The following is a 72,089-nucleotide window of genomic DNA, read 5'->3' on the forward strand; positions in this document are numbered from 1 at the left end:
TTGCAACAAAACTGTCCACGAAATTAATCCAGAACAGAACTGCTAATCATGTGTGCTACTGGAGATAATGTAGATTCAGTAATGTTTGCCTTTTATGTTTTAATAAGAAGTCATGAACAATATTGTGCATACTGTATAAAGAAAAGAGGGTATGTGCATAGAAGAAAACATTCTGTTATTTTTGCGTGTATTGAATGTATTCCTAAAACAATACACTGATACCTCTAGCTCAGTCATGCTTAGTGTGGGCGCTGCCAAGCAACCCACATGATAACATATTGAGATATAGTAGTTGACAGAATTTCTTTCCATTTTTTTCTGAGACTGAAAATTCAATTTGCAGAAGCACTAAAAGTAGTTAAAAGGGGTGATCCCTGGTCTAGATTAGGATAAATACTTTTCTGGATGTCAGCAGCAGCCTGTATCTGGCCCAGCGGAGACATGCAGCGAGCAGCTGGAGCTACACAAGCTGAGCCCAGTACCCATTGATTTCCTCTCTGCTCTTTCAAATTATTAAAGGCTGCCGGCAGCAGACTGCTCTTTACCAACACACAAACAACCAGCAGGAGTCCTCAGGGTGACAACTCTCACTTCAGCACGGGATATTTGATCAATTAATATGACCTTCATCCAGTTCCTGAATCCTATTCGGAACGATGTCTTCATCCCCAGGCAGGATGAGAGGCCACTCTCCAGCTGAGGGAACACTGCACTGAAACAATTTGAGCTTACTGCTGGGGTGACTTTGTGAAACAGACATGGTTTATCTGTTTCAAGAGCCATTGGGTAAGTCAGAGACTAATGAAAATCTTCTCCAAATTGTCTCCTACAGAGGAAGTACTTCAGACAGTTAGGCAATACACATATCAGCATGCAAACTGACTTTGCCATTTCCATTCCTCTGTAAAAGAAGCAGTAATTGGATTAGGCCTTTGATAGAAAGTCAAGCTTCAGGGGCTGGGAGTGTTTCCCTCAGCGGAAACTGAAAAAGGCACTGACCCCTGAAGTGTCACCCTCATGAGGCCAGTCACGTTAAGAAGCATTTTAAGAAGCATTCCTTCTTATTCACTTTTGACAGAATGGCTCCATATTTAAGACAGCTGTCTAACCGAGTGGCACACCTATGCTCTTAAAGCCTGGTGCTTATGTGCACTTCTACAGACTGGAAAAAATATTCTATGTTCTTGCAGACTTCATAAACAAATTTGAACAAATACATAAATGTATTAGCTAGCTCGTTTATTTCAGATTCCCCTTATTAATATGAGCATCAAAAACTTTCTAAAATTAAACTGAACATTAACTTTGTCCACCATTTGTCCCAAAAACACAGCTAAACTAAGGAAGTGACAAGCTTGCGAGAGTTAAAAACACCAAATTTAAGAAATGAAAGCAAAAAATCAAAATTAACTTTAGATTACGTTTCAATTAAAATAATTACAAATTTCACTACAGGCTTTTTTCTGTGTAAAACACTTGCTCCCACGTTCCATTCACTCCTAATAAAGCCATGCGTTTGTGTGGGACTTAAAATGATGCACTAAAAGCTTGTTCTCCAATGAACATCTTTCAGTCCATTAAAACAGTGGGAACACAAATACAAAACAGACATTGATTAATACACAGACTTCATTGGATAACTGTTAGCTAAAAAGAGTTTGAGTTTCATGAACTCAGTGTGATATAGCAGTGAGATATTTGATCAGTTGAAATCTCTAAAACTTTGAATTCCACCAAATCTGATATATAATAATGTAATGTAAACTTTTTTAATGAAAAATTGCCACATTTTAATGACATTTTAGGGGACCTCAGTTTCCCATGTACTGTAGTTTTAAAGCAATCGCTTGTGATGCACCTTCATTTATCTGCCTCGTTCTACCTTGTGTTCAGGTTCAGTGTGTGTGTTGTGCTGGAGGCTTCAGAACAAGTCACGTGCTGTAGCATCAAGATGTGCTGCAAAGTACATTGAATTATACTGTTGAGCAAATTACATTTAAACACAGCAAATGAAAACTTCCATAAGTTTTTTTTTCTTTTTTTCTGGTTGTTAAAACTACCTGTTTTTAGGTTGTGTTTCTTCACATTTGCATTACAGGCCCTAGAGTTTACTTAAACTTATCGTGGATACTGAAACAAAACACAGCAGTCTTCCAAAATCAGAATCAAATATTTTATTCTCCAAGCACATGTTAAGCACAATAGTGATTACAAATATTAAAGCTCTGTATTTGGTTATTCACTGGCTACAAAAAGCATTACATTAACCATGACATATGGCAACTATAAAACTAGCAATTACAGACAGCACATATAACCGCTTATGGTGTGATTGATGTTAAACATATAATAAGGTGCTGTTTCTTAGGATGCCAGCAGAAATTAGAGGTATTGTAGCAGATTCTGAGTGAGGCCGAGCGAGAAAAACAGTCTTGGGGAGTCACAAAGCACAAACAATTCTATGGTCACTGCTGCTTTTAGCCACTAATGGCCTCCAAATGTCTGTGCACTGATGTCATGGGAGGCTCAAGGGAAATTGAAATTAATGAGTGTAATCAGTGGCAAACAGCAAAAGAGGCAAGGGCAATTAATATAAACAGGCTACCAGTGTGCTGCAGATGAGTATTAAGATGCAGAGTGACCAGAGCGCAGCAGATGTCCTGCAGGAGTGAGAGGACACCAGCCGAGACCAAAAGCAACCTGACAGTCTGCTGGCATGCTCTGAGAAAATGATCATTTTCCTATCAGCAGCCATGTTAAAACCTCATTAGTATCCTCTGCTTGCTTCTCGTCCACACACTAACAAACATAAGAGAGATCACACCTGTTCATTTTATTCATAAGCTACAAAAAAAAATCTGTTAATATGAATCCATTAATTAATATTATTGGTTTGTCATGTTCTAGAGTATTGGTTTCTCATTTTAGGCCTACTTTCTGCACTTTAAAATAACTTCAGATCCTGGATAGACATTATAAATGCAAGAATAAAGGAAAATACTACCTTACATTTAGACTTATTTCAATTCCAAATCTTTTAACTTATTCAAAATCAGTCATCTTTTCTCTTGAATGTGAATGTTGCAGTCTTTGGGAATAAACTAGCTAAAGCTGATATTTGAACATTTAGCTTAGAAGTCAAAATTGTAAACATCTTTGTAATTCAGAAATGGACTTTAACTTACTCAGATGTCATGTCTTCACCTTCCAGGCAATATAATATTTGATAAAATATTCCTAGTTTGTATGCATGACTTCTGCACACATAAACTCAGCCAATATCTTAATTCAAACCTACAACAGTGTCCCAGTGAACATTACATATTTTATTACAGGAAATATGATAAATGTTGGCATATTTCAAGTCCTCTCACACATATACAGTTACAGAGCCTGCTATAATAAATTTTAAAAAAAATCATTTCAACAGCACAACACTTTTCACAGTAATAAACTACATTTAATTCTATTAAAAAATCAAAGTTAAACAAAAGAAATAGCTATGGACGACAGGCCCGGTGACTTGCACATCTTAAATCTATGCTTGTGCTTTGCTCAAGACATTGTCAAAGTGAAACTAACTGACACTTTAAATTTTTCTTGTCATCATAAATTCAGTACGAAATAATTTAATAGCCGGTTGCTTGAGTGCACAGAGTCTGATGACTTCCAAACAATTGCTTTAAAAGCTTTTGCTTTGGACTGTGATTAATGTGGAAATTCCAGCTATTAATAAAGCTGCTGCGCCGCCTTGTGGTGATTATTTAAATTGCGTCTTGAGTCTTAAGTGTCTTAAGTGTAACTACTGGTAGAATATTTTCATCATCCAGAAATGATGGAAAGCATTTGGTATTGCTCTCTTGAACACCGGCCCTATATATTTTCACTGCCAATATCAAGTATGGGCTGATTTGTTCCATTTCTTTAGAAAGTTTTTTTCAGTTAACAGGTCCTACATTTTCAGAACACTAGGTTCTGATGATCTCTACAATCTTTTCACAATAATGTTAATCATTTGGTTTTCATCCTTTAGTTGGTGGTGTAAACCTTAACTGCAGATCAACACCCTGAAACATATTTCAGTTTCTGCTGTGAGAGGGATAACATGATCTTTATGAGAAACACACATCCCTGTTAAAGAAACCCCAAAGTCGCAGTGATCCAGAGACGCCAATGAACTGTATTTTTGAAACTGTACGTCATAACTGGCCAAACCACTTATTAAAATAGGGTAGGCCATGTGCCATAAAGACTAAAGGCAGGCAGCTTGTTATTTTTCTTTCTGTGAGGTGAACAGGAAAAGATCAGTGGCTGTGGTGGACTCTTATGCCACAACTATGGCACTTGCAGGCATTAAAAACTGCTCAAGAGAAGAGCTTGCAGAACCCTCTGCTTTTGAAGCCAGTGCCAAGAATAATTTCCCAAATGTCACATTTCCCAACAAAACCACTCAGCGCTGAGTTTCCCGACACTCCGCCTCTCATCAGCACCAGTACACACATTTCAGCACGGTCGGAGAGAGCTACTTTATCTATTCCTTAAGAGGTCATCCAGTTCATGAAGTTTTCAGACTATAAAAAACATGGTAGTTTGTTTCTTATATTATGAAGTGAGCAAATATTTGCAGGAACAAAGTTACTGTACTGCATAATACAATTGTTTAAATTTGGCCTGCAAAATAATGTCTTTCATCTGTGACTCAAATAATTGGCATTAAATCAAGTAATATTGTATTCGTCTCATATTATTACAAGACGAAACAGTATTGAAAAAAGATGTGTAGATTTCTACGAGTATGTAAAACTCTATACAGGCAGTTTAAAAGTCAGCATTGTACTTTATTCCCAGATAATGAGCGCTACAATAGTGCACCTGCTGCTAGTTTTTGGACTTTTTCCTACTTCTTATTACTTATTTATTATAGATGGCTCAGTGTGAAAGTCCTTGGCCACTGCTGACAAAATCACTATTTTCTAACCATGTGCAACAGAATAGCATATTTGAGGGTTTTAATACTGTATATTGAGCATGTTTTTGGTTTTCCCTGGGTTACTTATTTGAAATCTTAGACAAAACTCAGTTATTTATGATACTCTTAGAGCAAAAATTCTTAGTTCCCAGGTCCTAAATCATGAGACATGTTGTTGGGGTAAAGTTTTTCAGACCATGATAAGAAGTTGCAAGCCAATTAGGAATCCTCACTGTAGTTCAGCACCATAGAAGTCGCATAGCTTCTTTAATTATAGAGGTATGTTCACTAATAGGTGTGTGTGTGTGTGTGTGTGTGTGTGTGTGTGTGTGTAATTTATTAAATAAACAATCTCCATACAAACTCCAGATAATTATGTGACATCTGATAGAAATGGCTTGCACCAGAGTTCCACAGCATCAGGGTAAATACTTTTACAACCTACACTTTTTTTCACCTTCTTGAATATTATGACTGTATAGAATAGATTTAAGACATATTCTTAATAGGTCCATTTTAGTTCTAAGGTGTAAGACTACAAAATGTTCAACAGACCACCATTTTCTATATGAGAAGCCTGAAAAATAAACCAACAGACAAATCTATTCCTGTGTTATCATCACTGGGTGTGTGTTCACCTTGTTTTGCTGAAGCACATGCAAGACTAGTTAAGCTCTATCTAGTGGTTTGCATGGTTGGGATCCACCTTACAGAGCTCAGTGCTCTAATCTAGTGGGTGGGGTTGGAGGCGGAATCTTTTTTTTTTTTTTGCAATAACAATTCATAAAGTTCTCCACGATCATTTTAGACACTTAATTAAAAAATCCCCCACACATCAAATGCGCATGCTTTGGATACACTACATGCTATACGATGTGCCACATTTCATTTAAAAAAGATTCATTGATCTTTTGGATATAAAATATTTATTAAACCCTAATTATGGTGATTATTATAAAATGCTTACATGCAGTCGAACGGAAATATCTGCACCCTAGTACAGTAGGTGAAAAAAAAAAGGGAAAAGGGAATGCGGAAGTATCCTGCAACAAGTGACCAAAAAATTTGCTTTGCAAACCATAAGTGCCGCACATCTCAGACGCAGCTTCACAGTGTACCTGTACCATATACACTAAAACGATCATATATGAACTGACATTAACATGATTATCATGATGTATCTTTTATGATGTTTAAAAAAAAAAGAATGGCAAAGAGTTTATTTTATAACTGGTCTGTGGTGAATAACGGTTGACATTTTCTTTGCCTGTTAGTTATCTTCCTGAAACTGTTTACACATTCTCAGAATAAAGCACGATTCACATGTTCTCACAGCCCTCCTTCCCTGTCTTACTCACAGAAATGTACATTAAACTAAATAGAGTGGACAGACCAACTTTCTGATCTTATGCATTTGCTAATAATAATGCTTTACACCAGCACACATTATCCATCTGACAATCTTGTAGCTAATGGGTGCAGACTTCTGGTGTCTGTATTGCAAATACTGATTTTGTACAATTGTGGCAAGCAGAAAAGCATTTCAGAATGCACAACGCATCAAAACTTGAGGACCACGTTAGTTTCCACTTCTGATAACTTCTGTCAGTAGGCTCAGGCTCACCAGTGAAGCCTGCTCTGATAAATCTTAGTTTCTATTGAGACACACAGATGGTAGCGTCAGAATCCACTGATGGAGGTGTTGAAATGGTGTAAGGAAAGTTTTCTTGGCTCATTTTGGGCCCATTAATACTAATCAATCATCTGATTGAATGCCACACCCTATTTGAGTACTGCATGATAATGCACCATGTCGCAAATAAAAGTTAAAAAGTCATCTCAAACTGGTTTCATGAACATGACAATGAGGTCATTGTTCTCCAGTGGTCTTCCCAGTCAATGGATCTCAATCAAGTAGAACAGCTTTGGGATGTGGTAGAACAAGAAGAGATGTGTGGAAGAGATGCGCATGATAATGCACCTGAAAAATCTGCATAAATTATGTGATGGTCATTTCTACATGGATCCGAATCTAAAAAGGAATGTTTTCAACATCTTGTGGAATCCATTCCATGAAGTACTGAGGCTGTGTTGAGAACAAATGAAGGCCCTACCAAGTAGTTATTAATGTTCCTAATAAAGTGCTCAGTGAATGTAGTATACAGCATATCATACAAATCTGTTTTGCATAATCTATATTAGAACATTTTAAATGTGGTCTGTTCAAAGTATAACAAATACTGCTGTTTAATAACATGAAACATGAAAGACAATGACCTATCAACTCTGAAATGATTTAGCCTTTAAATAGACTGTAGTGGAGAAAAACAGGTCCTGATTCAGTAATTCTCATTTAAAGCAACCCAAAGCAAATTTGGTCACCACCAAGCAATGGCATTTTAAAACTACAGTCTTTGATGAGTGCTGTACGTATTAAGTACGTATTTACGACTGAAAATATGGAGCAGAATATAAATTTCACAGCGCAAAAATAAACAGAAACTGCTAACCAATTTGCATAGCCCCTTGACCCTTATGCCTGTCTTAATGTACAGTTTTCGTTAAACAGAATTCTTAATTTTGATTAATGATAAAATGGGTACAATCTATTACATAAAGTGCATTTTCTTTAGTGTAATGTTCAGAAAAGCAGTTCTACTAAGTGAATAGCTGCAGCAACTCTTTTGAATCGTAGGTCACCGCTGGCAATGTCTCTTTATCAATCTGTCCGTTTACATTCAAGTGCACAGTTTTGATCTTCCAGCGGTTGTCTTCCTGAGGAGCACGAATCAACCCGAACACTTGCTCAAAAACTCCAAGGCAATTGTTCTCTCGATGAATTGTGCCAGCGACTGCCACCAGCACCAACCCATGAGGTGTAGCTACACACTTCAGCCCTGTTTGCTCCAGGTTAGGGTAGAAGAGTAACCTCTCCTCTAAGACGAGGGCTAAAAGCCTCCGGCTCACCAGTTCAGCTCCATGGAACTCGTCTTTCTGCCGAACCTGGGAGTGTGTGAGGAGCAGCATCCTGGCATCGTTCCAGAAGTGCTGTGGACCCCAGTCCTGCATCATACTGCATTGCTGAAGGGCCTGGGGGTTCTGAGAGTTAAGAAGCTGGAAGAACCACTGGCAAAACTGCTTCCCCAATGCTGCTATCTGTTCCAGACTACCTCCATTCTGCTCTGTACAACATGCCCTGGAGACATTTACTGTGTTCTGTGATTTGGAAACAAAGCACAAAAACAAACACATGCCAATTAATCGACATTACACAATCAGCTAAGATATGATCTGAGTTAAAGTTTATAATTTGTGTACCTCGCGGTCACATGTCCATAATTCAAGAGTCCTCTTTATCAGTTGATGTTTCTCACTATTCGGAGGAAAAGGAACTCTTTCTGCTGCCAGATATTTAAATATAACATCCCGATTGACCTTTTTCCTTTTGAGAAGCTCTTCGGCGCTCTGAGAGTAGGCAATAATAGCTTCAATTGCCTCTGTTAACACAGTACAGGATACACAGGACAGATTAACAATGACTGTATAACGCTCAAACCTGGTTAGTTCTGCTAATTTGCGTACTTCTACTAAACATCTCCGGATTGCTAGCTAGCGATCTCTGAAGTTAGCCACCAAGCTAGCTGAACAGTTTGGTATGCTAGCAAGTTTGTCAAACTTACCACTAGTGCTCTCTGCGGGGATTAAACGGTTAGTCACTGTATCGTTCAGTGCCAACAAGTCGTCCTTTGACAACAGTTTTAAAAGTTTTCTGCAGCCATCGGACTCTTTTCTCGACATCGCAGACATTTTCATAGTAGTCATGTTCGAAACTAGCCTGAAACAGCATCTTACATTGTTTACTTCCTCATTCAGTCGCGGTTAATTCATCGCCCCCTAGCGGACAACATACATACAGCACGAGCTTCATAATAAAAGTTTTGTTGCATTTTTTAATAACGTTATTTTATTCGCCACCCTGTTAATATACGGGGAACACACACACACACACACCCTATGGTTAATATATGAGGAACACACACACACACACACACACACACACACACACACACACACACACACACACACACACACACACACACACACACACACACACACAGAGAGAGAGTGCTGTAGCGCATCCACCTCAAGGATGCTTTTCTGCTCACCACAGTTGTAACGAGTGGGTATTTGAGTTACTATATACATCCTGGCAGCTTAAACTAATCTTTAATTTTTATTAATTTTCTCTGTCCTCTCTTATCAGCAAGGTGAATCATTCCACAGAGCTATTGCTCACTGGATGTTATCTATTTATTTATTTATTTATTTATTTATTTGTTTATTTGCATACATCCTTCTATAGAATCTATCCCACCCTCGTCCCTGACCCCCTTCTGAGATAAAAAAAAAATGTAAGTCGCTCTGGATAAGGGCATCTGCTAAATGCTGTAAATGTAAATGTATGTAAATGTAAACTCCAGAGCCTGTTATGTGAAACTTTTGTAATATACATGTAATGCCTCTTAGCGGACGCAGGAGGGCGATATTGTTCACGCGCTCATGTAAATTCCACCTAGGGATGAAACATGGACAGCTTACACCAGTGTTAATGACTCTCTACTTTTAATATACGTGTATGTTAGACACAAGTCTAATTCAACACCACATTTACACATATAATGCAAAGTGCTATAGCCGTAATATTGTTATTAATAGCTGCGTCAATAACATTGTGTTGGTTTGTGTAATATTTTTAGCCCAACTAAGCAAATTACAAAGTAAATAAAGAATCAGTCAATAACTCTGGGGAAAAGACTAAAGAACAACTAAAGAACTTTGCCGTAACTTTCGATTTGATTGAATCGATCCGAACAGTCGATTCACTCAAGAGAGTCATTTAAAAAGAGCAAAAGATTCGGTTCCGAATGAACCATCGTTAGTGAGTGGGGGCGGTTTTGGGATCCTGAGCCACTCCCGCTATCCCCATTCACACATCACACTGTCTTTACCGGGAGCGCGCAGAGCTGCTGGAGACTGGAGACTGACGCGTCCCGACTCTCTGTACGGGACAAAACAACACCGACAAACACGGGGAAACATCGAGGAACTTCTGCTTCACCTTTATAAAGACGGCTGGATGTTCTGTTTCCCTCCGGGTTGGATTAACGGGAGTTTCATTCTGAACACGAGGTAAGTTTCAGTGTCATTCACACTCGTTTTTGGGTATCACTTTTCCCCCAACACGTCGGGTCCTGATTGTGGGACGAAACTTTTCCGTTCAAACTTTATTCTGCATTGTTTATACCATACAATGTGTGTGTGTGTGTGTGTGTGTGGGGATGGGGCACAAAGTCTGGACATTAGTGGTGGAAAGTGTAGCTCGCGTTACATTGTGTGTGTGTGCGCGCGTGCGTGCGTGTGTGAGATACATACTGAAGACAAAGAGCCCTGCTACAACTTTACCTTACTTCTCAAGTGTTATTAGCAAGAGCTCATATGGTTAAAGAGTTCATACTGAACATTTAATGCTCAGAACAGTTTCATTTATTGTGTTTATTTTTGACCAAAGGATAAATGTTTTCTAGATGAACCAAAAAGTTTTTATTCTTATTTATTTTTGAGGATTAAAATGAATGTGATCTGCAAACTCACTAACTGTCTATACGGTTCACATTTCTAAGTTTGGTGGCTTTTTGTTTGGTTTTGTTTGTTTGTTTTGCCTGGCAATGCTTATTATTTATTATTTATTTATTTTTGAAGGAAACCTAAAGCAGTGATCTTTCATGGTTTGGTTTTGCTTTCCCCCAGACATTGCTGTTTGTTGACACACAAATATTTTAGTTGTTTTGGGGAGTTTATTTGTTGTGCTATTGTGTAACATTTGCCTGCAGGATTTAGCACCAACTCTAGTGCACGTCCCTAGTAAAGTGGACAATAGATCACAGGTGATTAATCCTGTATGGAATATTACAACCCACACTGTATATGCTGTAGTCATGTTTATGTAAGAGAATCTCTGTAGTGTGTAAATCATTGTTAACCATTCAGTTTTTTTTTTACGTGATATGAAATGTACTACACGGTAACAATGACCCAACTATTTGGCTGTGTGTATAGACCATGGCTACATGAATAGTTAAGTGTTATATCATGGTCGATACGAGCAAACGTCTGAGTAACATCATAAGAACCCAAAACACTGCAAATAAATGGTTACTTTTTTGTCACAATTTTTGATTATATTCAAGTCACATGTGACATATCTTTAATAATGACTTTTGTTAGGTTGCACTTGCTTAACTTGCAGGATGGCTTTCCAGTGCATGCATATACAAGTCGACTCATGCCTCAAAACCAGTGTCAATGGAGATTTATTAGTAGACGCTGTTTTAGGGGCTGTGGCAGGTTGTGCTCATCCCCGTTTCCTTCAGAGCGTCATGGGGTGTTAGCTCTGAAAGAGGGGCAGCTTCGTCATTAACTGGCAAACACATGGCTAGTTAAGGGTGGCTGAAATCTTGGGCCCAGTGCCAGACAGGAGGAGTACAGTTTGGGTAAAACCTCTCAGATGTCACTGTGAATGAATTCTGGCAGACAGCCAAAAACAAGGGATAGTTGGGTTCTGATCTCAATCAAGTTTTTCTTAAGACATAATTTGACACCTTGTCTTCAAGGAATTATTCATTTCTTGAAGTTAATTCTGATTTAAACTTCTCTACGGTTTCTGCTGAGATCCTGTTGGGCAAGGATCCAATTTAACAGTGATGGTCAAATCAGACAGTATGCTATAAAATGTTTAATACCTTGATTGCTTCGTGTTCTTTACTTACACGGTGAATGTGTGATTGGAAAATTGTCATAAGTCTGATTAGATACCAGCTATCAAAATTTCCATTGCTGCATTTGAAGTGGAATATTTAAATTTGTGTTGAATTTTTTGGATTAATCAAATTTTAAAGTGCTATGTTTTAGTTATGGCTTATATGCAGATGTTTCAGTCCAGGAAAGCCTGTAAGCACCATATAAATCAACATGTTTTTGCAAATGACGTGACGTTCATTTGACTAATGTTTTTCCTAATGTGACATACAGTATATCTTGGCCCTTTAAAAAGCATGGTTTGCCAGAGTCTGTCTACGCTATAGCAAAAATATAAGTAGCTCAAAAAGATGTCTTTTTTACTTGCTTTAAGATTTAACTTCTAGCTTACATTAAAAAGAAGGATTGCTGGTTAAAGTAATAAATATAATTAAAAAAAATAAAAAATCAGTTGTCATGTACTGTTCAGGCATAACGGAGATCAAGACCATCTCTATCTTCACCCTATCTTCTTACACATAGATGACAGGACGTCATATACAGAACTTTATTTAACCAGGATAATGATTCAGAAGATTAAAAGATCAAATCGCTTTTACAAGAGTGATCTGACCTAGAAGTCAGCAAAAGACACAACAATAAATACAACATAAAATGACATAAAACACATGCAGAGTAATATAAAATCAAATATCGCAGAAACTTTTCCAGTTTCCAAAATGTTATTTGCAAGTGTAATAAATTTAACCGGCAAAAGGAGTGCAGTAATTTTTATGTCTTCCTGTAAGTTGTTCCCCACTGACGAGACATAGTTGTATTTGAATTCCTGCAATATTTTATAAGCAGCATTTTGATTGCCAGTCATATACATCGTACATGGTCTACCAGTATTTTTACATTAGACTTTTCCATAGTATTAGTCTTCATAAATTAGTTTTCCATGCACAAGGACAATTGTGTATAATGGCAATTCAAGATGTAGGTTAACTTCATTATAATGTCTGACTGTGGGGGAGTTGCATTATGGTAGAGATGGTCCTCAGATCACTGATCAGTGGTAAGCGGTTAAAACGGCCCAGAAGAATTGATGCATTTTAAGTGCTGAGTCAGTACAGTGGAAAAGTCTGTCTCTGCGTTTACCCTGGCACAAGGAGATGCTCATGAAGCAGCGTTTCAGGTCACTGAGCAAGCTTGCCAGTCCACACAAATAGTCACAGTGTCTGTATCTTTCTAAAGCTGTTGCATTTGGAAGCACTCACTGCTCTAACTTTTGCCAACGAGCAGGGATACAGTTTGGCTGACACTTCATTTTGGACTTTGCACTCCATTAGAGACACCAGCATCATTTATTTTTGCGCATGTGTTCAAGGCCATAAGGTTGCTAAAACAACAGTTTTCAATATTGTGGTTTTAATATAATTGAAAGTTGTCCCGTATTTTTAGTTTTCATTCCAAATTGGTAAATATAGAAGGTATATATTTTTCCGAGATGATCTAATGCGTCATGAGTGAAAAGTGGGCAGACACATCTGCTGCACTAGGACAGACAGACACAGAGGCCACACCTCCTTCATCTGGACTGACATTCACAAAGACTCAGACAGAAGATGGGAGAAAGAGTGCAAGAGAGTAACAGTGTGCTATGATTGCCTACAGTTTTTGGTGTGTACATGATGCCTTGAATTGGCATTTAATCAGACCTGTTCTAAGTCAGAGTGATGAAACCACATTTTACTTTACACTGTGAGTTTGTGAGAAAAGGTGAGGGGAGGGAGAGAAGGGAAATTCTGCTACAGGGAGAAGGGGGGACATTTTCCTTTACCTAGCCTATAAGTGGAAAATCACATATGGCGCAACTCCAGGAATTCCAAATTATATATTATTGTTGTTGCTTTAAGAAAATTAAGAGCAGCTGTGACTTTTGGATCTGACCCAAACACGATACAAAAGGTAGTGTGATGTTCCATCCAAGTATATAGCTTCTGATGTACTCATCCTGATGGCTTAATTATCAGGGCAAATGCAAATCTAAAAATATCCTGCCTAATCCAGCCTAGTGTCTATGATTCAGTAATTGTCAAACATAAATATGAAGACAATCAGTAAAGCTGTTGCTGAATGTACTATAGAATACAACTACATTTTTGACCTGATGCAGGCTGTTTAACACCATTCTAGTACATCTACAAAGTGGACGTGTTAGTGTCAGGAACCAAAAAAGCAGGATGTACTGCATAGATTGCACAGCAGCATTTAAGGTAATCTGTAATCCTTGAGCAGATTGGTATGAAACATGAGAATAATGTGCATGTTTTCCTTGTGTCACCAAATCTACTAAGGGTTATGGACCTCCAAACATCCAAGTCCATTGCAAATAATGGACCTTTTTTCATGCCAATTTTTTTTTCCTGAAATTGGCCAGAAATATCAGTTATTCTACTGCTACTGTTCAGTCATCTAGTTTATTACAGGTTGGTTGAATATTATTTTCTTGTATGCTGATGACATCACATATGACTTGACAAAAGTGACTCATGCAAAATGTGTCAGCAGTCAAATGGTTACCTGTGATGGAAAGCATGCAAAGCCAGGTGAATATTGAAGGACAAGGGAGACTTTAACATTTTAACAATCCATCAAATAAAGCAAAACTAACAGTGTCTAAATATCTGATTGTTATGATTCATCATAGGCAAGACACAATAGCTTCCCTCTTTTGTAACTATGGGAAGCGGGAGGATGAAGGATGTGTATGCAGGTGCTATTATCGTTTGTTGTCTATTGTTCCATTCTAATATGGCTTGGTAATCCAGTCAACATTTCACAAACAAAGAAAGGCACGTCCTGGTTAGAAATTTGTCAACTAGTAGATTTTTAAAATACCGTTTCTATCCCGCTTGAGTGAAGATAGCTGATGTATTTGCCTACTTGTTGCAAATCTGCTGCACACATGTCGCTGGGGTTGCAGAGCTCCACTCCCCAAAAGCTGGTTTCTACTTTCAGCATTGTACTGTTGTTTAAATGAGAGAAGAGGTCTGCGTCCTTTGAAATCAGAAACTAGTAACAGCAATATTAAGGTGTATGATGATGTGACAGACCGCTGCAAGATGTCAGATTACCACCACAATTTCACACCGTTACACCAATTTCATAGTTCATGCATACACACACACACACACCCACCCACACACACACACCTCTCAGGGTGGGTCAAATACAAATTCACCTTCACATCCGGTTGCCATGTAGGACAAAGATGATTAGTAAATAATTGATTTAATATGGGTCATTTATTGTTCCAGGTTGTGGAACAGCAGCTCTATATTATTCTTTTCTATTCTGTTCTCTGATTTGTTGAGTTGAAACATTCTGGATTTAACCTTTCACTAAGCTCTGTTAAACTTGAGCTGTGTATCTCTGTATAATACATTACATTTTCACTGCAAATCTTGTGTTTTATAAACCAATAATGCTTGTGGTGAAACAGTGACACAGGATGAAGCATTGCTGCCTCACAGCCCCAGGGTCCTCAGATCAATCCTGGATTTGGATTGCTGCCTGAGTTTTCTCTGGGTTCTTTGGTGTCCTCTGATCTCCCAAAAACATTCTTGAAGGCGGATTGGTTATGATAAAATCTCTTAGTGTGAACGTGTATGCAAGGTGCTACACATGGACATATTCACATTCAGTCCATGCTCCATGCCCAGTGTTCCTGGGTTTAACTCAGGATTCATAGTAAATCAGATTTCAAGTAGTAGTTGCTGGAGATGAATGATTTAAGAACATCTGTATGTTCATTACTTTTAAATCCCAGTATGCAGATACACCAGTTTATTTCTGAATATAATTCTGTATAAGAAAATGAGTATTTTAAAGCTATATTTTACTTTTTTTTAGCAGAGCTTATTGACTAAAAGTATCAGAAAGGAAATGCATTTCATGGGAATAATTTTGCTGGAGATATAAAGCTTAATTAGTGGAAAGGGGGTAAACATAAGAGCTGCTTAGTTAAACAGTGAGTAAATATTTGGTGAAAGACCAATATTTAAAGCCTGACCAGGAAAATACAATGGAATATACTATATTCTTCTTGTCCATCAGGTTGTGAACATCAAGCGGCAAGCACAGGAGTCTCTACAGTATAATTGACCCATGTGCTTAACACAGCAGATTATGATAAGGCACATTGAGTTGTGCAACCACAGTGATACTGATAACAGGTTGTTCCTGGTAGGTCAGCACTTTTTTGCAGTTTTTCTCCCAGTGCAAAAATATTGAATTTAAAAAACTCAGTAGAGTAGAGATTCTCAGTAAGTTTTGTACACATGCAATACAGCAGCTTGAATAATTCCAAGACTGTAAATGGACTCTGACAACTTTTTATGTGTTTTTAATTTTTATTTAATAACAGTACGATTTGTGGACCAGCAAAGAGAGAGAAACTCCAGCTTCCTTTCCTATCTATGTCTTAATATTCAGTTCTCTGTCCAATATGCTATGTCAAATGTAACTGTAAGAGATTTATGGTAAAAACAAAAAATACAGCCTTTGGTAAAATTTTCTGTAAAACTAAACTTGACCCCCTCTGTTAAGTTGGAATGTGGATTCATTTTAGGAGCTTAAACCATAAATATCCAGTGACCAGGGATCAAGAAAAGGGACTGTTTTTTTATTACATAACTCCCAGTGGAGTTTCAGAAGTCTATAGTGTTCTGGGTTAAACAGACCTCTTGAGTAGAATGGCTTTTGTAGCCCCAAACTGCTGTTGTGCAAATATTTTGTGTGGGTTTATTTGCAGTGACCATGTTTAGAAATCGTGCTCCTCTTGGTTCATTAGCACTAGGATTAAAGCAGTATGTGAAACACAATTAAATGCATGAAAAATGGTGTATGTGCTGTAACTGAAGTCAGATGTATGTATGTCTTTGTATTTCCACAGGGGGGAGAATGTCCAAAATGGAAGTAAAGACATCACTTCTTGACAACATGATAGGGGTGGGCGACATGGTCCTGCTTGAGCCCCTGTCAGAGGAAACCTTCATCGGGAACCTGAAGAAGCGCTTTGAGCACAATGAGATCTATGTAAGTTCTCCTAGAAGTTCTACAGATATGCTGTCTTTAACTGAAAACATCAGAACTATGAATTTATTTCACTTATGTGTAAAATTCTTAGTAGATTAATTTCTTATATTTCCACCTTTGTTTCAAAGTCAAAGTTACAACCCAAGTGTTGTCTTGCAATCTAAGGTCGTGTTCAGATGCAAATCTGAGAAGGGTAAAACGATGAGTAAATGAACATGAAGTCTGACTTTCTTCTGTCAACTTCAAATCACTTTTTCATATGGAAATATAAGTTCTGGACATGCAGCTTGGTTTGACAGTCAAATCAGCTTTCATCATTTTTCTATTTCCATAATTTCAATACATGACACACTTGCCCTTAGACCTTAGACCTTGACAGATGAAAAGCAACAGGAAGGCAGAGAACACCAAAAAAAAAAAACAGCTGCCAATTTGTGGGGTTTTTTTTTCATTTGTCACCGGTCTGTATATACAGTTACTAGGGAAAACCAAGTCAACAAAAGTGATGCACCATATGGCAGCCTCTGTATTGCAAATGTATTGTTTCTGTTGTCAGTGTTTAAATAGGTTTAGATCTTTGACATGACATGTAAAACAAATTCATTATAGGGCTGTCAGAGTGAACTTCCTGGTTCGAATACTACTCAAATTTTATTATATTTACATATTCAAAGCTAAATATTTTCATTTTTTCACACGTTTCTGTGTTTTAGTGTGTCATTTAACACAAACTACCACACACGTTTTTTTACTGAAGCTTAAATAGATTTCCACTGGACATCTAGTGTGCTAGATACAGCTATGACATCATCTTTACAGCTTATTAATTAACTATATACAGGATATCCATCCAATATACGATGCATTTTTTTAATACTCTATATGTTTTATTGCTTTATATTTAAAAAAAATAATACAACAAATAAACACAGTCTGCTGTGTAAACAGACTCAATTTCTGTGTGTTCCCACATTCTACTATCACTTCGCATCTAGCACCACTTCGTTCTAGGTTTAGCTCCGATCCTATTGATTGAGTGATATAGGAATGTGAAAAGGATAGGACATAAATGAACATTGTTTTATTGTTCTGCCATTTCCCACAATATGTTCCGTTCATTTACATTTATCTCATTCTCCAGCCACATCTGCCATTTTAGATCATGTCTTAGAAACAGAGATTCACAGAAGAAACTACAGCCAGATCAGTCAGCCAATTAGATTATCCTGAACTGTAGATTCTGCCTTAAGCAGGTCATTTAGATCAGTTAGTCGACTCAAATTTTTACAGGTTAGATACTTCTTTGCATGTTGTGTAACAGCTTTTATAGCCTTTATCAACTGTAGGATTTTAGTTACATGCAGTGTTCTCAGGTTATGAGAACTTTGCTCTGTGGTTTTGAAAGCAGGGCATGGTTCATCACCACCACCGATTGTCCAGACACATTCATGTCCACATTCAGATTTTAGCACAGACTTGCTACAGCCTTGCACTTCATTTATCTTTGTCATTCAAATGACTCCTTATTTTATGAATATTTTTACCACATATAACTTTGATACCACACAGGATATTAAAATCAACTTATTGATTGGTTTATGTAAATTTTTGGATAGATAAAAATCTGTCTAATAGACTGTTACAATATATACATTATCAGATTTAGTAGGATATTATATTCCCTAGGTAACAAAGTCCATCAGAAAACGATCTTGAACTTCAGACATTGTCTGTATTGTAAGTAGTGATAAGGAGAGATGATGGCTATTGCAGTGATTTAAAAAAAAATGTAATTATGTTCAGAAAATAAATTCAATAGATCAGTGCTTTTATATTAAAGAGATCAATGCTTGGATGCATCGGAAAAAATGCTCGGATGCATTTTTTTGTGATTTCTGCAGTTCTGCTACTTATTAATGATTAACAAGCATCATAATGGCACATTATTATAAGGTTAGAGTTCATTTGAATGTTCATGATCCTCGTTATCTATCTGTTGTTCAGATGTCCTTGAGTTTTATGTTGCCTCAGGTTGTAAGTTTAGGACTATGATCTAAAACCCTCAGTGAGAGGTTGTGCTGAATTATGTTCGGAAGTTGAAAGAGACATATTTTGGTGTGTTTCTTTCACTTGTATATAAAAATAGGCTTGGGTTGTTGTAGGTACAATACTTGTTGCATCCTGCACATAGGTTGTGTTTGTTATACACTGGTTGCTAGTTATATTTATCCTTCCATTTAGTGCTATATGCAAAGATCTCATTATGCCACCCATTTCAACTGAACAGTAGGTTGTGCTTTGTGTTGCTATGACGATACTTGACTCTCCAGCTGAGAGGATTACGCAACACCCGTTATAATAGAAGGTAAGTGTGACCTGCAAGAATCAGACTGCCATCTCCTGTCTCTGTGCATATAAACATGTCCACCCTCTTTCACTTTTAAAATCAGAATTTTGATATGAAAGGAAATATTGCAAATTGCAATGGGGAGGGAGGGACATGGACAGACTTAAAACAGAAGCTAATTCAAACTTTTTTAGCAGACGCTTCCTTGGATTCCACACATTTTTCTTTGTGTTTACGTATGCCTGTGCTTTTGGGCCACTGCATGCCTGAACAATACACCAAGAATTCCCAGATGAAAAATGCCAACAGATGCAGAGTTGCTCTGACCTCAGTGCAACTGCCTCCCGAATGGTTGAGTGTTTTTAGTAGGGTCTTGGGGACCACATGTCTGTGGCTTGTATATAATTTGTTTATATAGCCTTGCAAGCTGTATGGGATGTTTTGAAACACTTTAAACACCACTATAATTAATGTAATCTAGCTAGGATCTCAGCTGGAATTACTACCACGTATATTATTGTGCACATTTGATGGTGTAAGGTTAAACAGTTTATTGTACACTAAAGGAAAACATCCTGATAAGAATTTGTGCCCCCCCCCCTTCCCCTCTTTAACACTTATCTCTCTTTTTTCAGACATATATTGGTAGCGTTGTGATTTCTATGAACCCCTACAAGGCTCTGCCAATCTACACAGCAGACAAGGTAGAAGAGTACCGCAACAGGAACTTCTATGAACTTAGCCCTCACATGTAAGTCCAGCTTTTTTATGTTGAACCTATTCATATTGTGTAGGACCTGTTCCAAGTGCACTCTTAGAAATAAATATACCAAGCTGTACTTTTCCTTGTTGCAGGGGTGGCACCAGACATCTGGTATATCTTTTGTTCCTTTAGTATGTGTTCTGTACCTGGAATAAGTGCACATGGTATACCTTTAATTAATGGAAGGTCAGTGATATATACAGAATAAAATGTATTTTGAACCACATATTGTAACTGGTCTTTAAAGTGTAAAGTGTCACAAGAAAAAAAGTGTCACAAGAAAAACATTTTTTGTAATACAAGCAAGTATCATTCTCTGTGCCATCATTGTTGATTAGAAGAAAACATCTGAGCAAAATTACTCAAAGATTTTATTCTTTTCTACTGTTTAGTAGTCAAAATGCAAATTGTTCCATAAAATACAATAGCTTTTGTGTATGTTTTACACTTAATTATTTACTAGATCTCTTAATCTATAGACATCAAAACTTTTTTCATCAAATCTTGTATGATAAATTCACATGGTTAAACATGGGCAAACCTCTTCCTGCTTCCTGTGACCTATGAAACCTGCTGCAGTTGTAGGTGGGGGATGGAATGTTGTTTTCTGCCACACTCCAGCTAATGGCCATCTGTCTCTCTCTGACTGTCAGAAGCAAAAAAAGCAGCTTGCTTTGTGCAATTAGCCTCTGCTTTCTATAGAAATCAGCAGACACACACAGGTCCTGTGAAAGACCAGTGTCCCAGTGCCAACAGTGGGATACACAATAAACCCAGCAGGATTTCGGCCTTTAACAACACCTCAGCTGTTGTCTCACTCCCTCACCTCTTCACTTCACTACTTTAACAGATATATACATTTTATGTTTTCTGAATTTGTTAATAAAATTCATAGTTTTCTCTCACCTTTAATTAGAATTATGGTTCGCTTCATGTTCATGTTTTCCCATTTATATTTCCCATTTACTTTGGCATGCTGAGTTTCTCATTCATCTTCTTTCTGTCTTCTTTATTTGTTCCAGTCTCACATTAGACTTAAGACAGGGTCGATGTTCGCTTCTTTTGTGATCCTTTGCCAAGTCCAGTGCTGATACAAAACAGCTGTTTCATCCATCATGCATGAGAAGCAGATCTTATGGAAATGTAACCATAAGCTGCAAAGCCTGTAAATGGGCCATGAACTGCTTCATTATCAGCAGTTCAGAAAAGTAACGATTACATGGACCTAAATTAGTTTGTGTCATTTGTCATGTTTTGTATTATTGTTTTCCTTTTACAATTTCATTTCAGTAGTCATACACACAGATTAAATCAATTACATTGTGTCAGATTACTTACAAATTAACAAAAATTCAGTCAGTGTAATAGCCATAGACAAAATAAAACTGTTACATATATTTTTATTAGTATTTGATAGAGTACAGTTGAATTTTATCATGTTTGTTTGTCCTGACCTCACTGTACTACTTGCAGAAGGTTTTTTCTTTGTGCTGACATAGGCTTGAGATGTATTTATAGTCAACATACCATCAGCAATCGCAGAGTGTAAGCAAAAACTCTGTATGTGATCAGTCCATTCAACACTGTGTCATGTTGATGGTTGCATTAGCCAATTCTCGGAAATCCAGAATTAGTTTTTGTTTAGCTGTAATCTAAATTCTGGGTAATGCTCCAGCCAGTGCAGGCTCACACCCTCACCTATGCCTTGTTGAGTATGCCTGTATGCCCTCACCTATCACCCCACCCCTTTGTTTGATGGATAAACTGGAAAGAGCTAAATTGCCTACAGTACTGATAAACATTACAGGCTTTTGGGTGGTTCTTAGGTGCACTTTTGACAAAGCATAAACCAGCCTCGTGCTTTAAAAACATCTCATTAGTCTGGAACATAGCTTTAGTAAATTCTAGGTGTGAGAGCACATGCCCTTGTAGTACATAATTGGCCTGGAATAAGATCCTTTATTTAGATATTGTAAATGCTTCACACAATTCATGTGATCTGAATCATCCAGTCAGGTACCTGGGTTCTGACGTTTTCCTGGTTTTCTGGTAACCTCACATATATCTCCTGTATAACGAATAAACTGTCCAAGCATGCAGATTACTTATAGTGCTAATAAACTGGATTGTCAACATGACCACCCACCATTCAAGCATTACTGTGTTAACACCATGCTTTTGACTTGGGAAAGTTTTCATTTGTGCCAAGCAGGGGTGAAAGCTTAAATAATCTTACAGCAATAGCTACAGCATGGATAAGAGCCCTGATGTGGGTCATATCCTGCTAATTCATCCAAAAGATGCTTTTAGGTCATATAGTATCTGCAAGAGGAGAAAGTAAAGAAATCTTTAAATTTAGTCGGCTATTGATGATTTAACTGGGCTCTCTGTGCTCTACCAAAGTGAACTGTTTATTTTACCACACTGCCGCTTACAAAGGTCACTCATGGAGTAAAACAGATTAAATGATAGACAAATATTTACCTGGCTTAGTGAAATCTCTGTGTAGTGCTGAGGGACAAGTGTTCCAAGAATCTGTCCATGGTCACATAATGAATTTTGTATGGGTTCATTTTAAATATGTTTATATTAGATTTGTCTGTGGATGTCTTATGTAATCTCAGCTGATATTAACTGATTTCTTTGGTTTTAATAGGCTGGAAATGACCCTTATTGCTTTGGGTTTTTCTGCCAGTTTCTCTATGGAGCAATAATAGGTTTCCTAATTATATCATCACTAAAGGAAAATCCACACTTGATATGTGTCATACCATCTTTTCTTTACTGGAGTGAGGAGAACCCAGTCATGTTTATTTTAAAGGGGCTAAGATATGCCAGTCATCTTCTCTTTAATGAATATTACATGAAATTGTGTTGGCCTTGCTAGTAAATAGGGAGTAGTACATTTACACAATTAAGGTGTTAATTAAAAGAAAAGAAAGAGAAAACTCTTAAATTAAACCTGTGTTAGTTTAAGACCTCTTATATCACCTCCATTGTTGAACAAGTGGATCTCTGGGGTGTTTAAAGTCAAATGTTGTCACACAGCAACATACCGGAGGAGCTGCATTGTTTCTGATGTCAAGGTAGTTATAACACAAATTTTTAAGAGCATTTCCATAATGAAGGGAGTAGTGTGGTCTGTTTTTCCTGGTGACACCTAAAGGTGGCTTGATTACATGTTGGTCATAAACACCCTCCCTTTACAGAAGTCCACTTACACTGTTCCTAGACAGAGGTTGTTAGTTCATATTGTCAATGTATTGGATTAGAACCTTGGCCACAGTGTAGGATCTATACATCTAATAGGATGTACAGTATTATTGTTCATACTGAACATTTTACTGAGTGAAAATAAATAGTGAGACCTAAAGCTATAGCTTTTTTTTATATTATAAAACTAGAAATTGTTTGAAATTGATTTTAATTGGTGACCTAGAGTTAGGAATTAGAGATGCATTTTGGGATCCATGGCGGGTGAATTTGCCACAGGGTTTAAATTTCCAAAGTCCTCAGTCTATGCTGCTCATCATGAATGGTCTGGGAAGAGACACACTGAACTGCTGACTCTGGGGAATTACTGGGTTTTGTGGTCATGCTACTGTGGTGAGGCAATTTCAGCTGAGTGTGAATACATTTGTGTTTTTTCCCATTCATTGCTGAAACAGGCAGGACCAACAATGGTGAATACCATTTACTCCTTAGCATGCTTGGCCTTATTGCAAAAAGCACCAAGAGTAGCTTTTTCTTGTTCAGTTAGGAATGCTCTGACAGAAACCTGTGAAATTGGTGTGTAAATATATTGAGTAATTATTTCCCGACTGAGGATGGTGGTGTGATGTCACGTGGTCAGCACATTGAGCTTTTAAAGTTTACTGAACACAGCACCTTGTCATTTAGACTGTTTTCAGGAATGAAATCTATACTATATGTTAGGACCTGGGAAGCATGACAGTTCTGCCAAGGAATCTTGAAACAATGAATTTCTACTAGAAAGAAATTTGCTGTTTGAAGTCTGGATTGTGAAAGCATGAGGCCAAGAAAGTAAAATTTGAAAGTCACACAATTCATGCCAACTTGCCATGGTGTTTACCAAACCTTAGTTACAGCCATAATTCATTATTCTTTACCAGTGTTTTAGTTGTAGCTGAAGCTGTAAGATATTTTTGGACATTAAGTCCGATGTAAATACTGTATGTACTGCAATGAATGAATGTAGAGATGAATGGTATACTCGTAATGGACATATCAGTCATCCTTAGGAGATGTTTATCATAGCAGTAACATTACATCAGTGTATCACAAATATGTTGAAAAAATGCTGACAGCTTTAGATTTTACAATTAAATGTCAAAGGAAAGTTGTCATCAAATCTGTAAACAAGTAATGGATCACTGTGTTCATCTGCATGAACAAATTCTTAACTAAACAACATTTCTTTATATTTGAATATATTTGAATATATTTGAAACAGTTTCATTATATTTGAATCTCATATTTTAATCAGTAGACTAGAAGACATCATTTGTTTCCATCATCTATTGAGTTTAGCCACAGTCACTAAAGTCGTACCTAGCACTAACACACAATTGGTGCAGATGCCCTGTTATGTAGAATTTCTGTTGAAGTGACAGCCAACATATATAATGATACCAGTGAAACTAGGGCTTAGGGTCAGAGACAGAAACCCACTAGCTATAACCAGGAATATTGTCAGATATTCGGTAACACTTATACCCACCCTACAGTTCATTATTTAACAATCCATTTTAATTTTTCGCTTTACCATGAAGTCCTAATATGAAACATCATAAAATCTATTTATATATACATGTGTGTGTGCGCGTGCGCATGTGTGTGTGTGTGTGTGTGTGTGTGTGGATAGAGAGATAGAGAGTGTGTGTTTATTCATTTTTAGCTAAAGGGCATACAGATTCCAAGAAAGTATTGTTTTCTGTAATGTTCTTTTCTAATATCTTTTCTGTTCTAACTTATCTATTGTTTTTTCTTGTGCTGGTGACCCTGAACTCTATCCTTATTTTATCTCACAAATAAATTAGAGTGGTGGTGTCTGAGCAGACACATTATGAAACTGTGTCTCATTCCTAATGTTCATCTGCAATCATGAACCTCCCTCTTTGTCCCACTGGGTTTAGCTGTGTCTTAGGGGCCAAGGCACACCTGCTACTCCATAAAGCCTGGTCTACAGAGAATACATAGAAACTGCAGCTGGCCTCCTGAGCTATTAGTACCAATTGTGTCTGCTCACAGAAAAGCTTTAACTGTGGCCAGTCTTTAACTATGTCTATATCCATGATGTCATTTTGCCCCAAAACAGGCTTTTACACTTATTAAACATTTACATTAATTTTTCAGTCATATCCACCAAGCTTGAATATTGAGAGATAAAGAGAGAGAGAGTTATAATATGCAGATTTGAAGTCCTGACTCAGGTGCTTGGTTCTCCTTGGACGACATGCCCAGATTGTTCTGGAAAGGGGCAGGTCTCTGGGGTAGTATTATATTACCTTCTTTATAATAAGGTAATGGGACCCGGGTGCACTCTCAGCTTCTGTCTCCCTAGTATGCCGATATCAAGCATCACAAGGGCTTTGTGTATGTGTAGAACACACCCTGCTGATGGACTAGACAGTCCTACATAAATGGCAGCCTTGGGACATTAAAACCCTCATAACCTGGGTCTTTTTCATGAAGCTTTTGGCTCATCCTTTCTGTGGATCTTATCTCTGTTAAACTGTGTGTATCAGTGTTTTGTGTAGAAAATCCATATTTAGCTCAAATTGTCAATGTAAACAACATGATATGAAATATAATGTGGATTGCCAGTTTACAGATACCATTAATATGAACATTTCACTGTTTTCATGCTGCCACATCAGTAGAAGTCGTGTTTCTTTTGTGGCCTAGAGGTGAGTTACAATGTTCATCCAGCAGCAGATCAAAAGCCATACCCTTGAAGTCAGGCATTAAACAGTTACTGCCTCCCATCTAGACGTTTAGTCTCTTTGAGCCATGTGCGGCAAAGCTGGCAGCACATGATCTTCTGTCTAAGGAAAAATAAGCACCGAACACCTGGGGATTTTTAGATCATGGTTGGCTGTGCTCTACCTCCTCCTCTCTCTGTATGTTCCACATTCAGCCAGGCCATACTTGTCAATCATTCCAAGATAAATGATTTGATCTAGACATTAAGCACTAGTTAATTAGTTATTTTCTTCCGATACTTATTTTATGTATCGTATATGTAGTATACAGCTACTGTATATGTCAAGCTAATGATTATTTATATTAAAACACAAGAGATTATCACTTGATGCAGAATTTGCAAACAAACTTTTTGCACACGACTGATGGCCTTTTCTATAAAACCCTTCCTTAATGAAAGTTCTGTAAGTTGGTAAATGATAGTTTTACAGATATTTTTAATTGTATAAGTGTGGCCAGGGGGTCTGCATTGTTTATTTATTAATTTTGTGACAGTGGTAAAAATCAGTCTACTATTGGCAGTTTGATTATTTTCATTATTGTTTTTTTTATTTATTACTTTTTTTTTACTGTTCATATTTGAGTTAAAGGTTTATGGGTTTAGAGACCCTAGAGTATGCCTCTAATGTCAACTTGAATCTAATGATAATTTTGTCCTGTAAGTACAAATAACAGAAATGTATAAGCTCTATGGCTGTAGTAAATAGGTAAAATATTTTTGTATCCATTTTAATGAAATGGCCATTATTTAAACAGTTTAGATGTTTTAAGAGGATTCTGCCTCTGTTATGTTAAGGAAATATGTTACTGTACTGCACAATATTCACTGTTGGTTAAAGGTGTGGTCTTTAATTATGGGTCAGAGAGCAGTCCTGGATGACTTTGAGAGGGTGTGCGTGTGTGTGTGCGCGCACGTGTGTGTGTGTGCTCGCGCAGGTGCATGTGCGTGGATAAGAAATCTTTGTATTTGACTTGGTTCCTGACTGCCACATCTCACATGCACGTGTTACACAGACAAGCTGCTGCCTCTCTAATACTAAACCAGGCCCAAAAGATATAACTGAGCCTTAGATGGCTTTACTTATCCCCCTTACGTAATGGTTTAAAAAAGGTCTAATTGAAACCTTCTCACTATGATATTGCAAGAAGCACTATTTGTTGTTGTTCCATGTATGTTTCGGTGTGTTGGTCTTTCCTCTAAGTTCTTGCTTGCATAATGGTGGTAAAACTCATACAATTACATCACGTGTCTGTAGGCTACAATCTATGCTCTGATGAGCAAATAGTTATTAGCTGAGATTATACTGCTGCCTACTGGGCAAAGATTCTAAATCTTGGATTAACACCACTTATGCTGCTTTATGTGATAAATTAGACTCAGCCAAAGTGTCATGTAGTACTGATCTGCTGCCTGTGAAAGTTGGCCAGAGGCAGCTGAGGCAATAAGGAAATGTACTCTTTCTATCATCTGTTTGTTTACACACTTGGTATAGTTGTTTGCTTTCCCAGAAACTCTTGATCCAGCAGAATTTTATTGGCTAGATTCTTCCTATAAATGGCTGCAGACTCGAACCTGTTTGACATTTCTGCTTTGCTTTAATGCACTGACAAATTGTGTGTGTTATTTTTGTACGATACCTGGGCAAAGAAAACCCCACTCTTTATGCTGTCCCTGATTTACAATTGTTTGATAAAGATGGTAAATTGCCATTCAAGTAGTTGTATCATATGAAGCAGTGTGTCATCTCAGAAATCAGTGTTTCGAGCAGGCGGATGAGATTTGATCTCTGGACCTTGAGCGTTGACAGATTGTACTTTCAGCCCACTACAGAATGGCCACCCACCCTTCACTTCTCCAACACATTAAATACAAAACAAACTGTTCTTTCCGTATCACCCAGTCTATAGTTTGACCTAAATATGATGAAAGGCTAACAGCATGAGGAACACTGGCCTGGTCTCCATGTGTTGTAAGTCTCAGGAGAACCAGTTGGAGAACGGCTCAGAAAGCAACTGGAAACTACCCACTCTTTGTTGCAAGATTTCTAGGAAAGCTTACTCATATTAGTATAGTTATTAATTTATTTCCCACAAGCATTGCCATTTAATAAAAATGCTACGTCGTGAAGATGAGTTTGACCTGTGTTGGTTTTTTTCCATTGCTTACATTCCTGTCCATTGACTTCCCTGGTATCTCAGGGTTTCATTACTGACTTAACTTCGTCAGAATAGCATTGAGGCTAAGCCTATTAGAAATGGTAAACAAACCTTTCTAGCAACATTTTTATGTATTTGTCTGCTTTATTAGTTAGTACTTCTCAGCCCTGTTTATTTTTATTTTTTTATTATTATTTTAGAGTACCCCTATATTATTTATTTATTGCCAGGCAAAGGCAGTGGTGACCCAGTCCCAGTATGGTGACCTGCTTCCCTCACTTCCTGCTGGGGGGGGAGGGGGGGAGAAAAACAAGGTTTGCTGCACATAGTTTGGCCTTCCTGCAGCCCCTTTGAATGAGCTACAATAACTCCAACTGTAGTCTAGCAGAGACTGGTCACATGCCCATCAGCACTCTATCCAAAAAGGTTAAATTTGGGTCATTCCTTGTCTCCCACAGAGAGAGATGTCAAATTATGTACTATTTTTAGCCTTTTTCTCTATGTATATTTTCTCTGTGTGTGTGTGTGTGTGTGTGTGTGTGTGTGTGTGTGTGTGTGTGTGTGTGTGTGTGTGTGTGTGTGTGTGTGTGTGTGTGTGTGTGTGTGTTACTGTTCATCATTTAGTGACTTTTTTCCATTTACATCTCTAAGGCAATCTGAGCAGAATTTTAGAAAGGATGTTCTCACTGTGGGGCATCAGGCACTAGAACACAAAAAAGATTGTCCCTTTGAGCTCCAAAGACACTCTGTATACTTGAGTGGTGTGTTCTGGTTAGATAAAAAAAAGTCTCTAATGTTGGAATGAAAGACACTGTGTTTACTTAGTACTTCCTTTTGCCTTGTCCATTCTTACCTACACAGCATAAAGGAGCAGTCTTTTCCAAACTTTTAAATCTATTTTTCTAAACCTGCTTTGTAGGACAAATCAGTATCTTTTTAGACCAGTATCTTATCGCTCTGGATAAAGGCGTCTGTCAAATGCTATAAATGTAGACACTTATGCTTTGCACCAGACAGAGTAGGCTGACCAGCCCTCTCTACTTAGAGTGGTATGTTTGTGTTTCTTAAGTAAAACTTTTATCCTAAGCTGACACACTCTTATCTCTTTAATTTGGGTGGTGTATGTGGCCAGCCGTCACTAAAGTACATGGTAGTAATAGTGAGTCTGATTTAGGATCAGCTGGCCAACTCCACATAGCCAGATATCCAGGTTGTAGTTCTCCAACTCCTGTCTTAGTCAGGAAAGCTGACTCAGAGTAGACAGGGGAATGCTATATCCATCCAGAGTGTAGAGGCTACAAAAAGAGGCTACTTCCTGATCTCCTGTGTGTGCAACAGGATGGCTGTATGTGTTTGGAACTGGGGGCTTTCCTCAAGTATGTCTCATGTGCTGCTATTGTTTTAAGTGTAAAACATGTAAGCTATGATGCACATACATATTGTCTGGAAATAAGGCATCCTGTATGCCAGCCATGAAAATAAATAGTCTGCTAAATGCTTCAAAACATTGTGGTGTTTTATAATGCCTTATTAGAGGTAATTAAATGAGGTGGCTGTTTGCTACATGGAGCAGAATATCCAAACGTTTACATATACAAATTAGACACACTGTTGCTCCAAACATGTGTGTAAACTGCTTCACGCTTCATTAGAAAACCTCTGACTGATTTGCAGACACCTGGTTGATTACAGTTGTGTTTTGAACCTTTTTGCACATTGTCTGCTGTAAAAGACAACATTCCCACTCATGCCTGGTCTTCTCAGAAGGAACACATCCACTTCCCTTGTAGCTTATTCAACACAAGATATGGAAGTACTCCAGAGTGCAGAATCTGGGCTTTGTGTATCACAATTCCACTCTATCAGTCTTGTGGATTTACTTAATCACCAAACATTTAAATGCATTACAATGCATTTTTTTGTAATATAAGAATGTTTTTGCATGTGATCACTATTTTTGAGTCTTCTCCATGTTTTCACATCCTGTAGTGGTGGGAAAGCCTTCATCAATGTTGTCTCTGTCAGGTTCTTAGACCCTAAGAATCATGCCCAGCTGATGTGGTTGTCCTCTGCTATTACAATAGAGGGAAGGAAACAAAAGCCAAGACTGTAGAGGAAGGATCTATGAGTTCCTTCTTTTATATTACATCTACATTTTGTCCATATTAAGATGCTATTTTTAGATTCCCTGTGTGATAGGAGTGATGGAAGGAAATTATGGATGTGGCTGGAAATTCATGTTTCATGTAGATCTTTAAATACAAATGTGTACAGCATTCATTCATTAATCTTCCTTCAGCTTATCCTGGTGGTGTGTGGCAAAAAACTAAGAAGGTCAGACAAAATTTTCCCTCATTCTAGGGGATCCCAAGATGTTCTAAAACCTAAGACAACTGGGTCTTCTTTTGATTTTCTGTCCAGTGAGACATGGCCGTTACAAGCATTGCACCTGATCCTCACTCTTCATTTTGCGAATCAAAAATACTCCATATTATAGTTTCAACCAGCTTACTGGTTCCAGACCTGACTGTAATGTCTGCAGGACTTTATGATCTTCCCCTTATATCTAACGTGCTGGGTGCATTACACTACTGTGTGGCTCTGTTGTATTATTCTACATTAATTTACTTTTTGAAACCATTTCTGGTTTCAGATTTGTGGGTGATTTTCCTGAAACTCTTAAAGCTGATCATACAAAAAGAATATTGACACTACATTAAGGTTCATTACTTTATTCTTCATCTGAATCTTGGGTGATTCTGCTTCCCTCCCCAACACCACCTTCTCAAGGATACGAGTGGAAGGACATGCTATTTTCAACATTGAATTATTTTGTGGCTTTTGGCCTCAACCTTGCCACAAGGAAACTGAAATTACAGGTCATTCTCCTGCAAACTGGTGCTGGTGGGTGTGCCAGGCACCTCCCCATCCTCCACACAAATCCTCTTTCAGCCTCTGGTAAGATGTGGAGGCCTCGGGGTACGGCCTTTAGCAACTGCCTACTTTGATGTTCTCAGATGTTGCTTTTGATTTCCTTTTGCTAGGCTTTGGATCCATAACGATAGCATACTATCTAAGAATATAAATTCAGGCACACCCTTTCAGAGATCATTTTTATTTATTTATTTCTCTTATGCAACTTTTTGACAGATCTGATATATCTCCCCACCCTTTTGTTTGGAGTTAGTGACTAGACACACCACTGAAAGCCCCCAGTATGCATGTGTCACCAGGGTGACTCTTTTCATGTTCAGATTTAATACTTTCATATTAATCATGATAAGCCAGAGTCACAGGTTTTTTTGGCCTCTTGCTGTTGTCCTGCTTACCCATTGACGGCTAGGGTAATTCTGCTATTGTACTCTTTTGTATGGCTTATGCTGTGCTTTCACAGTTACCCACAAAGCACAAACATCTGTTCTCTAGACTCTGCACAATTCTTTCATGATGTAATGCCCAATGTCCTTCTGTCACCCCCTCTCTTTCTCTTGTTCTGTGCCTTCACATGTGCCAAGCCTCCACCCATTTCAGTTGCCATTTCCAGTTTTTGCTTTTTTTTCTGTATAGAGCATGGGTGGATATCTATTTGCAGTTAAGATCCCTTGAACTGTCACTCCGAGGTTTTGCTTTGAGCAGCACAATACTGTAATGGTGATAATGGATAATGATTTATGACGAGAAGTAACAGATTTATATGACTTTTTTTTTTTGGTTATGTATGTGTTTACAGGGATTCCAGGATGTGTGAAAAATAATAGAAATGAGCCAAATTATATTATTTAATTATAGGATGTAATTTTGGGATGTGGCAAAGTGAGGGGTTTATTTGATTCTTGGTGGTGTGAAGTATATAAATAAACTAGTAGATGGAGTGAGATCTGATTGGAGAAGTTGCATTAAAAAGCCCTTTCTGAAAACAACTCACAAACTGCAGTGCCTAAACTTCACAAGTCATCAAAACTGCAGGAATTGTGTGTTGTGGTCAGATGAGACGAGAACTGAGCTCTTTGGGCAGACCTGCAATTGCCATTGAAAGAATTGGGACTGCATGCAGAGTCAAGCAGCCACACCCACTGTAAAATAAGGTAGTTGCTTAATGATACTTTGGGCTTGGATTCTTTTTTTTTTGTTGTTGTTGTTGTGTTGTGGATTCTGGGCACTGAAATGGTCAGATTTATAGAGGATAATCCACATGAGCAATTGAAATGTTTTGCATGAAGGGTCTCCAATCTTGTCAAGTGTTACAGGAAAGGTCCATTTTCATCTTGTCTGTAATATTTTTTACATAATTTTTACTTTTTCATGTGGGATGGATGGCAGAAATTCTGGAGGTGAGTATGTGAATATAGGATATATATTCTGAACATAATTCCCTGCAGACTTGAGTCTCATGTGTTTCTAAATGTTTTACAGAAGGGGAAACTACATGCAACATTTCCCTCACAATCAGAGCTATTATTAGTGGTGGTTCTGGAACATTCCTGCGTAATGATTGTAGAAAAGTACAGACAGAGGGAAAACTAGGAGACTGAGCGAGTTAGCTGCCTGGCTGAGTAGATTAAAGTGCTGTGGCATAATGCAAGTGAAATAAAATGAGGGTCGTTTGAGTCTGACTGTGATAGTTTAGCATACGTCATCAGGCGTTTGCTCTCTCCATTACTTCAGAACTCCTCTCTGCGGGTGGCATTTTCTTTGTACAGTTACGGGCAAATCGATCACAATTCTCTCACTGTTGTGCAGCCTCCTCACTACATTACAATACCACTCATTTTTCTGTTCATTCCACCTCTGGAACGACAAAACCTTTTGAGAACTCAAGACACAATATTGTATAGTGAATTATAAGTTTGTTAGATTTACAAGTTCATAATCAAGTTGCCAGGGTTTTTTGTGTGAGTATGTGAGAACTTCATAATGTATATCAGCCCAGATAAAACCAGCAGTAAAGGAGAACGCCATCTTTTGATCCAACACATTTCTTGACTGTTATGCAGATGCAAGCTAATTCTGTCCAGGATTACAATGTGCTGTTGTTTAGCTGACATATGGTGTGCACAAGCACTCCTAAGCATGCATTTCCTCTCCTCTCACACATAAGGAACATTGATGAAGAAAGCTTTTCAGGTTGGGAAGCATGGTCTTGGAGAAATGTTGTCTCATTTCCATATGTACTGCAACAGCTACATATGGTTGAAAATGACAAAAAAAAATGCTTCTTGACTTGATAATACTGATTTGAAGTTGGAGTCGTCAATGAGTGCACGTGTTTCAGAATACAATTTAGTACAAACACAAATTACACTTTGCGAATTTATGACTATAGAATTTGTCAACTGTATCCTGTATTTATATTTTGTCTTCTAGTTATGCTTTGGCAGATGAAGCATATCGGTCTCTACGGGATCAAGAAAAGGACCAGTGCATCCTCATAACTGGAGAAAGTGGTGCAGGAAAGACTGGTAAGGTTGATGCGAGCCATGTTAAACTAATTATGCTTCATTTTTTATTTACCATACCTGATCCTTTGCATATCAAAAAGTATGTTTTCAAAAGGTGACACTGTTTCACTGAATTTTTAATTCGATTGCAAAGAAACTTTTAAGAAACAGTACTGGAGTTGCTTTAAAGACTAAAATTTCCTTCTTTGTAGCATGCTGGGATTTTGTGTAAACCTACTTTGATAAAGAACAATTATATATTCATATTCTTTTTGCTTTTTATTTGTATGTAATGAATTTCTCATCTGTCATCTTGGAGTCAGATAAAGAATCGTAAATGTTTGCCAGGATCAACCAGGAAAAGTTATTAGTTCTTCATTTGTTTGTCTCCATCTAATATTCACACATGGTGGCCATCTTACACTCTCCTAAAAGCCAGGCCTTGTGTGTTTGTGTTTACAGTTCCTAATTCTTCACTAGTCATAAATGTCCTCAAAAACTTCCTCATTTGTTTTTATAAACTAATGACAGTTCTGCTGGAATATGGAATCTTCCTGCTCTGTCTTTGAATTTAGTGTGTTTGTTGGACCACAGTGAGATGATTTGAGGAGCCATGTGATGTAGCAGTCTGCCAGGTCCGGGGCACGGCTTTAAAGAGCGGATGAGGTTATGCTGAGGTCTTCTCTCAGTGTGAAAATGCTCCACTTTAGCCTGTCACTCCAACGCTGGCTCGGCTGAGTTGTGCTTAGGCTTGCTAGAGAGCCGCAGAGAATGATGTCAGCATTTACAACTCTTTTTCCCTGATCGCTGACTCCTTATTCAATATTAAGTATAACCAAGAATTTTGCTACAAAATCCACTGTAAAATCTGTTCACCATGATTTACTGTTTTGCACATAAAGGGAAGTTCAAATGACATGCTCAATTAGCATTTACATTTATTGAGTTTAAAATATATAATTTTATTCCATTTATCACAACTGCTTGGTTTAGTTGGAGAAGATGGCGAAGGCAGTCCAGTGGCCAAGTGGCCAAGGGATTTGTGTAATCGCTTTATCATTTGGGGTTTTTAAAGGCTGATGAAAGTGTTTGGGTATATAGGTCATAAAATTAATGTTTTTATAAGTGCACTTTACTGATTATCCAAAACTGTTCCACTATTAATTCAGTTGCAGAGTTCTTGTTTTCAAGTTTGGTCAGTTTGCTTCATTTATCAGAGCATATAACAGTTGCATGTTGTGTTTTTTTTTTTACAATTCTGTACAACTAAAATTTTATTGAAACAATAATTTTTTAAGACGGGGTGTTTATGATGCACAGAAAAACAGAAACATGTTTATAGAAAGTATGTATAATAAGTATGATGAATCCAATGATGGAGACTTGAGCACCCCTGTACGTCGCTCTGGATAAGGGCGTCTGCCAAATGCTGTAAATGTAGTAAAATATTAAGATTTTGAAGAAGGAAAGTTACTCAGAACTATGTATGCAGCATGATTTTTTGCGCAGACAAATGCTGAGAAAAAGCCTTTCTCTGTTTCCCAACCTGTCTAGTTTCTGGTTAATTTTTGCTCTTTTGTGTGTGTCTTGCTGTATTGAACACAAAGATATGCTAACACCGCTAAAAGTAAGATGCTAGACAGTATGACGTGATATTTAATCTCAAATGACTTTGCATGCTTATTCTTATAATTCACCAGACAGTAGCCTATAGAGTAGCCAAGAAATTACTTCATTTCTTTTGAGGCTATGTCTATTAATGCCTTCCTGCTCCACCAAAATCAAATCTCACAAGCTGCTGCAGGACATGCATCTAATCTGTCACTCTGTGCATTGTAAAACATATTAAATTAATTTGTATGATGCACTTTTATTTTTTATAGGTGAAAGTATGCTCTGAATGGTTAGTTTATATTATGAATGCTTTAGCAATGGGTATAGATCAGTGTTGGAAACACTATAGTAATACTTTGTTGCTTAGAATTAATTTATTGCTAAATAAATCATCACACATTTTTTGTTTCCATGCACTGAATATGACTTGATTCATTATTCTACACCATACTGTTTACTTTAAATGTTGTTTCATATAAGTCTGAAGTCTTTTCTGCTTTTGATTTTTCTTCCAATATTCAGGTTTCAGTTATTTTCTCCACATAAAACTTATTTAATGTATTTTTGCTAGTAATAAAACAAAAAAAAAACTACATCTATACCCACATGGAATAATCAGCATTAACAAACAATAAACCTAGAATGCTTTTCATCTCTCTTCATATCCAAGAAGATTCTCATGCTAGGACCTTTTATAATAAGTCTGTCCAAGGCTCCAGAGCAACATAATATAAACATGGAAGAGTAATTTACATTACATCCTGGTTTAATTACATGAGAGGCTTTTGTTGAACACTGGGTCTGTGATTTGGCCTTGTACCCCTTTACTGACTGTCATTTCTTTTAGTATGATATTAAATGTGGGCTAAATGGGATTAACGTGCTGTGTGTTAGAGGAGGACGTGTACATGTCTGCAGTGGATCAGGGTTGGGTTCGAAAGCTGAGCTGACTGTAATGATGTAAGGGGGATTTCAGGGTGTAGTCTTGTCTCATCTGGAAGAGTATGAACTCTGACCTTTTCCTATTGTACTATGTGCTCCAGAGGCCAGTAAACTGGTGATGTCATATGTGGCTGCGGTGTGTGGGAAGGGCCAGGAGGTGAACAAGGTGAAAGAGCAACTGCTGCAATCCAATCCTGTACTAGAGGGTATGTGTAAAGCCCTTATACCTTCATCACATCATCTTCATCTTTATCTATAGCACATCATATCATTTAGTTTAATTTCCCATACTGAACTAAATACAAAGCTAAAAACCAGTTTAAAAGACCACAGTATATGCTATGATGTATTTAAGCCACAGTTTTAATGGACCATACTGCAGCATGATGGTACAGAAATTGTCGATGAGCTTAACATAATGTTTCATTATTAATATTAGTTATTTTAATTAATACAAGCTATAATTAATATTAAGAGAATTAACCTTCTGGATTTATTTCAGTTTATTAACAGTTATAATCCTGACCACTCAAAAGTGACCATGTGCAAAAACATCCGTCATCCTCTAGCACCAGTAATGGGTATCAGGTGTAGAATAGATATTTAATATTCACACAAATGTAAAACATTTTCTACAAGGTTCACATTTGTGTTCCATATGGTTCCACAAACGCAGACTATATAGCTCACAACATATGAATTTTCCTGTTGCATCTTCTACTGAAATCGTATTAGTTCACATGGGTCTGAATATCAACTCTAACCAAGCAGTTAGTTCAAAACCACTCCTAATGCTCTTGACACGTTTGGAAATGGGGGTGCCAAGATGTTCTCTCCCCCGTATTTCTTAGCATTGCCCCTCCTTCAGCTGTCTGCCTTTGACTGTTAATGGTGCACAAAGCTTTTTGCTGCCTGATCGCAGACAGGAATGTGTGTTTTTAACATGGGGCCTTGCACAGGAAATGCCCATGAGCAATGAAGTGCCCAGCCGAGTTCCACATCTGTGAGAGTTTAGCTGCTGGCTGTAATGATCGCCACTTCTGATGCACAGCAGACTTCCTGCCCCATGGCCTCACTCCTGTACTTGCTCTGCGCAGCCAGAGCTGAAGCGGTGCACTCCAGAGTAAAAAAAAAAACTTCCACTTTTAACACAGCAGCTCCTATCAGTCATGCTCATGAAGTTACAAGTTTAATTAGAGGCTAAAATCACTATATGGGAAATAAGCAATTTTAAGCAGTAAAATTGTACATTTATGTTAAAAAAAAAACCTACTCAAACAAGCATTGTATAGATAGCTGTCAGTAAAGAACTTTACTGTACCTTTTCACTAAATTGGTGTGCGTTTCTTCTTTGCAGCTTTTGGGAATGCCAAAACTGTGAGGAATGACAACTCCTCTCGATTTGTGAGTATCTGTCTAGCTGTCTGTTTTCTGGCTCTGGGCTCTGTGGCTGGATCACTTCACTTAGAATCTTTCGTTTACATAAGATTAGGCTCATGTAGAGTGTTGATTCTAGTAACATACCCTGCCAAAATAGCTCCTTTTTTCTATTCTAAGTGTTTTTGAGCCTGTTAATAGTCCAATAAGAATCCAAAATGCTATTGACAAAGGAATCATCTTTTTTATGAATTCTTGTGCATGTGGACTGGCCTTTTTACTTCTAAGTTTTAGAGTGATGCATAGAACAGCTTACCATGAAAAATATTACCATCAAGGCACAGCTGTGTGTGCATGTGTGTGTTCCTTTCCAGTGGATATGTATTATGTAGTGGGTGATGGTTGAGCGATTGATGAGAGCAGATTTCAGCAATGTTACTGAAATCTATCTAAAACCTATGTAATATTAATTTTTAGTCATTGATAAATGTGAGAAAAAATTTATAAACAAAAAAAGTAAATGTATCAGTTATATTAAATAACCAATATAGGGATCAGTTCCACAAAGAGGTAAAACAAGGTCATTAATCATTCTGTTTCTTGTATCAGTAAATGTTAGCATGTAGATCAATTTAGATGGACAATCCAGAGGGGGAGCAAAAATTTTTCAGAATACATCGTGCTGATCTGAGTAGAAGGAATTGTGCAGGAGTGTTCTCACGCTCACTACATGCTTTTAAAAGAGTGGGGGGTCTGTGGGCTGTTTTCAGATTCCTCCTTGATGTCATCGCGTGAATCCAGACTTCTTCAATTAGTCCCAAGCTCCAGAGTCGCTACATGTTCTGCGTAACAACTCCACAAGTCCATTAGCTTTTGCTGTCAGATCTACACATGCTTTTTTAACTCGTACTATAATGTGTCATCTTCTTTTGTACAGTAGGGGGAAAAACAATCAGTTACTTCCCATGGCTGGCAAAACGTTTTGTTGAATTTGGCTGCAGCTAACAAGGCTGTAGCTTTGAAGAGCCTTTGGCTAAGTGGAAAAAAGAGGGAGTGAAAGACACTTCCAGACAGGAGGCTTACTGTTACTGTTTCAGTTTTAAGTAAGGATAGAGAGCAGCAAAAAATATATTTTATGAATAAAAAAATATTTTATGAATAAAACTGACTTAGCTGGAGGGAGAAAGCATTTCTCTTGCTTGCTCTCTTGTAGAAGTCTTGTGTTTTTAGCTCTGCTTCTTTGCTTTCTGTTTATTTCTGCCCTAAAAGCCACAGTGAAGATGTGTGGTTCTTCAGGTTCAGCCTTTCACTAAGCAGTATTAAAGGCCTTGGTGCAATCTCATCACAGAAATAGACAAACTGTTTCATATCTTGTTTTGACTGTGTAGGGCTAAAATAGTTAGAGGATAGTATAATGAGGTCACCGTTTATTTAAATATATTTGTAGTTCCTTATATTTTTACTTACTGTCTTTTACTCCTTTATTTATAGGGAAAGTACATGGACATCGAGTTTGACTTCAAAGGAGATCCATTGGGCGGCGTCATCAGTAACTGTGAGTATAATTACAGGATCGATACTGAGCTTAACCCATTAAACAGTACCTCACCAAGGCTCACTGTCTATTACAGAAGCTGCCCTTTTTTTCCACAAGTTTCTTAGATCCAGCTGTGTGGTCATATTGATGGCTGCAGCAAACAGCAGTGGAGCTCTGCCCTGCTCCAAACCACCCAATGTGTGTTCACCTCCTGCAGTTATGCTAGTGGGTTGGGACACAAATACAGGGTGTGCTCGAAAGAGCTTGGGCCTGGATTAACCTTTCCTACATGTCTTACTCTGACATTCACACATTCCTAGATCATCTGCCATGGATACAGTTTCCACACAGCCTATTTTATGCAATTCTGAATGTCACCGTCTGCTCTGTTGTTGTGTTAAGTGACTATAAATTCACTGTGACGGTCCGTGAAAGTCAAATATAAAGGGAAGATTTGTGTTTTGCTTTATTCCACGAACATGACTAATGCAGTCAGTAGTGGCTTGATGTAATATATGTTTTGTAATCTGGACTGTGTTGATGTCAAGCTGTCGATAAAGTGGCATGACTGAGTCTATGTGAGGTAGGAGAGTGAATAAGATCAACGTTTGTGTTTTTTCAGTGAAAGTTCTTGGGCACAACCAAACTTTCTCTACTTTTTTATCTGTCCTTCTGGTTCATTGCTCAGTTTTCTATTGTTTTGACAAAAAAAAATAAAAGCTGCCTGGTAATGTTTTTCTTCTGCATACAAGATCCAGTGTCACATATTACTGATTAACATTAAAAAATTATGATTAGCAGTCCTGTTGTAGTTTTATGTCATTAGATAGGAAGAGATTTTTGTCGTTTGTCTTTTCTGAATGTACAAAAGATGAAAGCGCATACAAGCGTCTTGACAGAGTTAGATTTTGTGAACGTTTGTAACCCACATCCTCTCACTCTTTTCTTTACTTTTACCACTTTACTGTTTATATATGAAATGCATGTAAAATAAAAGTGGGAAAAAGATTACATGAAGAATATGAAGGGGAAAAAAAGCCTGTGCATGCCTGATTAGGATTTACCCTCACTGGCATAGGTTAGACCAGCTTAACAAACATTTTCCCTGTAACCACCTCTAACATATTTCTCTGTTTGATCTTTGGTATTATTTATTTCCCCACTGGTTAAATATCTATAATGGAAGTGTATGAAATAAACTGAGTCAGTACAGCATGTGGTGATATTTTACTAATCTTTTATTTTCTACTTTGGAGGAAAAAAAAGGGGAGAAAAATCTAGTAAACTTGCAACAGGAACACAGCATGTCTATACTAGTCAAAATTTAGATTTTAATAAACATGCTAGTAAAACAGAATCCCATCTCTGACTAGACAAGATTGGAGACCTTATGACTGCAATATTGGTTAATAAATGCTGTTAGTGTGTAGTGAGGCACAGATTTCCTGTTCCAGTGCAAACACAATGGACAATGAGAGGTTCCATACACTCCAGACACCTTGAGCATGCAAATATTTGTCCCTTATGGAAACCGACACCTTGTGTGTTCTTCAGAGCTCCGACATGCTGTGTAGGGGTGACCTTGATGAATATTCAGCTGGCCAGTGGAATGGAAAAAATGTCATGCTTATGCTTTGTTGTTATGCTTTCTGCCTTAAGATCTTTTGGAGAAATCTCGTGTTGTGAAGCAGCCAAGAGGAGAGAGAAACTTCCACATCTTTTATCAGCTGCTATCTGGAGCATCAGATGAAACACTGAGTAAGAGACAACAAGCACTCATATGCTCTGTTCATAGGCTTGTGACATACACCTTTACACATGGCCATTATTCTTATGCATGGGGATATGCAGAAATGAGGTAGGGGAAGATATGTTTTTGTGGGTTTTTTATTTTATGTAAACAGAAGCGAAAACCCAGAGTAACTGGGCCACCAGCTATTGTGCTGGACCATGGCCATTGTTGACATGCTTACTGTAAAAGAACAATGTAGTGGCTTTTCATTTCAGACATCAAATAGCTGAAGGACCCTGGGGGAAGTTTGTCTTTGTAACCCTAGCTGACCATATTCATGTTTGTTGGTTATTTAATATTGGAATTGAATGGGAATTGTGTGTCACCATAGTGTAAAAACTGGAGGTTCAGGGCTTATTCAAACTGCAACTAAAATACATGTCATGTTCTTTCTTTTTTCTTTCAGAAAAGCTAAAGTTGGACAGGGATTTCAGCAAGTATAATTATCTAAGTCTCGACTCTGCAACAGTCAATGGACTGGATGATGCTGCAAATTTCAGGACTGTTAGGGTGAGTTATGGAGTCATATTTTCACAAAGACAAACGGACAACCGCGGAAGATCAACATTCTTATGAATTAGCTCTTTAAATGGATATAACTTGTTGATAAAATTGGATTTCAAGCAGAATCGAGAACACTAAGCAAACTCTCACCACAATAAGCCGTGCTCTAGGGTTCATGCAATTACTGTATTTATGACACCATGCTGGCTAAGATTGGCTCGCAATGTGCATATTATACTAGTTTCAGCCACAAGTGAAAGGCATTTTTTCCCTTTGTAGCAACAGGTAGAAAGAGACCCAATGCACTATAGTTAGCTGCCAAGCAGTAGTTGTCATCTGTGGTGTAGCCCCAGGATGTAAGTGTGGCTGCCTTTTTGTGTTTTCTGCTGTAAACAAATGCAGCAAGCCTGCTGTGGGATGACCATGGCCAGTATTACTCAGTCAACATTTAATTTCCAAAGGCAGAAAAACAGCTGTCTATTTTCAAAATCATAGAGCAAACAAAAATATTTGTCTAATAAAGCAGTATAGTATGCCTTAAAGCTTTTTATTCTAAGACCAAATACTTTTTTGACAAATGACCGAATGTACAGAGAATCACATCAAAGTGTTTAAACAAGCCACAAATCAATTTTAAAACTGAATATACATTTGAAAAACTGTTGTTTGTATGTTCATAGTTTATTTGTTCATTTGTAAAGTAGTAACTCATCAATGTTTAATTCTAACTGTTTGACCTCTTCCATTGTATGAGAGAGCGCTGCTCTTGTCTGTGCTCTTAAAGATGGAGATCTTCATAGTGGATATCTAGTAGAACTATATTCAGCGGTTGTACACAAAGGAAAGATTAATTTAATTTTACTTAACATATGCATGTAGCAGGTGCATCCTTCCCAACGCATTTCAGCTTCTCCCTCTTCTCCCGTTTAACTCCATTCATAAGTAAAAGGGTTTTTTTTTTTGGCATTTCACATCATGTCATGTTCTGAACTTATGATTAGATTTCTGCATCCACTAATTCAAACCAGTTGTGCTGGATGCAGACAACAATGCTGTGCAGTTCTCCTGAACAATAAGTCTAAGTTCAGCACTGCTATGCATAAAAAAAACATAATTCAGTCTGTTCTGCCATCCAAGTCTGTTTCTGTCCCTTGTCAATGAGAGATGATATCCAAATAATAAGACAATACTTAGCTTTTGTGCTTTATGATTTATTCAGACTGTTGCATCTTCAGGTACTGTAATTTAACAGCGAGGGTTTTTTTGCTTTGTTTTGTTTCTCTCTTTGGCTTACTCTGTGAAAATTGTGACAGGCTTATCCTTATCTTGTAAGTTAGAATAAGGACATGAGTGGATAGTCAAAACTTTGATCTTCTCCACTTTATTTGCTTATGCATTTGGTTTTGGAGACGATCAATCTAAACTAAAAAATACCAAAATATTGAGCAGTCATGATTGGTTATCCAGCAAACTCTGGCATTAATGTGGGTCTGCGTTACTACTAGATGGTAGTATAAAACCTATTATCTGAGCTGTAGTTATAGGGAATCTTCCTTTCTCTTATCCAGAATGCCATGCAGATTGTGGGCTTCATGGAGGATGAGGTGCAGTCAGTGCTGGAGCTGGTGGCTGCAGTGCTCAAACTGGGCAACATAGAGTTCAAACCTGAATCACGTGTCAACGGCTTCGATGAGAGCCGGGTTAAGGACAAGAACGGTGAGCACTTTACTCAGTGAAAAAAGTTTTGTTTATCATCTACATTTGTTAGTGCAGATATTGATGCTAATTCTAGTCGCTTATAGTAGATGTGAGGTAACTGGACCAATGTCTATATTACTTTTTCTGTTAGTACACCTGGTTATGCTCTACTGCCATCTATTGTTATTGGCCTTAAAGGTTTAAAAACCTGATCTCATTTGTATTTGGAACACAACGTTGCTCTTACAGTTGATTAAGCAAGCCTTAATCCTGTAAACAGTTAAGTAGATGTGTCATGGATAGTACTTTGCCAGTTTTCCATAACTTAAGTAAAATAAAGTAATATTATTTTAACTTTTTTTTTCTCTCTTTTTTCTGTTATACTTGAAGATTGTGTTTAGCTTTTCTTTTCTGTGTGTAACGTGTCTACAATGTTACTGTCCCAGATCTAAAGGAGATGTGTGAGCTGTTGGGCATTGATCAGTCAGTGCTGGAACGGGCCTTCAGTTTTCGCACTGTGGAAGCTAAGATGGAGAAAGTTTCAACTACTCTCAATGTTGCACAGGTCAGTTTAATTCTCTTATCACACCTTATGTCTAATCTTACTTTTATTTGCTAGCTCTTACATGGTACTTTTTATATTCATCTCAACAACTAAAAGGACTGTACAGTAGTGGGTGGACTTATGCCTTTCATATTATGTCTTGAAATATTTACATTATGGTTCCATAAATACACACATGCTGATGTCAGAACTTTTATTTAAAACGGCATTCAGAAAAATAATATACAGTGTAATGCTGGATTTTATAGCTGCCAGTTCTGAGAACAGATTTGAATTGAACTGCAGTGAATTCATAAATTTAGGTTTAAACATGGAATTTTTTAGCTCAATATCACTATGATCTCAGTGATACTAACAAAGTGATGTTCTATCTATGTGTTGATGGTGTAATATCATCTAGAGTTCAACCTCTTACTGCAGACTGCTGCAACGTTGACATGTTGACTTGTGTGACTTTACACATTTTGGGCTCACAAAGCCTCTATCCTTTCACACTTTTTAATAAAAACAAATATAATGAGTAATTATTTATTAAAACTTAATCAAATAACTTGGAAAAAATCTGTTTGTTCTAGGCCTATTATGCACGTGATGCACTTGCCAAAAACCTATATAGCCGCATGTTCAGTTGGTTGGTGAATCGAATAAATGAAAGCATCAAGGTATGGACAGATTCTACAGGTTCTGTATCATTTTATCATCTTTAAATCTCAACACTGAATAACACTTTGTCATCTTTTATGTTTAGGCTCAGACCAAAGCCCGGAAGAAGGTTATGGGGGTCTTGGATATTTACGGTTTTGAGATCTTTGAGGTAAGGTTTATCCTGGAGGAGTCATCTGCTTTCAGTCTGCTTCTGTTCAGACTTGTTGACTCATGACTAAAGGAAGAGTAGCAACAAGAAAGACCTGTCTGGTTATTTAAATATGACATAGACCTAAAACCTCTCCTATTTACACTAATCAAGAACCACACGCTATCCTGTTACTTACAGTAACAGTATCTCCAGAATATCTGTAATTTCTGTTCAGTGTTTAACACACCTCAAACAAAACGTTTCAAATTCATTATTCAAATTTATATTCTTATGCTGTCTAAAACCTAAAATGAAATGTGTTCTTCTTTGGTGAATGTTGTCAGTCCTTGATTCTTTACACAGTGTTAAAAATAGTGTTTTTTAAATATACTTTTGTTTTTGTGAAGTTGTACATTCCCCTATGCCATCTGGTACCATTCAAGTTTGCTTACAACAAGCATGCCTAACAGCAAATGGTTATATTCACTCCTTATTGGTTTGCCTGCAGTTAGCAGTGTGTCTGCACTTTGCTTGTATTAACTCTGGATATGGCAATAATATTAATGTCTGTAAAATGCACCACTGTTTATTTGCATTTGACCATTACATTTGTCTGACTGTTTTCCTTTCTCTTTAATGTTGTTATTGTTGTTTGTTGTTGTTGTGTCTGTGACAACAGGATGGAGTAAGTACTCCTCTGAGGATGTGGTATTGCAGTGTGCTTGCTGCGATTAGAGCCTTTTGATTCTAGTCTTAATTTAGACTTTTTCCTCTATCATTTTCTACTGCAAAGGTGCATGACCAGCCATGAGGTACAACATTAGCTGCAGTGTTGGCAACGTCTGCACACTTAATGCATTTGATATTGCCTTATTGACTGTAGTAATGTTGCACCTCCGGGAACAAGTTGCTGAAACAGCCCAAGATTTACACTGCTTTTCATGTAGTTGTTGTACAGGGAACAGCTAATACCAGCATAGAGCTATTTTACTCTTGCACTTTAAGGCAGCTGTTGAACCCAGTTTCACCATTACTTAGTCAACTTCAGGCTGAGGTTACATTAGTCTATGTTTGTAAAAAGGCCAGCTGAAAACGGGTAGTGCCAAGTTAAACAAAGTGATGAGTGAGTCTTTCTTTCCAGTGTCCCATATGCTGCCTTTTGAATTAGTTTTGAAGTTTTTGCCTGGTGCCAAAAGCACACCAGTGGTTTTTGGTCTAACATACACCAGGTTTGTTTCAGAATGGTAGGGGTGAAAACGCAAAGCCTCATAATAAAGAGAGACAAAAGACTTTTGTAACATGGAACAAAATTTAGCAAAATTCCAACATGATCATAACTTAACCTGTAACAAATGAATCAAAACTAACACAGCCATTGTTTAACCTTTAACAATAAATACTACACTAACTGCTGTTGCTATATTAACATTTCATGTCAAGAGACATTTTGGAGGCATAAATTTTTAATTATACATATAATGTATTTTTATATACCCCATTAAGTGCATATGAATAAAATCTTAAAAATGAAAGGAAACTTAAGGAGGAAAGTATTTTGTAGCCAATCGTAGGTGGTCCTACATAAGTCAAAAGATTTGCTGTGCTTAATGTTTTGGCTGCTGTGTGCATCTAAATTATCCCAATAAAAACATGATTTTAAAAAAAGACAGAAATTCACATTGCATCTGGTTTGTGCCACAGGACAACAGCTTTGAGCAGTTCATCATCAACTACTGCAATGAGAAGCTTCAGCAGATCTTCATCGAGCTCACTTTGCGTGAGGAGCAGGAGGAGTATGTGCGTGAGGTAAGAAAAACGTTTAAGATCTGTATAAGTAAAAGTATACTTTAGCATTAGTCGCTAAGACAATTAAACGGTCAAGAACTAAGCACTGCAGTCAGCTTCGACAGTGCTTCATGCAAGCTTGTTGTGAACAGTATGAAGTAACTTTATGCCAGGCTTTTATGAACTTTTATACATGAACACACAGCTAAGTATCATCTTAATTGCCAATTAATTGTTTCATCCAAATCTACTTCTTCATTTAAGCTCTGCTCACTCCTACTCTGTGAGTTTTGCACAGAAGTATTCCCTCAAAACAGCATGTGTAAACACACTTGTCCCTCAGGGCTTATGGGCTATGTTTGCTTTCTGAGCACTGAGTATGTGCTCTAACGCAGCCATGACCTCCACAATGTAATATTCAGCTTTCTGGACAAGTTCCAGGCCAGTACATGGGAAAATACCTCTGTGTTGGAGAATGGGGAGGAAAATGAAGTGATCTGGGTAGAGGTCCACACTGTAGATTTCCCTGGCCACTACTTGCCCTCCCACTTACACTGACTTCCTTATGAAGCTGTTCACTTAGCCAAATGAGCCCACAGCAGTTTTCCAGCTCATTAAATTCACAGTTGTCCAATGTTGTGGGTGGTTCTTGATGCTGAATCCCAGCAGATGGTGCTCTCAAATAATTTCATTTAATTGATGAGAACATTATCTCTGTTCTTTCTTTCCTGACAACACTTAACATTTGTGTGACTACATTTGTGCGACTGGTATAAAACATTTGGTTAACATTTGTGTGACTGGTATAAAAAGTCTGGCTTTATGCAAAATATAGATAAGATCTCGATTATACACTATGTGGACACCTGACCATCAGACTCATAGTTGGTTCTTTAAAAAGGGCAGACTTGTTTGAGCATGAAAATGACCCTTTGCACCGAGCTGAGAGACGTCACCTAAAGCCGCACCAATACCGCGCATGCGCAAAATTTCGTGATCTCAGGCCGGGTTTAGGTGACGTCTGGAGCTGAGCGGCTGCAAGCGGCAGTGGCATTGTAGCTTTGGTGGAGAGAAGGTGTGTATCGCTCTTCTCTCTGTTCACCGGTACTTTTTATTGGTGTATGTATATATTGTGTTTGCTCAAATTTAACCCACAAATTAGCAAAAATGAGTACGAAACATACGTCATTACAAAGTTAGAAACTCTGCCGGTGTTCTGGATTAAAGTCATGGCGGAATACCCTGAGATTGCCACCACAGCACTTAAATCCCTATTGCCATTTCCGACATGCTATCTGTGTGAAGCGGGGTTTTCTGCAGTGACAGCAACCAAAACAAAACAACGGAATAAACTGAACATAAGCACTTCGGGTGTCATTGTCTCCTATTACCCCAGATGGAACCGTCTCGTTGCAACAAGCTCAGGGTTCTCATTGATTTAGCGTTGTAGTGAGTTAAATTACAATTAAATTAAAATTATTAATTTTAATTTAATTGTATAGCCGCCGCCCACCCCCAGCGGGCCTCTGTAAAATTATCAAACATTGACCGGTCCGCGGCGAAAAAAGGTTGGGGACCACTGGTATAGGGGACCAAATCTGGAATGTACTGTGGAAAAAAAAAAACACAGGTGTGATGGTCAGTTATTCACAAAGTTTTGCAAATATGTTAGAAAGCTGCTTTGTGGCAATGTCCATGTACTTATTTTCACAGCAAAGAGCTGAGAGAGAGACACCAAATATTATTCTTATTTTTGTTATATTACAGGGCATTGAATGGACCAATATAGAGTATTTCAACAATGCCATCATCTGCGACCTCATTGAAAATGTAAGTTAAGCTGAATTTATTTAAAATAAAAATACTTTCATTGTTCGTTTGTGTTGTTGTGTTGTCGTGCTTGTAGCCAAAATTCTACATCATATTCAAAAGGCAAGTGACTTAGAGCTTATAAGAACATACTTTTATCCATTTACTCAAGTTTTTTTGGTATATGACATCATTCACTGAGCTATCCTCGAATTTCAGTTGGTTTATAATCTATTTTTTATAACCCTCAGAACCAGAATGGGATCTTGGCCATGCTTGATGAGGAGTGTCTGCGGCCCGGGACTGTGACAGACGAGACCTTCTTGGACAAGCTGAACACTGTTTGTGCTGAACATCAGCACTTTGAGAGCCGCCTGAGCAAAAATTCTAAGTTCCTCACGGACCACAGTTTGCCTCATAACTGCTTTCGTATCCAGCACTATGCTGGCAAGGTTAGGCATAGACACACATGCACGCACACACACACACACACACACACACACACACACACACACACACACACACACACTCTCTCTCTCTCACTCAACTACATTGTGTGTTACTTGATGTATTACCTTAGCTTAGACCCTCATTTGTTTGATCTGTGTGATAAATATCATGTGTTTCTGCTTGCTTGAAAAAATCGCTACCTTTCCAGATGTTTTGTGAATGCAATTACAGTATTTTAACAAATCTGCGATGTCATGAAATTTCCATACCTAACTAGTTCATCACTCTAGACATTGAAAATACTGCACATAATATGTGTTAAACAAAACCCACAAATATTTTGTAAACTTTTTTATTTTGTTACTTTGAAAACTAAATCATGGGAATTTGTATAACTGACTAATTTCTAATTCCATGTGTAGGTGCTGTATCGGGTAGAGGGCTTTGTAGACAAAAACAATGACCTACTGTACAGAGACCTGTCCCAGGCTATGTACAAGGCAAACCACAGCTTGATGAAATTACTTTTCCCAGAGGGCAACCCTGCTAAAGTCAACCTGAAGAGACCTCCTACAGCTGGATTCCAGTTCAAAGCCTCAGTGAGCACACTCATGAGGAACTTACAGACCAAGAACCCTAACTACATTAGGTAAAAACGGCGATTATCAGTACCACAACACCTAGTAATCTTGTTTTAGTAATCTTATGTTGTCCAATTTGTTTTTCCAGATGCATCAAACCCAATGACAAAAAGTTAGCCCAAATCTTCACAGATTCACTGGTGTGCCACCAAGTGAACTACCTGGGCCTGATGGAGAATGTTCGTGTTAGACGGGCAGGATACGCCTTTCGCCAGGCTTACGAACCCTGCCTGGAGCGCTACAAGATGCTCTGCAAGCAGACCTGGCCTCACTGGAAAGGCCCTGCCAGGTTAGACACTAGCTACAAGCATTAGAATTTTTTAATTTTTTTTTTCCCCCCAACAGTTTTCGAGCTGATGCTCATTGGTATACAGGTCTCCTCACCTCAACAAGAAAATTACCACAGTGTGCTAGGTGTTTAGATTTACCTGGTGTAATTGATTTTTAATTAACACTTTAGTTAAGCACCCTGAATTCAATCTTTAAAGCAGATGGATTGAGAAAAAAAATACAAAGATGGGTAAGAGGATGGATAATTGTATGGTTAAAATTTACAATGCAGTCTCACAACCTAGCTACAATTTCAGTGGCTTTGCCTAATTCCAAATCTGGAACCAGGTTTAAAAAAAAAAAAAAAAGTGCCCACAACACATTTTTTGGATCATGATCAATGTCTTCATACTATTTCGCAGTGTGCCTGTGCATGTCTTAAGAGGAAGCGGTTTTTAAGAGATGTTTGAGTAGAGGTATTGGGGCTAAAATGAGTAGATGGACAATCTGACTGCTAAAAGTGCCATGCTCTTACCAAGATTTGCAATATCACATACAATGGCTTAAAGCATTTTGTTCAGTAGGATGTAAATTGAAAGTATAACTTTGACCCAGACATGCTATATCTTGTTCTTCCTCTTTTTTTTTTTTTTTTTTTGTTTTTTTTTTTTTTTTTTCTTTTTTTCTTTTTTTTTTTGATAGACCTTGTGATACCTTGATGGTTATGTCAACATGTCTGGCCGGGTTATGCTGTTTATCTAGGAAAACAGTTTGACAGTTCTTATCTGGAGACAGTGCTCCTTAGAACCCAGCCATATCTAGACATGTTGGGACAGAATTATCTCACATCACTGCCGCCAAGAATGACTTGTGTTTCATTGACAAATAAGATAATAAGATAATTTTCTGAATCATATCACTTGTTAGATTTGCTTAAGCAATTCTGTATCCTTCAGAGGTATGCTGACATCTTTATTCTCTTGTGCTACCTTTGTTTGTGGAGCAGATTGTAGGCTTAGTCATACTACCCATACCTCTATTTGCTTCACTGTTTTGACTGTTGCTGATGTTTGTCACTTTTACTGGTATGGAAACTTTAATCATAACCATGAGAGAGTGAATTGTGTGGCTTGTGTGAATGCAGGGATGGTGTGGAGGTTCTCCTGAAGAACCTGGAGGTACCTGAAGAGGAGTTCGCCTACGGACGCTCCAAGATCTTTATCCGGAATCCCAGAACTGTGAGTACTCCAATTCTTCCCACTGTGCTTTTGTATATCTAAAGCTTTGAAATTCAAAAAGCAGATATAAAACCACAGAAATGCTATAGTAATTGGAACAACACGTACCAGATCTATGCTGAAAAAGATTTATAAATAAGATTACCGAGGTAACGGGCTATTCAAATTTAGTGTGTTTTTGATACAGAGATCTGAAAAGCTTTTTAAACAGGAAGTTGTTCTTCTCCAACATTATCAGCCCTCCACCCAAAAAAAGATGAAGTTAAACACGTGTTTTCACTTATACATTCCAGTTTGCCAGTAAGCATGGGAAAGCAGATCGTAGTTAGAAGGCTTCAGTGGAGTTTAAAATGGCTGTATTCTGAGCCTCAATATCATAAATGGCTGAAAATTATCAGTAAATGTTCAGTATCATCCTTCTGCCTTTTAAAAACTGTATCACTAAGTGATTGTGTTCTTCTTATTGGTCTTCTAGATATCTGAGAAAGCAGTATTATGTAGCTCTTTGTTGTATACTGGGAGTAGTGTATACTTGGCAGCATTTGCCTTGGTCTCAGATCTTGGAGTATGTTATTTCTAGTTTTGACCTAGATTTATGATATTGGTTGCTGGATTATTTGTAAATTGTAATCCCACTGGCGAGTGGCATTTTGATATTATGTATGTGACTTTTTTAAGTCATGCACCAAATGGGTTCAGAGTACGACATCCCCTGCTGAGGTCTCATCATTCATTTATACATTCATTTTTACATTCCACTTTATCCTGTGTAGGGCTGTGGTGAATCCTGAGGCACTCGAAAAAATTAACCATGAACACTGTTTGAATATGATGTCAGTCCTTCACAAAGCATTATGTACATACACTGTTACACACATGCAGCCACTGCCATGATATGAAGAGGTGATGCTGGGAGGCATAATGCTACCTCTGTGTGGCCCGATGTTTTCATTTCCGACCATTACCATTGTGATATAATAAATAACAAGTGTAAGATTAAACAAATATTATAAGACTTGCAAGGTCTTGGGTGACTCTCATGGCATTTTGTTCATACCTTTGATTTTTGTCTTCTCTCAGCTCTTTTTCCTGGAGGAGAAGAGAAGGCAGTGTCTAGAGAACTTGGCTACACTCGTCCAGAAGATCTATCGTGGCTGGAAGTGTCGCAAACATTTCCTGCTGCTGAAGAAGAGTCAGGTGGTTGTGGCCGCTTGGTACCGCAGATATGCCGTAGGTTCATTTTCTCTCCACGTTTGTTGTCTTTGACTTATTTATCAGTAAATGTATTGCTGTTAAAAAATAGCACTTCCATGGCACATGACATGCCTTGATACTTGATACTTTTGATTACAGCAACAACAGAAATACCAGAAGATCAAGAGCTCCTCCATAGTGGTTCAGTCTTTCATCAGAGGATGGAAGGTAGGAATAAATCTCTGCATATTTTTTTTTCGGACACTATGTATCTGAGAATTATGCCATTCCCCTTTTCTCATCACTCGGTCTCTCCTAGGCTCGCAAGATGCTGCGTGAACTGAAATACCAGAAGAGATGCAAAGAAGCAGTGACCACTATTGCAGCCTACTGGCATGGAACACAGGTACTGAGTCTTGTTTGGAAGAAAATCATTCATAAATGGAAACCACCAGTTGGGCAAAAACTCCAACAACCTCCACTGGCTTTTGCAAACATATTACACAGTTGGTTTAGAGAACAGCGCCACTGCTTTTCCTTCTTAAACTCACTATTGCTTATTTCCATGCAGCTGTCTCTTTCTTTCGCTCTGTGTCTCTCACTGTCCTTCCTCTCTTCTTTATTCTAATCTTTTTCCTCCTGTGCGTGCTGCTGCCTGGCCTCATCGGCTAACCCTTGCAGGCTCGCTGGGAACTGAAGTGTCTGAAGGAGGCGATTCGGAATAAACATGCCGTGTCTGCCATTTGGGCAGCCTGGTTGGGAATGAAGGTATTTAACCAGCCGGCTAGTTAGTTTGTAGGGCATTCCAAGCATCTGCCCAGTGAAACCGTGTTGTCTAGCCGTCTACTAACTTCTTGTAGTTGGGTGTCTGACTAATTTTGTTTCGCTCATTCGTAGGTTACATTTTGAGTTGGAGTCTAAGAGCATGACCTCTTCATCTAACCTTGATCCCTGTATCATTAAGATACTTGTTGGTTGAAATGAAAATGCCATCTCAGTTTAAATGAGCAGACTATTTGATGTTTTAGCATTGAATTACTTCTTTGTATTACTCCATTGTATTGACAACACATCATACTTTGTGCCTGCATTGGTGTTATATCCAAAACAATAGATTCTTAGTCACAGTCTATGGCATTATCATTATCAACCATTGCCTTTTGCAGCAGCACGTCTCTGTGCTCAATGACTCTTTATTCCCAGATAAGCATCAGAGACTTTCTCAGTCAAATATTTTGCTTGAATATCTTGAGTTGCAGTATTATGCAAGGATAGTCATGCACTGCCAGTATTATCCTACTTGAACATACATTATAATCAAAGACATCATAATGAAAATATTGAGGCAGATTCTTTGCATCATAAATCTTTAAGCTTTTCTGAATGCTTAATGCTGTCTGCTTTTATCGGCTTTTCTCTGGATAGTCTGATCTGCTCCGTGTTTCTAACTTCTTCATGTTTCTTTACCTTCCTCTGAAATCCCTAAAAAAACACCACCTAAACAAGGCACGGAGAGAACTGCAGAGCTTAAAGCATGAGGCTCGGAGTAAACACGCCGTGTCCATCATATGGGCCGGCTGGCAAGGAACTAAGGTATTCATGATGTGTGTGAAGCTGCTGTCCATGATTTCCTTCCTCTCATCTCATCTCAGCATTGCACTGAGATTGAGAGGACCATGAGCCTCAGTGCCCTGGAACCATCTCATCCCATACCATCTCATCTCATGCATGCTAAGAGTATTGATTCATAACTCACATTCCTATAAACCTAGCCTGTAGCACATATTAACTCAGATGAAGATGTAGCTTAAGGATCCCGCCTTTAAGCCTCTTTACTCTAGCAGGATCTCTTGCAGACACACTTCCTGTTACTTTGGGTTTTTCATCGTAACTCATGTACACCTACTTAAGAGCAAACACATGAAATGAAAACACAGGGTTGTATGAGAAAGCATGTATGATTTAACAAATACAAGAGTCTATTCCATTTAATACATTTTCATGCATGATTCTGACCAAACAGTTTCTTTTGGCTTTGCTTGGCATTTACCAAGTGTCTGTGTGTGTCTTTGTGCGTCTGTCTGTGTGTGCGTCTGTCTGTGCTTCTGTGTGTGTGAGTGTGCGTGTGTGTGCGTGTGTGTGTGTGTGATGAGCATGACTTGATGAATCTGTTAGTGATTTATTTTCACTCCATTACATCAGTCTTCTGAAATGAATTTGTTTGATTCAGATGAATAACCTCACTGATTTAAATGCATAATTTCTGCCAAACACCTTATCTGACCGTAATGGTAACGGAAATACAGTGTAGCTTTGTGTGAGTGCCCACCCTTTGCTCCTGCTCTGGGCCGGTTATGTGCCTCCTCTTCATACTGCTCTACTGTTTTCAACAGCTTCACTCTCTTCTGCATTCCTCGTCTCTCTCCCTCCTTCTCTCACAGGCACGCAGAGAGCTAAAACGGCTGAAGGAGGAGGCCAGGCGTAAGCATGCTGTTGCGGTCATTTGGGCGTACTGGTTGGGACTCAAGGTACCTGCCAACTAGTGCACTGGCCCTGTCCCATCCTGAACCACTCTGTCCATGGGAGGAAATAAAAACACACACTAACAACATGCCTCATGGTGTCAATGTCAGATAAAGCTAGCCATAAAAAACAGACACTGGTGCCATTCGTTTCTGCAGCAAATGTCTGCTTAATACAATTTAATGTTGCCCAGTGCAAAACCTCTCCTGCATGCCGATGACTAATCACCAAGTAGAAAACAAGCCCCTAAATGTATGCAAGTTCCAAACTACTGGTTTGTAGACCAGTACAGGGCTGTGAGCTTACACCAAGCTGCTGCAATGCTGTAACAGGCACTAAGCAAGGGTAAAAAGGGCCATACTGCCCCTGGCCTGAGATGGATTAATCCATGGAAACTGAGGATGAGATTTTGCATATGTGCCATGAGAGTGCATTGCCGGCCATGCTTCATGAACCAGATTTAAATCCAGGGCTTTAGATAATCCACTTCTGGATAGATGAAATGAAATGATTTATTTATTTATTTATTTGCCCCTTTTCATTTAATAAGAATGTAGTTTTTATGCTGACCCTTTAGACACTATGACCTTCACTTACACCACTGTGGTTGCCTGGAGATTTTCTCTGTCTCTCTCTTATGCTTCTGCCTGCCTATTCACATCTGTGCATCTCCCTGTCCTCCTGCCTAATGTGTGCATGGTATGCCAACTAACAGACTAACCTAGTATATGTTGCCTTTTAGCATTTTTGCTTTTATTTCTTTTTTTTTCTTTTTTTTTGTATGACAACTAGTTTATTTTGCTTTAACAGCGTCTCAAGTCTTTTAGGAGGAGAAGCTGTTGTATGCTTTACGGAAAGAGGAGACCACGGTCTTCATATTCTAGTATAGTATTTTTTTAACTCTTTACTTGCTTATTATAATCACAGGAATAGCAACATTGCTGAACAAATTGGAATTCCCTGCATTCATTTCTTTGTGTATCACTATGTTTTCTACTAACAAATGTTTTGCACTAACCTTGTTTTCTAAACAGATCCTTGCACAGATTTTCATCAGAATGGTCAAACAAATATCAGTGTGATCAATAGCAAATGATAGATTGGGTCCTCTTCCTTTACAGGTCCGAAGAGAATACAGGAAGTTCTTCAGAGCAAATGCTGGCAAGAAAATCTATGACTTCATTATCCAGAGACTTGTAAGTGTGTTCTTAACTGTCCTGGATTTACTTTTTGCATTAATGAGAGATAGTTGAGTGATGTATTTAAGCATGTTTAAACCCACTCTTGGTTTGCAAACATTTGTTTATAGATGCAGAAGTATTTCATTACTTTGAAGAACACATTGCCTTCAATGTCTCCAATCGATAAGAGCTGGCCATCAAGATCTTACCTGTTTCTGGAGGGCACACACGAGGAACTTCGAAAGATCTTTCATCTATGGAGGGTCAGTCCTCAAAGTTCATCAACAGCAACATTTTTTATTTAGAAAACTTTGATCTATCCAGTAGGGCTGTTTCTAAGACAGAGTATTTGTTTACTGTCCCTTTTAATTGGCTTGTCTTTTTATATATATATATATATATATATATATATATATATATATATATATATATATATATATATATATATATATATTCAAAATGATTAGTAATTAGATCTGAAAAAAAATCTCTGCAAGTTTAAGCATCGTTTAGTCTGTTCACATGCATCAGTTCTGTATCACATCTATGTCAACTCTGACAATTGTGTTTCACTGTATTCAAAATCAGTTGATGTACTAGATAAAAAGTACAAAGTGTTGAAGATATTGTCATCTGAGCATGCAATTTTTTTATCTTTTAATAGGTACACAAATAATGTTGCTTACCCCATGGCCAATTTTTCTATGACAGACAAATGTGTTTAATATGTTCAGTTTGTATTTATTTCTCATGAGCCTTTTCCAGGACTAATTTGGCTTCTTGAGCTTTTTGTTCAAACAATAAAAGCCATGATCAGGGACAGTCTTACTAAACCTCTATAAATCTTCTCTATCGCATCCTAAAATTCAGTGCAAGAAATACAGAAGCCAGTTCACAGAAGAGAAGAAAGCCATCTATGAAGAGAAACTGGAAGCAAGTAAGATCTTCAAAGACAAGAAGACTCTGTACCCCACCAGGTATGAACAAGCAATTCACATTGAATTCGTATGTAACATGTTTGTTGTTGTTGATGTTTTATTGCACGACAAGATTATTCTTATTTGTTCCACAGTGTAGGGCAGCCATTCAAAGGAGATTATCTGGAGATTAAGAAAAACCCCAAGTACCAGAAACTAAACAGTGTGGTAGATGAGAAGGTACTTCTTGCAGATGTAGTCAATAAAATCAACAGGGCCAATGGCAAGGTGAGCTCCTCAGCAGCTTCAGTGAATCAGTGTTCAAACATACTTTAACATGTCTAATGAACCGTTTACTGCTGTGTCTCATTTCAAGGGCGCTTCCAGGATCTTCCTCCTCACCAAGAAAAACTTTATTCTGGCTGATCAGAAGACGGGCCAGTTGAAAGCCAGCATACCGCTTCCTGATCTCGCCAGTGTCTCTGTCAGCACACAGAATGATGGCTTCTTTGCTCTAAAACTCAAAGAGGTAAAGCCCTGGCACAACACGAGTTAAAGCAAAACTCCAGCTGAAGCACATTAAATATGTTTAGAAATAAATATATATTTAATTATATATAAATATAGAAAGATAGAAATATCTCTCTTCCAACTTGCAGTTCTGATTCTAATTTCCTGGTTGGTGCTGTATTTTTTGTTATTCCCTTATGATAACTTAGCCACTGTGTCATTTTCTGATGTCATAGGAGAATTTCAAATGCATATTCAGCAGTAAGAAAACAGGAGAACAAACTTAGTTAAAATCTCTTAAAAATAAGAGTGAAATCATCTTTTCTCACTTTCCGTCTTCCAGTGACTCTCAGGATCATATTAATTAGAAATTCAATTATGCAATTATTATTATTCAATTATCCCCCCCCCCCCCCCTCCGCAGGGCACTACGTCAGCAGCCAAAGGTGACTTCTTGCTGAGCAGTGATCGCTTAATAGAGATCATCACCAAGATCTACTGCACAGGGGCTGCTTCAACCAACATGGATCCAATCAGCGTTGACATCTCAGATGAGTACGTGTTCCTCACATAGCTTATATAGACACAGTGTATATATAGAAAGAATTAGTAATTTATTAATTCTCCCTATGTTGCTTGCAGATTCCTTGTGCAATTCAAGCAGGACAAAGTGTGTGTCAAATTCATCCAAGGTGGACCCAAGAGCAGCAATCAAGTCAGCTGCAAGCGTAAAAACAACCGGCTCCTGGAGGTGTCTGTTCCATCTCCTTAATGAACAGTCATCTTCACCTCCTCTCATAGTGCCATTTCTGTGACTCTTCACCATCAAATCCAAACTTAAACAACTTTCCTAAATGGCTGTGCATTAACTAATGATGCTCTTGTCATTGCCATATCTTATATTTTTAAAAACTTAAGTTCATTGTTGAGGCTCAAATATTCCATCAGCAGTATTTGAGTACATAAGGCAGACCTCATATTTACATTAGGATAGAGATGGGAGGTGATTATTTCCTCACCATGATCTAGTAGAGTGCATTAAATATCCTGTTTAATGAAGGCATTAATAATAACAGTAGTAATTACGATGATAAAGATGTTTGACGTCATGCAGAGTCAGGCCATCATATACATGTGAATCAGCAGAAACTAATGTTGCACTTATTTGTTTACACAAGGGTCAGAGAAGTCATTTTGATTGGTGTTTTTTTGTTTTGTTTTGTTTTTTTTACCCCTACACATCTTAATTCTTACGGTGCACAATCATTTTGCTGAATTGCCAGTGTTATAATTTTGCAAAAATTATTTAAAAAGCCAAATAACTTCTCTACAGCCTGAAAGTAAACTCAGAAAACCGAAAGGACTTTTGAATCTCATGTTTGATCCAAATGTACCTTTTCAAAATGGAAAATAATATTTTGTATACTATTTTTGTTTCTTGTGCAAAATGCAGTTCAGCTGCCATGTACACAACTGACAGTACACAACAATGCCATGTTTATCTCAGAGGATTCTGCTTTTTCACCCTGCTGTGCTTAGGAGAAATGTGAGATACTGACAGCTACAGAGCTCAGGAAGACCTTGCAGAAAAATCTTAGTACCACCATTATGCCCATAATGTGCTTGATTTGACATTCTCAGTTCTTTGGATTGAGTGGTGTCTGCTTCAGTGAAGAACTTGATAAGTGAGCTGAACTGATTTCAAAGGGAATTCAATTAGTTAGTATGATGTCTTGCTTTATCACTCATAACTGCTTGTACACTAGCCAATTCATAAAACCTACAGGGATGTTTTTTTAGGAAACCCTATTTTGTGTATGTTGAGGGCTAAGAATAGTAGCTGATATTTATTTACTTATTTCTTATATTTTTCACATTCTCACCATTGGAATATAGGTGGATTACCTTTGTTTTAGCTGGCAAATGATATACACAGTCATATACCTGGGACTAATACTTATGTTTTTGAGTGAATTGACTTATTTCAAATGTTGGAATGCTAACAGACCGACATGCACCTACAGCACAGAAAAAAACACACACACACCACAGGATAATTAAATGTTCATTTGAAGATTTTGCCACTGATCAGGAATGCGAGTGCTTTGCTTTTTAATATACTTAATATAAAAATTTCTCTTTATTCTTCTGTGGATATTTTGTGTTGTTAAATTTATGAAGATCTTAGCAGACGTTTTTGAAGACACAGCCCCTGGGAGAGGATTTAACATTTGCTCCTGCAGGTGTTTATTCATTTTCAAGCTTTTATGATTATGTAATTTTACAGTAAACGGTAGTTAAGAGGAATAGATTATTGTCCCCTCTTCATGATGGTGCATGGGGAAATTGTGCAAATTTTCTTGTATGTTCTTTGATTGTGTACAGTTTCAGTCTTTAATGCAGTATGCCATTGTTAATCTCTTTTGTGTCAGGAAGTTGCAAAGAAAATAACTTCATGTCTATTTTCCATGCCTAAATGTAACCTGTTGTATCAAGAGATCTTAAATTTTCTTAAATTAATGCAACAAATAAATGCTGGGCAAATCAACATGGTTTTGTGTTCTATTGACATGATCAGGTTTTGTTGTTATCAGAGAGTATGTAGAGTGTAGGAGTGGAAATTCATGTACATATCCTGCCTTTTTGATTAGCACAATTTGGACTTTATCTATTTTTTGTTTTGTTTATTTTTTTGTTTTGTTTTTTGTGCTTATGCACTATATTATCTGTGAGCTAAATGGCTTGAGAGGGCGTCTGGGTTTATCTTCATCCCCATCCTGGCATTTCTTAATCCAGCATTTGCGCTAAAGTTGTAAATTTATCAAGATGGTGGTTCTCACAAGCTTTATTTGTTCATCCTAAAGACCAAGAAGTACTTGGGGGCAGAGCAGCTGGGACCAGATGTTTTCCATCACATCTGGAAAGCTGTCCTGGGTGAAATTCCGCAGCTTAAGGATACTGCTGGTGGCACATCCCTGAGGAGCAGACCTTGACAGATTGTGCATGTTGAATGTAAAAATAGCACCCAATTACAAAGCTACCCTCAGCAAGTTCCCACCAGTCTGAAGTCTGGGAACAGTGAAGAGGCTGAACCTCCTCTGGAGTTCACTGAAGAGGAGTGATTTTTTTATTTTTTTATTTTTTTTATTGGGGGGGGGGGGGGGGGATAAAGACAGAGATGAAGAGATAGAGAGAGAGACAAACCCTGCTGGATATTATGAAAACTTGCTAAAATTCTTTTTTAGTGTGTGTGTGTGTGTGTGTGTGCGCGCGCGCGCGTGCGTGTGTGTGTGCGCGCGTGCGTGTGTGTGTGCGTGTGCAACATGTAAGATCTGCACTTGACCGGTTTCAGGCTTTGTTCTGTAACGTATTTCACGAACTTCTAAGTATGACGCTCTTTAGGATTTGTCAGATATTTAAGAATAAAATCAAATAAAATTATGCGTGCTTTCACTTTGTCACAAATTTATTATGAACGCTTATATGTTTTTGTTTTGTTTTAACATGTGTTCACTGCCACTTTATAATATTCTTTGATTCCGTAAGTCATCGTTGAGCTGCTACTGCCATCTAGTGGCTATTATTAGACATTGATTGAATTTTAAAACTGGTAGGGAAATAATGATGCAATAATATTAGCCGTGTTCCGGAAGAACAGGATATTTTATAGAACAATAGGTGTATGTTAATAATTAAAAACAACCAATGTACTGCGTGTTTCCATTGCATCATTGTTGTCTGTGTACCTAGGTTAAGACATACAGGATATGTGTGTACACGTTAAGAACATGGAACAGGAAGGAAACTGTAATACAACATATAAGAGTGGGGGCATTGAAGGGGATCTAGAAGGGAAGTAAAAAGTGAATGTGAACATCTTGAGGGATCTGAGTCCAACAGTTGCTCCATGGACCATTAAATGTGGTCGTGTGGTGTAAAACCTTTTCACTGTAACTTTGAACAATGTTTTAAACTCATGGTATCTTAAGTATTTAACCTAGTGAACCAGCATTAATGTATCCAATGATAGAGACTTAAGCACTTTTGTATGTCGCTCTGGATAAGGGCGTCTGCCAAATGCTGTAAATGTTTAATGTTTAAAACTTTAAGATGGGGACAAAAATGATAAACTTCAAATGAAGCATAGTGGATAACTTTTACAAAATGGCTATTAGCTTTAGAGCCAATATTACTCACTTTTCCATACCCCATTTATATACAGAATGTGCGTGCAGTGAAAGCAGCTGAAAGACAATGAGAGTAAAGAGATTAAGCCTGTGTATGTGCAACCCAGTCTCACGTGACATAGGTCACGAAATGTAATCTATTCGATTCGTGTTCGTGGACGTTCCCTTTTTTTCGTGACACTCAGCACGACTTTCGATCTAATGTATTTCAATAGAAAGCATCTTTCGTGTCTGCACCACGTTTTTCTTTATGCAACTCGGAAGTATTGTTTTTGCTCATTTGTTATTCATTTTTAAACTTTAAGCACTACATTACTCAACATTTAATCATTAGATTTTATCCTTTTTTTATTGCTTTGTGCTATGGTTTCTTTTCAGAGAAAAGCCGTGTTTCGATCTATTTGGTGTGTCAAATCAGACAGTAAACTAAATACTACCCATGAGTTATCTACTTTTACTATGTTGAAGATTACATTTCATGACCTATGTCACGAACTGACGTGAGACAGGGTTGGCCTGTGAGCTGTGTTTAATTCCCATATCTTGGTTGGACTGATCTACCCTACAGAATGTAGGTCTTTACCAGAAGTGTCAGAAAGATTTATTTCACTATTTCAGACTTCTGGCTTAATGTTTGTGCAATATTTTTGTTCCCCTTTGACTTCCTTTTTCTTTTTTTAAATTTCGTTTTTTAAATGTGCTGAGGGCTAAAAAAAAAAAAAATTCCATTGCTCAAGGTAGTGACAATCATTATTATAACTTCTTGGAAAATTTAACATGCAAATTTTGACCTTCCAAAAAAAAAAAAAAAAAAAAATTACAGTATCTGATATAAATACCATTTGTCCAGGGCTGCTGCTCATAGCTAACCTGATATTCTTGCTGAATTGCTAACACATTGTGCTTGAGCCAAGTTGTCTTTTTTTAAACCATTTTTCTTGTTTGATTTTTCCACCATTTTTCAAGGTCCTCATCTTCCACATACCCAGCTTCCAACTCCATTTCACTACCATATTTTTTATAACATATGTACTCCTTCCTACTGAGCTTATATCTATATTTATATTATATAGCTTCAGATTCAAGTAAGGATTTGTGCTTGTTTGTGCTGCTAGCCGAGGATGAACACTAGCCATGATTTATCACAAATGGTAAACCATGATGACATGCAGAGTAAGATGTCCAAAAAATTAATAAAAATCGATCTGAGACCTTTGTAGACCTGTAGATGACCTGGAATCAGTAGACTCAACTGAAACAGTTTAGCTGACGTTTGTGCCCTTCAGCTGAATCCTCCTTCTTGTCCTACCTGAGAGCCACCTTTCTCGAAGGGGAGCCAAGGACACTATGTCTGTAGACATTTCTAGTCTGACAGTGCACCCAGCAGCAAAATGTGTAATAATATTGTGAGCAAAACACAGTGATAATATTCTAGTGAGATCTCATGGTTCTGCCTCGTGTATACAGACAATTTGCTTAGATTAGAATATCCTCTCTAGTGTGCATCAATTGACCCCTCTGTAATGGATATGTCTTAAATCTCGATCCTAATCCAGGACACAGGGTGGTTTACTGTCAATCTGGTTTATGGAGGTTGCTAAGTACTGAATGGTTGTCATAATCCACACTGCATGACACGTAAATAAACCCTGCAAAACCTACCCTACATGCCTACGTGCAACTCACAACCTTCTGAGTAGGTCAACAACTCAACCACTTCAAACTTCCCCCTGACCCACTGGCTAGACAGGGACATTGGTTTCAGTGTGGTCCTTAACAGCACTGGTACAAGTACAGCACTAGTAGAAGTAAACAAAGAAATTTATTCTTTTTAGCTGTTTAAATCTATAACTTTGACCCTACAAAATGCTGTTTAAAAAGGAAAATATACACCACACATCACAAGTAACTGACTACAAACAATTTGCTGGCTGATATGTTGCTAACAAAAGAGAAGCATAGATGTGTGCATGTTTTTCCCCACTTTATGTCAAATATACTGACATTACAGAATTCCCTATGACCTCTGTGAGTTACTTCAAAGTTAGTTCTGGTCTGTGACAGCCCTAGCTGCAAACTGCTGTGTAAACATATAACATTTTATTTTGGCAGATGCCCTTATCCGGGTCAACAAACAGAAGCAGTTTGAGGCCTTTATCAATGGTTCATTAAAACTGGTTCACTACTTTATAGACTTAGAATAAAATCAACTTTAAACTGTTCAGAAAGTGGTAGGTCTTCATCTGTGTTTGAAGAGCCTGTGTTCAGACATCTAGAGGAAGTTCATTCCACCACCTCGGTTCCAGAACAGAAGAGTATTGAGAGGGACGATGGGAGCAGTTAAGCTAAGTGCTATTTGAAATCCTCTCATACATGTAAATGATTATTTGATTTGTTATAATTAACAAAATTGGTGATTTTTAGTAGGCTTCAATGATGGAGGCAAAATCTGCTAAAACTATAAAACAGTCCTGTTATTTTTTACTTTGTGTATTCTGAAAGTCTCAAATTAAATTCTTCTGACTTCCGGTTGGGCCTCGAAGGGATGTAGACGCGTCTAACTGAGCTCTCAAATTAAATTCTTCTTAAAGAGGCCCTAAAATAAATTTCTTGCCCTGATCTACAGTGTTTGATGATTGAATGGTGTTGCTATCTTTTGAAGATCATTAAGTTTAAAAAATCTACCAAACTTCCTGTAGCTGGATTATTAAACTCCACTGAGCATTAAAAATGAAGACTAATTAACGGAATCATTTTAAATCACAAAAAAATATACTAAAGGTCTTATGTGCATAATGTAACAGTTGCAGATGTAAACAGTGTATAATTGAGTAGATCAAAACAAACAGATGTAAATAGATGTGGGTGTGAGAATGGTATCAATAGCACTTCACAATGACACTTTAAAAACACTTTCAAACAAGTTTTTTTTTTTACATTGACACACAAAACAAGCAGGTTGGTTTTACTATTTTGATGAGTTTACAAAGCGAGAGTCTGGGTTGCATAATTTACAGAGGTAAAAGCACAATAGCTCAGAAAGTAATATCTCAGAGAATCCCAAGAGTAACAAGCAGACACCCTGACGTCTTGTTTCACACACTAGAGTGTCAGAAGCACTTTGTACAACTTAAGGAGGACACAGCATCCCCTAAGGCCTTTTAATATGCTTACTACTCCTACAAGACAGCGCATCTCTCTCTCATCATGTGGCAATAATAATAAAATAAAAACATCAGCCATTCTGCTTACAATATTTAGATTCAGGCAGCAATTGATCATCTAATTAGAGTATTGTACAGAGTATTTATGACCTTTTTTGCATGGTTTAAAAGACAATTTTTGGAATATAATAAAATAAAAAACCTTGTCATTCACTGCAAGAGGCATTGTTCCACTTGGCCATGCTATCTGCAAGAAAGTCCCAACGAGTTCAACTGAATTTGTCCAAAGGTGTATGCGTGTATGTATGTATGTGTGATCCTGGTTTAAATTTAAGCACTCAGGAAACAAGATTATCACCCAGCATCACCCAAACTAATTCTCGGCAATTAAACATTAAGCAACATACATTGTACTGGAGACTGTACAGATTGTAATATCAACCCATGCAAGATTTTAAATAGAAAAAAAAATGTTTTGACTTACTACATCTTTAATGCAATAAGTCTGAACACCCAGCCCAACTAATACTTTGTGGGAGCACCTTCTGCCTTTTTTACAGCATCAAGTTTCATGCACAAGTCTCTATTATTCTCACACATCTAGACTTGGAATTTTATATAACTCTTTCTTGCAAAACAGTATTTGCAAAGTAACTGAATGAATCTCTTCGGCTTGCATGTTCCCTTTAGTAAGAAAAAGCCTCCATCTTGCCCCCCCCCCCCCCCCCCCAAAGCCCAGACTTGTGCAGAACACAGGAGATGGTAGTCACTCATGTGACTACTAGAACTTCCTGTAGTTCTTTCAGTGTTACTGTTAGCCTCTTGGTAAGATTTCTCCTTGTCATTTCAAACCGGGAGAGTTGTCATTATCTGTGCAATGTCTCGGTGATGCCACATTTTCTCCACTTATTGCATTTTTTCTGTTATATCCTTCTCTTGATTGGTGACTTTCAAGATTTAAAAATTTTAAAAGTGACTGCTGAAATCTCAGGACAGGTAGAGACCCCATTATGAGAGGGTTTGCAGACTTGTGCAGGATGTTGTAGATGTTGTATTCCCAATTATAAATTATTTATTTATTTTTGGAAGATCACATTTAAAGTTAGAAGATAAAAGATGATGTTTTTATATTTTAAAAAGCTTGTAATATCATAAGGGTGTGTAGACATTTTACAGTATATGCACTGTACGTGTTAACCAAAGGACATACATATGTAGTTAGAAGGCCAACACTAACATTAATATCAATTGACAGAAGAAAGCCTGGTGATTTCAAAGAATAGTATTTAGGGAAATCATCCCAGACACATTGGAGGATTTCATGCACTGAACGTTCACATTCTGTGAATAGCCAATGATCATGATCCAGTGATTGTTCTCCTCCTAAGAGCTCTTTGGCTATAGTTCCATCTCCCTGTTTCTTAACAAGAGCTGCCTAATATTCCAAACTGCAGTCACTTCTATTATGTAAATAAAGCAAACATTTGTTAGATGGGGGCATGTGGGGGGAACATAAATAGTAAATTAAAACTTTTTTGGACGTTTCATGGTAAGAGCCTACTATTAGAGCCTAGTATATTTTCTACACTATCAGCATCACTCACTGCTTCCTCCATCTATAACAGTATTGGACCCAAACAAAAACCAAAGGAAGGAGCAATAAAATACAAAGAACAAAGTCTAAAAAAAACAAACAAACAGAAAATTTAAAACATTTAAAAGTGTCATGTCTGCATTTTAAAACCTAGGATTTTCTCGTGTATGTCCTTCAGCCTTGAAAACATTCTTTTTGATGATTTACTTTTCAATATCTTGCACTTTTTTCAGGGGTTAAATGTGCACCATATTTAGCATATTTGGATTCCATCTTTGACTGCAGACATGTTTTGTTTTCTGATTAAACATCCTGATGTGTCTCGTCGTTTGCCAGAGGGGTAGTAGCTCCATCATCCAGACTGTGGTTGTTTGAAGTTTTATCTTCCATAGGTGTCTTTTGTTCATTGTCTCCTTCTCCTGGTTTATTAAACATGCAAATCAGCAAGTAAGTTGGTAATATAATGCAAGCTACTCATCAAATATAGATGACTTATTAGGCAACACATTTTACTGTAGAAATTTAAAGCGTCACTTATTTAAGCATGCATACAACTTTTATCAGATGCATATTGTATTGCCGAAAGAGAGGAAAAAATAAAATGGGAATGTTACCTGTTCCCGTGCTCTCTTTACCTAAACAATGTAAAGAAATTAGTCATGTTAGTGTCATAAGTCTTCATTAATAAATGCAGAGTTTAAAAAAAAAGAGTTAGCTCATTACAAATAATGGCTTGAAATACAGCTGATTTATTTCTGTCTAGCTGTACGTGTTAATGAGTTACAAAGCAAAAAATGGAATGATGAGTAAGCACAGGGCAAGCACAGCACAGAATCAGAGCAACATACACACCACCAAGATCACAATGTGTTGTGTGATTCTGTGGTGTAATGCAGCACGCAAATGCCAGGCTGTTAAAGAAGAAGTTTATCCAATAGCCTCTGTACCTTTTTGTCAGCCAGGTGCACTTGACTATTTGCCTGCAATATGATTATATTTTACTCAGTTGGGTAAATTTGATCAAATCTAAACAGATATTTTTTAGTGTCATTTAAACATTTGAGAGTTTCTTTTGAGCAGACTGATTGCAACAGCCTACTTAAAGTCAAGCGCATTAAAAACAAAAACAAATCATTTATAATTTCTGGTTTGAAAGAGGAAGGACAAATTCCTGAGCTTCAAAAACATGAACTGACAAAATAATGACAATCTATGTGTTGTAGTTAAAAAAAAAAAAAAAATGCCCGATGATGCCCGATGACGCCTGAAATAGGCACAGGCTCCCCGTGACCCGAGAAGTTCGGATAAGTGGTAGAAAATAAATGAATGAAAATGCAGGAATCCTAACCTTAAAAAGGGGTTATCTTGAATGTATGCTTCCTCTTTTAGTTTTGTGATCAAGCCCTCGATTCAAAAACTGAGCATCTTTTTTGTTAGTGAAATAAGGAAAGGCATCTTGTACCATTATGTTGGTACAAATTATTATGAAGTGTTGTCTTGTTTTTGTCACTAGTTACTTCTGTACTGCTTATTATGTTACATGATAACTGTGCCACTAAACACAGAGAAAAGCATTTTTTTTGTTAGCGCTCTTTCCTGCATACAGACAAATGTAGATTTATCCAAAGCCATAAACTTAAAAAGTTAAAAAAAGTATTCAAGAAAGATGTTAAAAGTACAGGCTAAAATAATGAACACGTTTCAAATGACTTCTGTTCTTTTATCTATTTATTTTTTACTTTTTTCAGAAGTGCATCTCAGTTAGTTGTTTTAAGACACTAAGTTTAAGAAAAATATGCACATTAAACAAAAAACTCATTTGGTTACAATACAGAGAACTGTTTATAATCAATCATACCTATATAATTATAAATAAAGAATCCAGCTGATAGAAGGCCTGCGAATACTGCGAGTCCTCCAATAACTCCTCCCACAATAGCACCATTACTTGAATCATCGCCTGGATCTAAAATAACAATGGAAAGGAAATTAAATCTGTTTCAATAAAACTTCCAATACACATTATATTAAGTATTTAACTATTATTGTATATGAGACCAACAATACACTATGCATTAAACTGTAAAGCATTAGATTTAGGGGCTTTTTACACCTGGTCACTTCATGCGTTTTCTGTGATCCGATAGCTATCCGATCGTAAAAAGACCAGGGGTCTCATTTATAAAACTAAAGTAGGATCCCTACTAAAAGTTTACATACCCCCATAAGCCAAAAATGGCGTACGCCAAAAAAAATTCCGATTTATAAAACCGTGTGTACGCACACCTGTAAGCAATGTTCCCTTTATAAATCACAGATCACCCGCAGATGTGCGTACGTGAACCAGCCTCAAATCCCACCCTGTACACGCCCATATTTAAACCATAAATAGTCAATGCAAATCACTGCGCGGGCACGAGAGTGCACCTCGTTATAATGAGCCAGCGTCTCAGGGGTAGCCACAGTTGCCTGCAGGTTATAATTATATAAAAGCAACATTGTTATAATTATATTAAAAACAAAATTGTTACATTTTCTACTTTTTAATATTGTTAAACTCACCAAGAAGCCAGCCATGAACTGCGCCTGCATTTAGTCTGTTCCCTACACTGTTATGTGTCAAGATAGAGGAATCATGTGTTGAACCAGGCCAGCGTGCCACAATGTTTGTGAGGGTCATGTTGGAGTCACATATGATTTGCACTTTAATAGAATGCACATGCTTTCTATTAACATAAGCAAATTCATTTTCAGATGGTGCCCTTATAGCAACATGAGCGCAGTCAATTGTGCCGATTACATTTGGGAAACCAGACATTGCTGCAAATTGCATTTTAATTTCGGCCTGTTCTCGCACAGTGTAGGGGAACCTGATGTATCGACTACCCATATTAAGTATACCATTCAAAACGACAGATATTATGGCACTCAGGGACGGCTGTGATTTGCCAGACCTATAGGTTGAGATGATAGATTCCAATAGAATTATTTCATATACAAAAAGGTCTTAGACACAAAGTTGAGGATTACTTATAGTTTTCTTTTTTTATATAAATAATTTACTTGTCTGCCAATTCCTGCTGGAAACAGCCGGTTGCCATGAACCCCAGAGTGGTGAGGACTTGTATTTAGATTGGGATGGCATGGTTCCGGCGTGTTGCCCTCTCTAATACTGGACCCAATTCAACACATAGATCCAAGAGCACAGCTCTAGGGAATCTAAATCGGCTTATTAGCCAGTCATCATCATGGACCTTGAAAACTCGTTCTCTCCTTATTCTGCCATTGGCGTAATCCTCCAACAGTGCCAGCAGTGCCATCATGAAGTATCACATACCCGGGTCACTGGAGGATTTATATGTTTCTAGCAATTAGACGGAGCGTTAACAACTTGATAAAACCACAGAATTATGATTTTGTGGGTGAAATTTGTGGGTGAAAATGTAAGACGAAAATGTTATAGTGAACACATACTTCATGACGGTTTTGTAATGAACACCGTAATAGTTAGGACCGATGATGAGTAGCGATTGTGCTTCATGACTGTTTGACTATTTGCAGACTTTGACATTTTGTGATACATGTACATTAAGGAAAATATTTTATTTTTACACTGTGTTCTGCAGTTCTCTAATAAAATGGTATTTCATGCTATACAGTTTTGTGCGTATGCACGCTTTATAAATGAGACCCCGGGTCTAAATGCCCTCCGAAGCGTTTCTCGCAGGTGACTCACGAGTCGTGCATCGCGGCAGAAACAAATAAATGTAAAGGCTGTTTTTTGTAGCATAAGATTCGCAACAAGTTTTTCCGTCTTCTTTTTGATTGAATTCTGAAAATCGCATACACCAAAGCGTGTTCCATTTCAGTTACCCCGGATATGAGGTAAAATATATTTGCATTTTGGGTGGGAGTAGAAAGATCGGATTGATATTCGATTCGCCAAGACGCATTTATGTGGCCTAATGTAAATGGAACAGTTTTAACAAATCAGATAGCTATCAAATCAGAGAAAACACGTGAAGTGACCAGGTGTAAAAAGGCCCTTAGACAGCAACATTGAAGCAAACTATTTTTAAAATAAACAATATATTACCTTTAGAGAAACACAGTTTTGGTTTGAACTCTGTTGACTTTGTTGCCTTTTCGCCCAGTGCATTTTCTACAGTGCAGTAATAAATTGAGTCATCGTTTTCATTTCTGGAAATTTGAACACTATCCCCAACATGAGAGAACCCATTTGGTCCGGTCCATTTAAACTTTGCCTCCACTGGAGGAACCAGTGAACACTTAAGTGTTATATTTTGGCCATTTTGCTCACAAGTCACCTCCGGCTTAGTCAATGGATCTGAAAATAAAATAAGTAAACTCTGGTCACCAAAACAAGTTATATTGTAAAGCATATACAGATACATAGTAAAATACAGCCTGATTAAAAGTTGTAGAGAAAAATATACAAATGTGATGTGAAAAAATGAAATATGCTGGCCCGGTACTGTTATAGGAAAACAATTCACAATAGCTGGTGTCGCACGTAGAATGATACACCTCAAGGGTTCTTTTCCCTCTTACACCTTGACAAGTTTTATTGCTCTTATACCACAACATTTTGCTAACTATATTTTTTTTTATATGCTACTGAAAAACACTTGGTGATTTTAATATTTTAGTATATTTAATAATTATAGAATAAGTCATCTGCGAGACAAGTTAGTTCCTGTTTTTAATTGCTCTATAGCAGTTATAAACACTTATTTCCTTACAGACTCTCCTTAACTTAAGACTGCTAGTTGTTTTTTTTTACTGATTAAACCCAATGTCTTCTGAAGAAGCCATTATTTGCCATAATACAGCACAATAAAACTTTCTTTTTGCATATCCCAGAAAGTTGTTGTCAGAGTACAGGGTCAGCCTTGTTACAGCATCACCAGAGAACAGAGGGTTAAGGGCATTGCTTGAAAAGTGTCAAAAGGCCAAAAGTGTCAGCTTGACAGACAAACACCTGATCATTAAACAAAACCTTAACTATTGAGCCACCACTCTCCTAGTATTGACTGTCACAAGTCACTGACACCAATATAATTCTAAATAATTAAAAACACAGATTAAGACTCACTTACCAATCACATTAATTGTAATGGCATAATACTGCAGAACTCCTTTCACTTGGAATTGGGCCGTATATGCACCGCTGTCATTCTTCGTCAGAACAACTGAGAGGTCTCCGTTGGCACGGTTAAACTGTGCTCGGTCTTTTAATCGGTACCACACAGGCTCACTTTTACCTTCCCACTCAACCACCAAATTGCCATTGAGTCTCCAGTCACCCAATTCAATATCTCCTGTTATCCCTGACGTAAAATTGTAAACTGTCCCAGTTGCCACATGTATACAGTCTACACAACCTAACGGAACACAAAGAAAATGTGCAGTAGTCATAATACAATTCATATTATCAAATTAAATCATTACATACGTATTATTAAAAAAGCAAAAAGTAATAATAAAACTATATTAAATGTCATGGAAGAATGGCTTTACATGAGCTAAACGGCTAACAAGCTAATCTGCCGCGAGAAAACGTGATATTTACTATAAACGCTTATTTTGCTATTATATTTTAAATAAAAAACAAATATATTAATATATAAATAAGATTTTTAATAGACATACAAGCCAGAAAATGAAGAAATGGAGGAGTTTAAAATGGCGGTTTAGGGGTTTTTTGCTTAAACCGACACACCCTGACTGTGCTAATCAGCATTAGCTTAGCCAAAGTTGCTCACTCTGGCTATATAGAGAGCTACATCACGTTTACAGCGAATCATGTTCATATATTGCGGATTTTACTTACCAGCACAAAACATAAGTACAAAGAATAACACGAGAGACCTATCTATCTTCGCCATTTCGATTGCTTTCGTTCTGATAAACACGCAAACTTCCGCTTCTTAGCCCCGAAACAATGACAGGCTTGTATTTTTGTCCAGTAATCACGAAATCCACATCAACACAAGTCAAAGATGAAGCGAGAGAATAAGATTTCCTATATGATCTTATTCCTTCGTCTTGTGATCTGATAATCGCAAAAATCGATTAGTTGATTTGCTGCGTACTTTCACCGTGAACAGCGTCTACTTTGGGTGTAAATGTTCGGCTACAGGATGTTCGCCCGCTACTGGTATGAAGTGGAATAGCGTCCACAAGCATACATATGGCCTAT

The 72,089-nt window shown here is 37.6% G+C and overlaps 3 protein-coding genes across 8 annotated transcripts in view; 1 reads left to right on the forward strand and 2 right to left on the reverse strand.

Moving 5' to 3' along the window:
- Nucleotides 1–7,147: 7,147 nt before the first annotated feature.
- c6h3orf38 (chromosome 6 C3orf38 homolog) lies at nucleotides 7,148–8,857 on the reverse strand. The gene is made up of 3 exons (XM_027164829.2): nucleotides 8,650–8,857; nucleotides 8,288–8,466; nucleotides 7,148–8,185 (listed from the first exon to the last, which is right to left on the reverse strand). The coding sequence occupies exons 1-3, from the start codon at nucleotides 8,789–8,791 to the stop codon at nucleotides 7,628–7,630; spliced, it is 879 nt and encodes a 292-aa protein (XP_027020630.1). The 5' UTR covers nucleotides 8,792–8,857; the 3' UTR covers nucleotides 7,148–7,627.
- Nucleotides 8,858–9,920: 1,063 nt separating this feature from the next.
- On the forward strand, nucleotides 9,921–59,469 carry myo1b (myosin IB). Of its 4 annotated transcripts, XM_027164369.2 has the most exons (31): nucleotides 9,921–10,159; nucleotides 16,725–16,867; nucleotides 19,850–19,965; nucleotides 33,505–33,599; nucleotides 36,236–36,340; nucleotides 37,492–37,538; nucleotides 39,003–39,066; nucleotides 40,708–40,806; nucleotides 41,247–41,350; nucleotides 42,913–43,060; nucleotides 43,489–43,607; nucleotides 44,183–44,269; nucleotides 44,356–44,421; nucleotides 45,083–45,088; nucleotides 46,105–46,209; nucleotides 47,956–48,018; nucleotides 48,249–48,449; nucleotides 48,870–49,096; nucleotides 49,177–49,377; nucleotides 50,503–50,596; nucleotides 51,677–51,826; nucleotides 51,950–52,018; nucleotides 52,110–52,196; nucleotides 54,232–54,318; nucleotides 55,435–55,509; nucleotides 55,623–55,757; nucleotides 56,365–56,471; nucleotides 56,567–56,699; nucleotides 56,788–56,940; nucleotides 57,346–57,476; nucleotides 57,564–59,469. In XM_027164369.2, exons 2-31 carry the CDS (start codon nucleotides 16,733–16,735, stop codon nucleotides 57,691–57,693), a joined length of 3,339 nt encoding a protein of 1,112 aa, XP_027020170.1. In that variant the 5' UTR covers nucleotides 9,921–10,159; nucleotides 16,725–16,732; the 3' UTR covers nucleotides 57,694–59,469. The 4 variants fall into 4 exon arrangements, with proteins under 4 accessions (XP_027020170.1, XP_027020171.1, XP_027020172.1 ...); XM_027164370.2 differs by lacking the exon at nucleotides 45,083–45,088; XM_027164371.2 differs by lacking the exon at nucleotides 54,232–54,318 and having other exon boundaries at nucleotides 9,922–10,159.
- Nucleotides 59,470–64,016: 4,547 nt separating this feature from the next.
- Nucleotides 64,017–72,089, reverse strand: part of LOC113654420 — a 9,442-nt gene continuing 1,369 nt past the window's right edge. The window contains exons 1-7 of one of the 3 annotated variants that reach the window (XM_027164573.2): nucleotides 71,721–72,050; nucleotides 70,987–71,271; nucleotides 69,963–70,214; nucleotides 67,725–67,832; nucleotides 66,814–66,846; nucleotides 66,481–66,501; nucleotides 66,241–66,285 (exon numbers count right to left, since the gene is read on the reverse strand). In XM_027164573.2, the coding sequence (XP_027020374.2) occupies nucleotides 66,839–66,846; nucleotides 67,725–67,832; nucleotides 69,963–70,214; nucleotides 70,987–71,271; nucleotides 71,721–71,775 (708 nt within the window). In that variant the 5' untranslated portion in view covers nucleotides 71,776–72,050 and the 3' untranslated portion in view covers nucleotides 66,241–66,285; nucleotides 66,481–66,501; nucleotides 66,814–66,838. Of the gene's footprint in view, nucleotides 66,286–66,480; nucleotides 66,502–66,813; nucleotides 66,847–67,724; nucleotides 67,833–69,962; nucleotides 70,215–70,986; nucleotides 71,272–71,720; nucleotides 72,051–72,089 lie in introns of those variants that run through there. The other 2 variants (XM_027164571.2, XM_027164572.2) reach the window with 2 other exon arrangements.

Source organism: Tachysurus fulvidraco, chromosome 6 (genome assembly GCF_022655615.1).
Source record: "Tachysurus fulvidraco isolate hzauxx_2018 chromosome 6, HZAU_PFXX_2.0, whole genome shotgun sequence".
In the NCBI taxonomy this organism is placed as follows: Eukaryota; Metazoa; Chordata; class Actinopteri; order Siluriformes; family Bagridae; genus Tachysurus; species Tachysurus fulvidraco.

Coding starts and splice junctions, on each gene's coding strand:
- c6h3orf38 (XM_027164829.2), bottom strand. CDS start 8,791: ATGACTACTATGAAAATGTCTGCGATGTCGAGAAAAGAGTCCGATGGC. Junction 8,467..8,649: donor CCCCGCAGAGAGCACTAGTG/GTAAGTTTGACA, acceptor CTGTGTTAACAG/AGGCAATTGAAGCTATTATT. Junction 8,186..8,287: donor TATGGACATGTGACCGCGAG/GTACACAAATTA, acceptor TCCAAATCACAG/AACACAGTAAATGTCTCCAG.
- myo1b (XM_027164369.2), top strand. CDS start 16,733: ATGTCCAAAATGGAAGTAAAGACATCACTTCTTGACAACATGATAGGG. Junction 36,341..37,491: donor ATCCAATCCTGTACTAGAGG/GTATGTGTAAAG, acceptor TCTTCTTTGCAG/CTTTTGGGAATGCCAAAACT. Junction 51,827..51,949: donor CTTGGTACCGCAGATATGCC/GTAGGTTCATTT, acceptor TTTTGATTACAG/CAACAACAGAAATACCAGAA.